Here is a 68,197-nt window from a genome sequence, read left to right on the forward strand (position 1 = left end):
CTCTCAGGTGTTTGGCACACCCTAGGGCTTCCCTCTTCCCTGCGGTCTGAGTGGGGAGGGCGAGCAGAGAGATGGGGGAATATCGTGGGTCCGTGCCTAGGACAATTGCTGGGAGTCAGTCCCAGGCCTAATCCGTGTGCTGGAAACCTCCGGGCGCTTCTCTAGCCAAGGGATGTTGGCAAATCCTGTGAGGGGGGTGACGAAAGAAACAGAGGATGCGGCTCTTTTGCAAAGCTTTCCAAAGTGCCCCACCTTGCCCCATTGTCCCTCAGGAGCGGGCAGGGCACAGAGCAGTGTCCCCCTGCTCTGACAGTCATCCCTTTTCCCGTCTCTCAAGAACTCCCTCATCGGCCTTTCTGTCTTTTCTGTGTGCAGGGCGTTCGGGTTGCGGGACTCGGGACCTTTGCTGTTGTCCAAGAGCAATTCCATAGCAAAGAAGAGCCGCTCTTGGTTCGAAGGCCTTTCTTCGAGCTAGACATCGACGAGTTGTGGCTGGAGGAGATCTACTGTCCCACTGAGCTCCTCCCTGGTGAGAAGGCAGCAGCCCCCCTCTTCCTGCCCCATGTCCGGAACGGTTTGTTCTCCCTGCTCTTTGGAAAGGCCCGGGAGAAGTAGAGGATTGTCTCCGACGGTCAGGGTACAGCTTGAGTTCCCCAAAAGAAACCGTGCCCCAGGAGCTCTTTCTCTTAGCGACCCTTTCTCTGGGAACTTGTTCTGAATGTTGCAAGCAACTTGGGCTTGCTGTGGCACTGAGGATGTTGCTTCTCCTTGCAGATGGTGTCAAGATCGAGCCGCTGAACTACGTGCAGCTATCGCGAGCCACCTCCTTCCCACTGCACGTGGTGAAGAACTGTGTGCAAGAGACCATCCTGTTGTACTGCTTCCTCCTGAGGAGCAAGGAGCACATCCCCTTTGCCTTCAGGGACATTGGTGTTCTGACGTGCAAAGATGGTTTCCTCTGCATGAACTTTTATCTGGACTGTGTCAAACGTCTGGAGAGCACTGCGGACCTGGTCGCACTGCTCCACAGTGTAAGTTGGTGAGGTTTTGGGGGCTACTTCAATTTCTTTGGGAATCCTAGCAAAGGGTGAGGAATCCGACCGCTGTTGGCCAGCCTGGACATGGCAGGCCAGTCAAATGCCTTTCCCCACGCTTGCCCCCTTAGCTGCTTTCTCCATTAACAAAGAGAGTTTCTTCTGAGCATCTGGGCGCTTGCCCCTGCAAAAAGCCTGGCAGTGTTACTGTACAGCCTCCATATTCTGCCATGCAGCTCCTCCAGAGCAGAACAAAGATTCATGGAAGAGGCTTTGGAGGAGGGCTTTGGAGAGAAGGCTTTCTTTTGGCTTGGGAGACAGGTTTGCTTCCTGTCAATGAGAGCCGTGAGAAAACCGCCTCAGAAACCCTCCAGCAGGTCTGTGTCTCTTTGCAGAGAATGTGGCCGGCACATCTGACCGCCTTCAGTGGAGAGACCACCGCTCGTGGGATCCCGATGTTCCCAAGGTGAGTGTGTTTCCTCCGCAGCCCTTGGCTGACCCAGCGGGAGGCTTCCCACCTCCTGCTTTGGAACGTGCGCGGCTGGGTCTCCACCTTCAGCACCCAGTCAGGGCTAAACCCCGGGGACTGGTTCCTGGTTATCTAATGCTGAGTTTCGGCTACGAGTGTCTTCACCTGGAGAGGAGGGGCATTGTGGTTGTGTTTCTTGTGCCCGCGCTGCCGCGATTCCCGTCAGAGAGAGTTGCCTGCATGTGGAGGGGAATTTAGGCTACCTTTTCTGGTGCTGCGGGAAGACTGACAACAAACCCCATGCATGGACATGACGGAAAAGGGATGCCATGCCTTGCGCGACACCAGGAGGATTACTGCCAGCAAGCTGCAACGGGAAGGAGGCCAGCCTTCTTCAAGCCTGTGTCATCGTTTGTTTTCCAGGTTTCATCTGACTGTGAGGAGAAGGCCAGAGGCCAAAGCTTCCACCACCTCACAGGAGGAAGCTGCAGGAGAGCGCAGGATGAGAAGAGGTAAGGGAACAGGTCCCTGCTGTCTGGAGGTGGTCCCTGTCCCGTGCTGGCTGACTTGAACCAGGTTAAAAGGCAGTGCCCACGCGGCTGCTCTGAAGAGCTTCCTCCTTTTCTAGTTTCAGAGTGCCATCCTGGCAAGCTGCTGCAGAGGAGGAAGAGGCTTTCCGTCCCCATCCTGACAAGCTGGGAGCCGGGCACAAGGCAGCAAGATGTGGAGAAGAAGCCGTCTACCAGGTGAGACCCCTGGGGGAAAGGAGGAAGGAGCCACTTGCAGCCACACAGGAGAGATGTCCCCTTTGGACCCACCAGCCGCAGGGTGGCTCCTGACACACGTCCTAGCGGAGGCCGCTCTCTCAACGGATGGCAAGCGTGCAGCACGTTTGCCTGAGACTGGCACACCAGCTTCATTTTCCACCAGGGCCCCGATCCCTGGGGGAGCTGAATGCAGGGCCTTGTTGCAGAAGCTCTTCTCCCTTCAGGAGTCCCCCCACATTGCAGCAGAGTCCATCTTCTTGTCTGTGGGAGCAAATGTCCCCTGCCTTCATTCTAACATGTCTCACCGTGGCTTAGGATTGCCGTGGCCCCATCTCCCCTGCTGTTTCTTCCAGCCTAAGGAGCTGTGATACCAGATGGAAAAGTTTCTTTCAGGCATTTTTTTCAAATGCTATCCCAAACGTTGTGGCAGGCACAAGAGAGTGCTGAGGTAGGGAGGTGGCATGACTGCCCTCCTTACCTGACGGTTTTCTCCGATGCTACTGGCTCCCCAGCGATAACCTGTTTTCCACCCGTAAGCGCACCGTGTTTCAGGGCCACAGAGGAGAAGCTGAGGTAAAGCCCGGGTGGGCCATAATGGTGTCTCTCGGCTCCTGTCCTTGCACAAGACACCGCTCCTCTCCTTCTTCCACCAAAAAGGGCCTGGATACGGGCATCCCGAGCCTTCCTGAAGGCAGGTGGTGCCACAGCTTCGCGTTTGGCTCTCTCTGTCTCTGCTGAAGTGAACACGGCCAGTCCAATACGCCCGCTCGCTGCGGAACTGTCGTCTGCTGCAGAGGCTGACGCAGCTTGCGAGCGCGGACTGGAGACCGAATTCCCCTGGGCTCATGCAGCCTCCTCCTGGTGTCTGTTTGCAGCGTGCTCCCCCCGTGTCCAGGCAGCACCCCCAGGACGAAGAGGACAGACAGGCAGGAAACAGCTCCTGAAGCCATGTCCACCACCACTGCGCTCCCTGCTCCTGAAGCCTCCAGGAGAGCGCTGCAGGTACCTGCTCTGCCTTGCTGCAATGACCGTGCTGTTTGGGCCTGTGCAAAAGCCTCTTTGTGTGGAGCGATCCCGAGCAGGTCCCTTGGGATGCGTTCATTTCCACGTTTGTTACCTCCTTCATCTCTTCCTCAGGAGACGGAAGGTGGCGTCCCGCACACCTTCCCTGCCTCTTACTGCCTCCCGTGTTGCCACGAGCCATTTCATTTTGACCAGGGGCCATGGAAAAGGAACAAGGCCTTTCTGGGTCATTGATGGCAGAGGGCTTTGGTCACCGCGGGCTGTTCAGCTGTGTTTGTCACGAGTTGAGGAGCCTGGCCTAGCTTCAGGGCCCCTCATCCTTGAGGGTCGAAGCACTGCTGACAGACCGGCTGAGGCGAGGGGGCAGGAGTGCGGGTTAGGCCTGAGGGACAGCTGAGACCAATCCTGTCTGCTGTTGTGTTTTTGTTTTTTTTTTTTTTCCTCCAGGAGGTCTGGAACCTGTCTTCACAGTGGGACCAAACAGACTGCTCATGGCCCACGTACCAAAAGCTACAAGAGCAAGCCCGGGCAGAAATGGCTGCATGGGAAGCCTGGTCTGATGGGGAGGACCAACAGATACCCCAGGTACTGGCAGTGATCAACAGCGCTGAGAACAGCAGCGATCCTCTCCGCCAGGGCTCCGAGGGCGGCAGGTCCCAGGGTGGTGGGAGCAGGACGGGCACCAGGCCGCAGGGCAGGGCTTTGCCTGCTCCTCCCTGTGAGGGAGAGGTTGTCAGCAGAAAGGGAGGGATAAAAGCAGCAGCCAGACGTGGGCTGGCAGCGCCGAGTCGCCTGGTTCGCAGGTCCTGTTGCAGGGCCCTTTCAAGAGGTCCTCTGGGAAACAGCACCTGTGTGTCCAGTCCTGTTTGATGAGAGTGTCTTCTCCTTGCAGCGATTCAACAGCCAACATGCTTGGACCCCCCATCCTCCAGCCCAGCCCAGGAGCAAGGAGGTCAGGAGGAGGTGGAGGAAGGCTGAGAACCCTGCCCCAGCAGAGGATTTGGGAGCAGCAGCCAAGCTGGAGAGACTCCGGCCTGAGTAAGTGTGTGCCGGCTCCGTTCCCGTCCTGGGGCACTGGAGTAGCTGTTGAGTGATGTCAGGACATGTCCAGGAGCCTGGTCCCTGAGTCCTGGGCTTGCCTCTAACACCCTTTGATTCCTCCTAAAGCGGGCATGACCTTGGTTACCACCAAGGCCTAAAAATCAGGTTGGAAGGGTGGGTGCAGGTGGCACTGCATGGGTGCAGGGTCTGGATGACGGGAGAGGCAGAAGGGGTGTCTGAGAGAGGCTGAGGGATCCCTTTCTCCTGTTGTTGCAGCCGCCTTTCCCCACGAGCACGCCAAGTTTTGGAAAGGTTGGAGCCACATCGCCATCAACAAAGCGTATTCAGAAATGTTGCGGAGGCAAACCGGCTGCGGCAAGAGCAGCAGCAGCAGCTCCCCTGGTAAGTATCTCCAAAAAGGGATGGTGCTTCCCACTGCTGCAAGGCCCATCCTTCCCCTGGGGGCAGCACTGGGAGAAAGAGGGCACGTCTCCAACACCCCTCCCGAGACAGACGCGGGCTTTGGAGACTCTGGAGACTTTGGGACTGGAGCTCCCTGACACCTGACGGGGAGCGGCTGGGCACCCAGAACAGGCTTTCCCATGTGGGATGTGAAAGTCCTGTCTGAAAACAGAGGGGTCCCCTGGATGGCTGCCTCTCCCCTTTCCAAAGCCAAGAGTCTGTCCTTCCTTTGGAGAGCGCTGACACCAGGACACCTTGCCCTGAGGGGGAATACCTGTGCAGAATACCCAGGGTCCTCCGCTCCACCTGACCCAGCCCCAGGCTGGTGAGCTGCACCCCTGGGGACCTTGTCGTGAGCTTGGGCACGAGGCATCTGTCTCACTTCACGGCAGCCTTGAAGCTTCCTGGGAAGCAGACCCCTACGTGCACGGCCCGAGCTAAGCCTGCAGTATTTCTCTGTGTTCAGCCTGTACACAACCTGCTCATCCTCTTTTTCTTTTGACTCCCTAGCGCTAGATGCTGGTACCGCAGTGGAGGGGAAGGTGCTGGGAATGGCGACGGCGGCAGCAGCGGAGCTCTGAGCAAAGGGGCTGGGACGCTCCCCCGCTTTCCACCCCTGAATGGAAAATAAAGAGCACCGGGGCTCTTCCCAAACAGACTGCTTGTGTCACTTCATCCACCCTAGACTTGAGTACGCATAAGCTGGATCTCTGCTTTGAAAGAGGAGTTTGGGTTGAAAGGAGAGCTCTTTCCAAGGCTCCCATTGCTATGCCTGCGCTGTCTAAGTGTGGCTTCCCGTCATGATACTCATCGCTGCCAGTTGCGCGCATTTCCAGTGCAGAAGTCTGTGTCTCAGCCCACGTCCCCATAGCTCCCTCCTAGCTAGGGGAGCTCCGTGGCAGACCTGCAGGGGAGGCCCATGGGGACGAGGAGCAGGCAGAGGCATGGGGAATCTGAGGGCATCTGAAAGGACTCTCAGGGCCAGGTGTGCGGGTGTGTATGTGCTTGTGAACCCCGAGAGTGCCGTGTGTGTGCCTGCAGCAGTGACCTGCTGTCTCTGCCAGCCCCAGTCAGGAGGGGACTCGGCTGTCTGTGCCTGTGTGTTACATGTGTCCTGTGTGTGGGTGCTGTTGCAAGCAGCGCCTTGTCTGTGGTCATCTGTGTGACCGGCTGTATCAGTGTCCTCCCTGGGTGTCCCTGGCACAGGTGCTCAGCTTCGTTGCTGGTTGAACCTGCAAAGGGGAAACTGGCAGCCGTGTCCCTCAGCCTGGGCGGAGAGCTGGGGACCCTGGGCACTGGGCTGGGTTCCAGTGGCCGGGCAGGACCATGCTGGGTGGTATCAGTCTGTACTGGGCTCCAGAGCATCTGGGGTAGTCAGCAGGATCTGGTCAAGTTGTGTGTCTTGCTGAGATTGCGTGTACATAATGCTTATAATATGCTGGGGGACCGATCCTTTGCTTCTGTTCCCTTAGGGTTACATTTACAAGGAAACTAGAGCATTGTGTGGGCACCCAAATGGGACCTGTGCTAGTAAATTCTTGGGTTGATTGGAACAAGTGGATTGAAAAGATGTTTACAGAGCATGAGGAGACAAGTAAGAGGCACAGATGGCTCAAACTGCAGGCCTGGTGGCTGGTATTCAGCGTTTAGGGGCTGAAAAGAAATGCTCACCAAAGCACGTACAAGACCTCCTGGATCCTGATCACTTCCAGCTCTGGAGATGAGAAATGATAGTAGAGAGCTGGAAGAAAACTGACAGAATCAGGCAAAGGCTGAGCCTTCTACAGACCGAACTTTCCAAATGCCTGAAGAATCAGGTAGAGACGGGAAATGCACAGTTGCAAAGAAGTAGCCTTAACGTTCAGAGATTCAGACCTGGTGGAGCCGAGTAGCCCTATATCTACTCCAAATCTACTCCTTTTTAGTTTAAAACCACTAGTCCTTGTCCTATCACTACACCCCCTGAGAAAGAGTCCCTGCGCAGCTTTCTTGGAGGCCCCCTTTTGGTACTGGAAGGCTGCAATGAGGTCTGCCCAGAGCCTTCTCTTCTCTAGACTGAACAACTCTCCCAGCCTGTCTTCGTGGGACAACCCTCTGATCAGCCTCGTGGCCACACTTCTTTTGATGCAGCCCGCGATACGGCTGGCTTTCTTTTTTTTTATGGCATGTGCTCATTGCCAGTTCATGCGGAGTCTCTCACCCACCAATGCTCCCAGGCCCTTCTCAGGGCTGCTCTCAACCCATTCTCCACCCAGCCTGGATTTGTGCTTAGGATTGCCCTGATCCAGGTGCAGGACCTTCCACTTGGCCTTGTTGAACCTCACGAGGTTTGCATCGGCCCAGCTCTCAAGCCTGTGCAGGTCCCCCTGGATGGCATCCCTTCCCTCCAGCGTGTCGACCGTGCCACACAGCTTAGAGTCATCAGCAAACGTGCTGAGAGTGCACTCAATCTACCGTCCATGTCGCTGACAAATATATTAAATAGTGCCGGCCCCATACTGACTCCTGAGGGACACGACTCATCACTGATCTCCACTTGGGCATGAAGCCGTTGACCACAACTCTCTGAGTGCAACCATCCAGCCAATTCCTTGCCCATGGAGTTGCTCATCCATCATATCCACGACTCTCCAATTTGGAGACAAGGATGTCATGCAGGACAGTGTCAAATGCCTTGCAGAAGTCCAGGTAGATGACGGCAGCTGCTCTTCCCCTATCCACCAGTGCTGTAACCCTGCTGTAGAAGGCTACCAGATTTTTCAGGCATGATCTGCCCTTACTGGAGCCACGCTGACTGTCACCAAGCACCTCTTTGTTTTCCACGTGCCTTGGAATAGTTCCCAGGAGGCTCTGCAGTACCTCATTCTCCCAGTCTGTTCCTTTGTATTCTGTGAATTGGCTAGTGTGGCTAGAGCACTTGACAGTGAAGACTGAAGCAAAAAAGTCATTGACTACCCCAGCCTCCTCCATGTACCACGTAACCAGGTCTCCCATTTCCTTCAGCAGAGGGCCCACGTTTTCCCTAGTCTTACTTTTATCACCAATATACCTGTAGAAGCCCTTCCTGTTGCCCCTGACGCTCCTGACAAGAGTCAATTCTGGTGGGGCTTAGCTTTCTGAACTTGATCCCTGGCTGCTCGGTAAATGTTCCTGCATTCCTCCTAGGAGGCTCAAGGGAGACCTTATCGCCCCACTGCCCCACGCGTGGTCCCACAGCCATGCTGCCAAGGCACCGCACATGGCAGTGCCCGATCAGGGCTGAGTCAAGCTCTTACTGACCGCACCAGGGACAATAGACATGGAAGACAGAATGCAATGCACAGGAAAAATTACACATAATAAGCAACCAAATAACAGTAGTTTTGTAGCCACGGCCACCCTCATGTCCAGTCTCCAAATGGGGTCCTGCTATCATTTGTCTTCAGTTGTTTGGTTAATTCTTGTAATTCCTGTATCTTCACGTGTACCAAGTGGGAATGATCACTCAGGTTCATATAAGACATACCTGCAAAGTCCTCGCAATCATGACCATGGACAAGTAACAAAAATCAATCCCAGCTCTATTTTGTAGCGTAGCATGCCTTATTAATATTTACGTCAAGCAGCAAGCCAGGTAGCGCAGCACTAGTGGCATCACTAAATTTACTTAGTCAGCACGCTAGGCGATTCAGGGTGGTTAACGCTCGAGCACTAGCCAAACCAGGTTCCGTACTATTCACCCACCATGACACTGAGTTGTTTTTCCCTGTATAGGTGAAAAATGTGCAGTAGGTCGCTGGCAACGAGCCCAGGAGGCTCAATTCTTGGGACGGGAGGCTTGGTGTCTGCCCAGCTCTGGATAACCAACCATTCCAGGAGTCGCTCCAGGCCTCGCAGCGTGGCTCTCAGGCCATGGCTTGGTCACATAAGCGGGCTAGCCGTTCCCGTCTCAGCAGCGCTCCGACCCGACAGATGCAAAAGGGGTGCTGCGGTGCAGCAAGACTCAGGCACGTAATATCCTGGCCTGTGGCATTAGCCATGGTCACCCATACGTTCTGTTGAGGCTGTGGGATGATCCACGCTGACCTGGAAAACAGCCGGGGGGGAGTGGGGGTGGGGTGATGGCAGGGGGGGGAATCATGGCCACGGGCCGCGGGGAGGCTGCGGCAGCCTTCAGGAGCACGCTGCGTCTGTCCCAGACGGTTCTCCCCACTCTCCTCTTCATCTGCAGCGCATGCCCTACTCCTCTCCCTCACCATGACGTGCTGAGGGTATGTTTGCCATTCCCTCGTGTACCACCTCTGCCTCCCGCATGGCAGACAGGGGGATGGTGCTGAGGCCTCCTCAAAGCACAGAGCCCCGTGGGATGTGCGGGGCTGCAATTCCCTCCGTATAACACATCCTACTCGGACAACAGCAAAGGCTGGCTGTTGTTCAGCCAAGTTCAGGCGCGGTGAGGGACTGCTGTATCCCAGGTGCCTTTGCTCCCATCTTTTTCTTGAAAAAGGCCCAGCCCCAGGACAGGCCTCAAACCCCACCTTCCTGGAAGGGCTTCCAAGATCAGAGGTGTGTTGGGGCAGGAACACAGCGGTGACTTTTCCAGCGCTCCACTTCCTATATCCAATGGCCTTTGTCACCATTTGGAGATGTTCCTGGTAGATTTGTCAAGATCCTGTGGAAAAGAACAGGGCAGAAGGGAGGTGACAGTTTCTCAGGACAAGAAGGGAAATCTCTCGTCTCTCTCCCGACCTGCGCCATCTCCTTGCTGCTGACCTCATAGGCCTTCAAATGACACGTGCTGATGTCACAGGGGGATGTCAGAGGGTCAGAGCAGAGGCGTGTTGGGGCAGGCAGACAGTGGGGACTTCTCCAGCACTCCAATCCTTTATTCTATGGCCTTTGTCACCATGTGGAGATGTTCCTGGTGGCTTTGCCAGGAACTGCTGCTAATTAACTGGGCAGAAGGGAGGTGACTGTTTCTCAGGACAAGAAAGGAAATCTCTCGTCTCTCTCCTGAGCTGTGCTGTCTCCATGCTGCTGACATCATAAGCCTTCAGATGACACGTGCTGATGTCACAAAGGGATGCACTGCATCACCAGGATATCTTCACTGGAGCAGCGCCAGTGCCGGCACTTCCCTGCAAGGCCTGGTCCCTGCTGGGCACTGCTTGGGTGCTCCCCACCGCTGTCCTTCTGTGGCCAGGAGTGGGGGCAGCAGGCAGCAAGGTTGCACTGGGCGACCCTTGCTGACGGGCGGAGGAGCAGGGGCACCTTGCAGAGGAGCTGTGGTTGAGGAGCCAGGGCGGGCATCCCTTGTCCTGAGCTGAGGGCCAGCAGCAAGTGAGATGGAGGGTTGCTGGAGTGTGACCATCACCTCTGATCTGACTTCTGCATTCCCAGTGCTCCTGCAGCTCTCCCCCAAAGGTGAGGGTGTCAGGAGCCCCTTCCCAAGGGGTGTCCCAGGGGCTGTCAGCTGTCCCAAGCTGCAGGTCCTGGGCTGGGGGGTGGTGGTGGTGCTGCACAGAGCTGGTGGCTGCCACGAGAGCCCTGCCTGAGGGTCCCGCTGGGCTCAGGGGACAATGTGGCAGCCAGGACTCCTGGGTCCTGATGCCAGGGCTGTCCTGAGGCCCAGGGCTCCTCTGGCCATGGCTCAGACTTCTCCTGATGGGGGACAGTCCAGGGCCAGCTTTCCCTGGGAGCCGGTGCCTCTTTGGGATCTGGCTCTGGGAGGAAAGACCTCTGGTGTCCCAGAGACTGGCGTGGCCTGCAGGTCCCACAGGCCTCTCAGGAATGTCCCAGGAGTGCCTGCATGGTGTTTTTCTGGGATGCTTGTGTATGCCTGCATGTGTCATCGCCTGGGTGAGGTGCTTGCCAAGAGGTTGTGAGCTGGCTGGCCTGGAGCCTGACGTGTCTTTTCCTCGCTTTCCAGAGACTGAGGCTATCTGGGATGCTGTATCCAAGTACATCCTGGAAGAGCTGAAGCGGGATAAGGTGGGTTGGTGTCCTGGGCCCTGCAGAGCAATCCCTGCCCGAGCACCGTGGCAGTGCTCTAAGACTGCCCGGGGTGCCCGGAGCAGCTTCTTGGCCAGCTGGGAGAGAAACCAAGGCCAGATGTGCTCTGCCTCTCAGGTGTTTGGCACACCCTAGGGCTTCCCTCTTCCCTGCGGTCTGAGTGGGGAGGGCGAGCAGAGAGATGGGGGAATATCCTGGCTCCGTGCCTAGGACAATTGCTGGGAGTCAGTCCCAGGCCTAATCCGTGTGCTGGAAACCTCCGGGCGCTTCTCTAGCCAAGGGATGTTGGCAAATCCTGTGAGGGGGGTGACGAAAGAAACAGAGGATGCGGCTCTTTTGCAAAGCTTTCCAAAGTGCCCCACCTTGCCCCATTGTCCCTCAGGAGCGGGCAGGGCACAGAGCAGTGTCCCCCTGCTCTGACAGTCATCCCTTTTCCCGTCTCTCAAGAACTCCCTCATCGGCCTTTCTGTCTTTTCTGTGTGCAGGGCGTTCGGGTTGCAGGACTCGGGACCTTTGCTGTTGTCCAAGAGCAATTCCATGGCAAAGAAGAGCCGCTCTTGGTTCGAAGGCCTTTCTTCGAGCTAGACATCGACGAGTTGTGGCTGGAGGAGATCTACTGTCCCACTGAGCTCCTCCCTGGTGAGAAGGCAGCAGCCCCCCTCTTCCTGCCCCATGTCCGGAACGGTTTGTTCTCCCTGCTCTTTGGAAAGGCCCGGGAGAAGTAGAGGATTGTCTCCGACGGTCAGGGTACAGCTTGAGTTCCCCAAAAGAAACCGTGCCCCAGGAGCTCTTTCTCTTAGCGACCCTTTCTCTGGGAACTTGTTCTGAATGTTGCAAGCAACTTGGGCTTGCTGTGGCACTGAGGATGTTGCTTCTCCTTGCAGATGGTGTCAAGATCGAGCCGCTGAACTACGTGCAGCTATCGCGAGCCACCTCCTTCCCACTGCACGTGGTGAAGAACTGTGTGCAAGAGACCATCCTGTTGTACTGCTTCCTCCTGAGGAGCAAGGAGCACGTCCCCTTTGCCTTCAGGGACATTGGTGTTCTGACGTGCAAAGATGGTTTCCTCTGCATGAACTTTTATCTGGACTGTGTCAAACGTCTGGAGAGCACTGCGGACCTGGTCGCACTGCTCCACAGTGTAAGTTGGTGAGGTTTTGGGGGCTACTTCAATTTCTTTGGGAATCCTAGCAAAGGGTGAGGAATCCGACCGCTGTTGGCCAGCCTGGACATGGCAGGCCAGTCAAATGCCTTTCCCCACGCTTGCCCCCTTAGCTGCTTTCTCCATTAACAAAGAGAGTTTCTTCTGAGCATCTGGGCGCTTGCCCCTGCAAAAAGCCTGGCAGTGTTACTGTACAGCCTCCATATTCTGCCATGCAGCTCCTCCAGAGCAGAACAAAGGTTCATGGAAGAGGCTTTGGAGGAGGGCTTTGGAGAGAAGGCTTTCTTTTGGCTTGGGAGACAGGTTTGCTTCCTGTCAATGAGAGCCGTGAGAAAACCGCCTCAGAAACCCTCCAGCAGGTCTGTGTCTCTTTGCAGAGAATGTGGCCGGCACATCTGACCGCCTTCAGTGGAGAGACCACCGCTCGTGGGATCCCGATGTTCCCAAGGTGAGTGTGTTTCCTCCGCAGCCCTTGGCTGACCCAGCGGGAGGCTTCCCACCTCCTGCTTTGGAACGTGCGCGGCTGGGTCTCCACCTTCAGCACCCAGTCAGGGCTAAACCCCGGGGACTGGTTCCTGGTTATCTACTGCTGAGTTTCGGCTACGAGTGTCTTCACCTGGAGAGGAGGGGCATTGTGGTTGTGTTTCTTGTGCCCGCGCTGCTGCGATTCCCGTCAGAGAGAGTTGCCTGCATGTGGAGGGGAATTTAGGCTACCTTTTCTGGTGCTGCGGGAAGACTGACAACAAACCCCATGCATGGACATGACGGAAAAGGGATGCCATGCCTTGCGCAACACCAGGAGGATTACTGCCAGCAAGCTGCAATGGGAAGGAGGCCAGCCTTCTTCAAGCCCGTGTCATCGTTTGTTTTCCAGGTTTCATCTGACTGTGAGGAGAAGGCCAGAGGCCAAAGCTTCCACCACCTCACAGGAGGAAGCTGCAGGAGAGCGCAGGATGAGAAGAGGTAAGGGAACAGGTCCCTGCTGTCTGGAGGTGGTCCCTGTCCCGTGCTGGCTGACTTGAACCAGGTTAAAAGGCAGTGCCCACGCGGCTGCTCTGAAGAGCTTCCTCCTTTTCTAGTTTCAGAGTGCCATCCTGGCAAGCTGCTGCAGAGGAGGAAGAGGCTTTCCGTCCCCATCCTGACAAGCTGGGAGCCGGGCACAAGGCAGCAAGATGTGGAGAAGAAGCCGTCTACCAGGTGAGACCCCTGGGGGAAAGGAGGAAGGAGCCACTTGCAGCCACACAGGAGAGATGTCCCCTTTGGACCCACCAGCCGCAGGGTGGCTCCTGACACACGTCCTAGCGGAGGCCGCTCTCTCAACGGATGGCAAGCGTGCAGCACGTTTGCCTGAGACTGGCACACCAGCTTCATTTTCCACCAGGGCCCCGATCCCTGGGGGAGCTGAATGCAGGGCCTTGTTGCAGAAGCTCTTCTCCCTTCAGGAGTCCCCCCACATTGCAGCAGAGTCCATCTTCTTGTCTGTGGGAGCAAATGTCCCCTGCCTTCATTCTAACATGTCTCACCGTGGCTTAGGATTGCCGTGGCCCCATCTCCCCTGCTGTTTCTTCCAGCCTAAGGAGCTGTGATACCAGATGGAAAAGTTTCTTTCAGGCATTTTTTTCAAATGCTATCCCAAACGTTGTGGCAGGCACAAGAGAGTGCTGAGGTAGGGAGGTGGCATGACTGCCCTCCTTACCTGACGGTTTTCTCCGATGCTACTGGCTCCCCAGCGATAACCTGTTTTCCACCCGTAAGCGCACCGTGTTTCAGGGCCACAGAGGAGAAGCTGAGGTAAAGCCCGGGTGGGCCATAATGGTGTCTCTCGGCTCCTGTCCTTGCACAAGACACCGCTCCTCTCCTTCTTCCACCAAAAAGGGCCTGGATACGGGCATCCCGAGCCTTCCTGAAGGCAGGTGGTGCCACAGCTTCGCGTTTGGCTCTCTCTGTCTCTGCTGAAGTGAACACGGCCAGTCCAATACGCCCGCTCGCTGCGGAACTGTCGTCTGCTGCAGAGGCTGACGCAGCTTGCGAGCGCGGACTGGAGACCGAATTCCCCTGGGCTCATGCAGCCTCCTCCTGGTGTCTGTTTGCAGCGTGCTCCCCCCGTGTCCAGGCAGCACCCCCAGGACGAAGAGGACAGACAGGCAGGAAACAGCTCCTGAAGCCATGTCCACCACCACTGCGCTCCCTGCTCCTGAAGCCTCCAGGAGAGCGCTGCAGGTACCTGCTCTGCCTTGCTGCAATGACCGTGCTGTTTGGGCCTGTGCAAAAGCCTCTTTGTGTGGAGCGATCCCGAGCAGGTCCCTTGGGATGCGTTCATTTTCACGTTTGTTACCTCCTTCATCTCTTCCTCAGGAGACGGAAGGTGGCGTCCCGCACACCTTCCCTGCCTCTTACTGCCTCCCGTGTTGCCACGAGCCATTTCATTTTGACCAGGGGCCATGGAAAAGGAACAAGGCCTTTCTGGGTCATTGATGGCAGAGGGCTTTGGTCACCGCGGGCTGTTCAGCTGTGTTTGTCACGAGTTGAGGAGCCTGGCCTAGCTTCAGGGCCCCTCGTCCTTGAGGGTCGAAGCACTGCTGACAGACCGGCTGAGGCGAGGGGGCAGGAGTGCGGGTTAGGCCTGAGGGACAGCTGAGACCAATCCTGTCTGCTGTTGTGTTTTTGTTTTTTTTTTTTTTCCTCCAGGAGGTCTGGAACCTGTCTTCACAGTGGGACCAAACAGACTGCTCATGGCCCACGTACCAAAAGCTACAAGAGCAAGCCCGGGCAGAAATGGCTGCATGGGAAGCCTGGTCTGATGGGGAGGACCAACAGATACCCCAGGTACTGGCAGTGATCAACAGCGCTGAGAACAGCAGCGATCCTCTCCGCCAGGGCTCCGAGGGCGGCAGGTCCCAGGGTGGTGGGAGCAGGACGGGCACCAGGCCGCAGGGCAGGGCTTTGCCTGCTCCTCCCTGTGAGGGAGAGGTTGTCAGCAGAAAGGGAGGGATAAAAGCAGCAGCCAGACGTGGGCTGGCAGCGCCGAGTCGCCTGGTTCGCAGGTCCTGTTGCAGGGCCCTTTCAAGAGGTCCTCTGGGAAACAGCACCTGTGTGTCCAGTCCTGTTTGATGAGAGTGTCTTCTCCTTGCAGCGATTCAACAGCCAACATGCTTGGACCCCCCATCCTCCAGCCCAGCCCAGGAGCAAGGAGGTCAGGAGGAGGTGGAGGAAGGCTGAGAACCCTGCCCCAGCAGAGGATTTGGGAGCAGCAGCCAAGCTGGAGAGACTCCGGCCTGAGTAAGTGTGTGCCGGCTCCGTTCCCGTCCTGGGGCACTGGAGTAGCTGTTGAGTGATGTCAGGACATGTCCAGGAGCCTGGTCCCTGAGTCCTGGGCTTGCCTCTAACACCCTTTGATTCCTCCTAAAGCGGGCATGACCTTGGTTACCACCAAGGCCTAAAAATCAGGTTGGAAGGGTGGGTGCAGGTGGCACTGCATGGGTGCAGGGTCTGGATGATGGGAGAGGCAGAAGGGGTGTCTGAGAGAGGCTGAGGGATCCCTTTCTCCTGTTGTTGCAGCCGCCTTTCCCCACGAGCACGCCAAGTTTTGGAAAGGTTGGAGCCACATCGCCATCAACAAAGCGTATTCAGAAATGTTGCGGAGGCAAACCGGCTGCGGCAAGAGCAGCAGCAGCAGCTCCCCTGGTAAGTATCTCCAAAAAGGGATGGTGCTTCCCACTGCTGCAAGGCCCATCCTTCCCCTGGGGGCAGCACTGGGAGAAAGAGGGCACGTCTCCAACACCCCTCCCGAGACAGACGCGGGCTTTGGAGACTCTGGAGACTTTGGGACTGGAGCTCCCTGACACCTGACGGGGAGCGGCTGGGCACCCAGAACAGGCTTTCCCATGTGGGATGTGAAAGTCCTGTCTGAAAACAGAGGGGTCCCCTGGATGGCTGCCTCTCCCCTTTCCAAAGCCAAGAGTCTGTCCTTCCTTTGGAGAGCGCTGACACCAGGACACCTTGCCCTGAGGGGGAATACCTGTGCAGAATACCCAGGGTCCTCCGCTCCACCTGACCCAGCCCCAGGCTGGTGAGCTGCACCCCTGGGGACCTTGTCGTGAGCTTGGGCACGAGGCATCTGTCTCACTTCACGGCAGCCTTGAAGCTTCCTGGGAAGCAGACCCCTACGTGCACGGCCCGAGCTAAGCCTGCAGTATTTCTCTGTGTTCAGCCTGTACACAACCTGCTCATCCTCTTTTTCTTTTGACTCCCTAGCGCTAGATGCTGGTACCGCAGTGGAGGGGAAGGTGCTGGGAATGGCGACGGCGGCAGCAGCGGAGCTCTGAGCAAAGGGTCTGGGACGCTCCCCCGCTTTCCACCCCTGAATGGAAAATAAAGAGCACCGGGGCTCTTCCCAAACAGACTGCTTGTGTCACTTCATCCACCCTAGACTTGAGTACGCATAAGCTGGATCTCTGCTTTGAAAGAGGAGTTTGGGTTGAAAGGAGAGCTCTTTCCAAGGCTCCCATTGCTATGCCTGCGCTGTCTAAGTGTGGCTTCCCGTCATGATACTCATCGCTGCCAGTTGCGCGCATTTCCAGTGCAGAAGTCTGTGTCTCAGCCCACGTCCCCATAGCTCCCTCCTAGCTAGGGGAGCTCCGTGGCAGACCTGCAGGGGAGGCCCATGGGGACGAGGAGCAGGCAGAGGCATGGGGAATCTGAGGGCATCTGAAAGGACTCTCAGGGCCAGGTGTGCGGGTGTGTATGTGCTTGTGAACCCCGAGAGTGCCGTGTGTGTGCCTGCAGCAGTGACCTGCTGTCTCTGCCAGCCCCAGTCAGGAGGGGACTCGGCTGTCTGTGCCTGTGTGTTACGTGTGTCCTGTGTGTGGGTGCTGTTGCAAGCAGCGCCTTGTCTGTGGTCATCTGTGTGACCGGCTGTATCAGTGTCCTCCCTGGGTGTCCCTGGCACAGGTGCTCAGCTTCGTTGCTGGTTGAACCTGCAAAGGGGAAACTGGCAGCCGTGTCCCTCAGCCTGGGCGGAGAGCTGGGGACCCTGGGCACTGGGCTGGGTTCCAGTGGCCGGGCAGGACCATGCTGGGTGGTATCGGTCTGTACTGGGCTCCAGAGCATCTGGGGTAGTCAGCAGGATCTGGTCAAGTTGTGTGTCTTGCTGAGATTGCGTGTACATAATGCTTATAATATGCTGGGGGACCGATCCTTTGCTTCTGTTCCCTTAGGGTTATATTTACAAGGAAACTAGAGCATTGTGTGGGCACCCAAATGGGACCTGTGCTAGTAAATTCTTGGGTTGATTGGAACAAGTGGATTGAAAAGATGTTTACAGAGCATGAGGAGACAAGTAAGAGGCACAGATGGCTCAAACTGCAGGCCTGGTGGCTGGTATTCAGCATTTAGGGGCTGAAAAGAAATGCTCACCAAAGCACGTACAAGACCTCCTGGATCCTGATCACTTCCAGCTCTGGAGATGAGAAATGATAGTAGAGAGCTGGAAGAAAACTGACAGAATCAGGCAAAGGCTGAGCCTTCTACAGACCGAACTTTCCAAATGCCTGAAGAATCAGGTAGAGACGGGAAATGCACAGTTGCAAAGAAGTAGCCTTAACGTTCAGAGATTTAGACCTGGTGGAGCCGAGTAGCCCTATATCTACTCCAAATCTACTCCTTTTTAGTTTAAAACCACTAGTCCTTGTCCTATCACTACACCCCCTGAGAAAGAGTCCCTGCGCAGCTTTCTTGGAGGCCCCCTTTTGGTACTGGAAGGCTGCAATGAGGTCTGCCCAGAGCCTTCTCTTCTCTAGACTGAACAACTCTCCCAGCCTGTCTTCGTGGGACAACCCTCTGATCAGCCTCGTGGCCACACTTCTTTTGATGCAGCCCGCGATACGGCTGGCTTTCTTTTTTTTTATGGCATGTGCACATTGCCAGTTCATGCGGAGTCTCTCACCCACCAATGCTCCCAGGCCCTTCTCAGGGCTGCTCTCAACCCATTCTCCACCCAGCCTGGATTTGTGCTTAGGATTGCCCTGATCCAGGTGCAGGACCTTCCACTTGGCCTTGTTGAACCTCACGAGGTTTGCATCGGCCCAGCTCTCAAGCCTGTGCAGGTCCCCCTGGATGGCATCCCTTCCCTCCAGCGTGTCGACCGTGCCACACAGCTTAGAGTCATCAGCAAACGTGCTGAGAGTGCACTCAATCTACCGTCCATGTCGCTGACAAATATATTAAATAGTGCCGGCCCCATACTGACTCCTGAGGGACACGACTCATCACTGATCTCCACTTGGGCATGAAGCCGTTGACCACAACTCTCTGAGTGCAACCATCCAGCCAATTCCTTGCCCATGGAGTTGCTCATCCATCATATCCACGACTCTCCAATTTGGAGACAAGGATGTCATGCAGGACAGTGTCAAATGTCTTGCAGAAGTCCAGGTAGATGACGGCAGCTGCTCTTCCCCTATCCACCAGTGCTGTAACCCTGCTGTAGAAGGCTACCAGATTTTTCAGGCATGATCTGCCCTTACTGGAGCCACGCTGACTGTCACCAAGCACCTCTTTGTTTTCCACGTGCCTTGGAATAGTTCCCAGGAGGCTCTGCAGTACCTCATTCTCCCAGTCTGTTCCTTTGTATTCTGTGAATTGGCTAGTGTGGCTAGAGCACTTGACAGTGAAGACTGAAGCAAAAAAGTCATTGACTACCCCAGCCTCCTCCATGTACCACGTAACCAGGTCTCCCATTTCCTTCAGCAGAGGGCCCACGTTTTCCCTAGTCTTACTTTTATCACCAATATACCTGTAGAAGCCCTTCCTGTTGCCCCTGACGCTCCTGACAAGAGTCAATTCTGGTGGGGCTTAGCTTTCTGAACTTGATCCCTGGCTGCTCGGTAAATGTTCCTGCATTCCTCCTAGGAGGCTCAAGGGAGACCTTATCGCCCCACTGCCCCATGCGTGGTCCCACAGCCATGCTGCCAAGGCACCGCACATGGCAGTGCCCGATCAGGGCTGAGTCAAGCTCTTACTGACCGCACCAGGGACAATAGACATGGAAGACAGAATGCAATGCACAGGAAAAATTACACATAATAAGCAACCAAATAACAGTAGTTTTGTAGCCACGGCCACCCTCATGTCCAGTCTCCAAATGGGGTCCTGCTATCATTTGTCTTCAGTTGTTTGGTTAATTCTTGTAATTCCTGTATCTTCACGTGTACCAAGTGGGAATGATCACTCAGGTTCATATAAGACATACCTGCAAAGTCCTCGCAATCATGACCATGGACAAGTAACAAAAATCAATCCCAGCTCTATTTTGTAGCGTAGCATGCCTTATTAATATTTACGTCAAGCAGCAAGCCAGGTAGCGCAGCACTAGTGGCATCACTAAATTTACTTAGTCAGCACGCTAGGCGATTCAGGGTGGTTAACGCTCGAGCACTAGCCAAACCAGGTTCCGTACTATTCACCCACCATGACACTGAGTTGTTTTTCCCTGTATAGGTGAAAAATGTGCAGTAGGTCGCTGGCAACGAGCCCAGGAGGCTCAATTCTTGGGACGGGAGGCTTGGTGTCTGCCCAGCTCTGGATAACCAACCATTCCAGGAGTCGCTCCAGGCCTCGCAGCGTGGCTCTCAGGCCATGGCTTGGTCACATAAGCGGGCTAGCCGTTCCCGTCTCAGCAGCGCTCCGACCCGACAGATGCAAAAGGGGTGCTGCGGTGCAGCAAGACTCAGGCACGTAATATCCTGGCCTGTGGCATTAGCCATGGTCACCCATACGTTCTGTTGAGGCTGTGGGATGATCCACGCTGACCTGGAAAACAGCCGGGGGGGAGTGGGGGTGGGGTGATGGCAGGGGGGGGAATCATGGCCACGGGCCGCGGGGAGGCTGCGGCAGCCTTCAGGAGCACGCTGCGTCTGTCCCAGACGGTTCTCCCCACTCTCCTCTTCATCTGCAGCGCATGCCCTACTCCTCTCCCTCACCATGACGTGCTGAGGGTATGTTTGCCATTCCCTCGTGTACCACCTCTGCCTCCCGCATGGCAGACAGGGGGATGGTGCTGAGGCCTCCTCAAAGCACAGAGCCCCGTGGGATGTGCGGGGCTGCAATTCCCTCCGTATAACACATCCTACTCGGACAACAGCAAAGGCTGGCTGTTGTTCAGCCAAGTTCAGGTGCGGTGAGGGACTGCTGTATCCCAGGTGCCTTTGCTCCCATCTTTTTCTTGAAAAAGGCCCAGCCCCAGGACAGGCCTCAAACCCCACCTTCCTGGAAGGGCTTCCAAGATCAGAGGTGTGTTGGGGCAGGAACACAGCGGTGACTTTTCCAGCGCTCCACTTCCTATATCCAATGGCCTTTGTCACCATTTGGAGATGTTCCTGGTAGATTTGTCAAGATCCTGTGGAAAAGAACAGGGCAGAAGGGAGGTGACAGTTTCTCAGGACAAGAAGGGAAATCTCTCGTCTCTCTCCCGACCTGCGCCATCTCCTTGCTGCTGACCTCATAGGCCTTCAAATGACACGTGCTGATGTCACAGGGGGATGTCAGAGGGTCAGAGCAGAGGCGTGTTGGGGCAGGCAGACAGTGGGGACTTCTCCAGCACTCCAATCCTTTATTCTATGGCCTTTGTCACCATGTGGAGATGTTCCTGGTGGCTTTGCCAGGAACTGCTGCTAATTAACTGGGCAGAAGGGAGGTGACTGTTTCTCAGGACAAGAAAGGAAATCTCTCGTCTCTCTCCTGAGCTGTGCTGTCTCCATGCTGCTGACATCATAAGCCTTCAGATGACACGTGCTGATGTCACAAAGGGATGCACTGCATCACCAGGATATCTTCACTGGAGCAGCGCCAGTGCCGGCACTTCCCTGCAAGGCCTGGTCCCTGCTGGGCACTGCTTGGGTGCTCCCCACCGCTGTCCTTCTGTGGCCAGGAGTGGGGGCAGCAGGCAGCAAGGTTGCACTGGGCGACCCTCGCTGACGGGCGGAGGAGCAGGGGCACCTTGCAGAGGAGCTGTGGTTGAGGAGCCAGGGCGGGCATCCCTTGTCGTGAGCTGAGGGCCAGCAGCAAGTGAGATGGAGGGCTGCTGGAGTGTGACCATCACCTCTGATCTGACTTCTGCATTCCCAGTGCTCCTGCAGCTCTCCCCCAAAGGTGAGGGTGTCAGGAGCCCCTTCCCAAGGGGTGTCCCAGGGGCTGTCAGCTGTCCCAAGCTGCAGGTCCTGGGCTGGGGGGTGGTGGTGGTGCTGCACAGAGCTGGTGGCTGCCACGAGAGCCCTGCCTGAGGGTCCCGCTGGGCTCAGGGGACAATGTGGCAGCCAGGACTCCTGGGTCCTGATGCCAGGGCTGTCCTGAGGCCCAGGGCTCCTCTGGCCATGGCTCAGACTTCTCCTGATGGGGGACAGTCCAGGGCCAGCTTTCCCTGGGAGCCGGTGCCTCTTTGGGATCTGGCTCTGGGAGGAAAGACCTCTGGTGTCCCAGAGACTGGCGTGGCCTGCAGGTCCCACAGGCCTCTCAGGAATGTCCCAGGAGTGCCTGCATGGTGTTTTTCTGGGATGCTTGTGTATGCCTGCATGTGTCATCGCCTGGGTGAGGTGCTTGCCAAGAGGTTGTGAGCTGGCTGGCCTGGAGCCTGACGTGTCTTTTCCTTGCTTTCCAGAGACTGAGGCTATCTGGGATGCTGTATCCAAGTACATCCTGGAAGAGCTGAAGCGGGATAAGGTGGGTTGGTGTCCTGGGCCCTGCAGAGCAATCCCTGCCCGAGCACCGTGGCAGTGCTCTAAGACTGCCCGGGGTGCCCGGAGCAGCTTCTTGGCCAGCTGGGAGAGAAACCAAGGCCAGATGTGCTCTGCCTCTCAGGTGTTTGGCACACCCTAGGGCTTCCCTCTTCCCTGCGGTCTGAGTGGGGAGGGCGAGCAGAGAGATGGGGGAATATCCTGGCTCCGTGCCTAGGACAATTGCTGGGAGTCAGTCCCAGGCCTAATCCGTGTGCTGGAAACCTCCGGGCGCTTCTCTAGCCAAGGGATGTTGGCAAATCCTGTGAGGGGGGTGACGAAAGAAACAGAGGATGCGGCTCTTTTGCAAAGCTTTCCAAAGTGCCCCACCTTGCCCCATTGTCCCTCAGGAGCGGGCAGGGCACAGAGCAGTGTCCCCCTGCTCTGACAGTCATCCCTTTTCCCGTCTCTCAAGAACTCCCTCATCGGCCTTTCTGTCTTTTCTGTGTGCAGGGCGTTCGGGTTGCGGGACTCGGGACCTTTGCTGTTGTCCAAGAGCAATTCCATAGCAAAGAAGAGCCGCTCTTGGTTCGAAGGCCTTTCTTCGAGCTAGACATCGACGAGTTGTGGCTGGAGGAGATCTACTGTCCCACTGAGCTCCTCCCTGGTGAGAAGGCAGCAGCCCCCCTCTTCCTGCCCCATGTCCGGAACGGTTTGTTCTCCCTGCTCTTTGGAAAGGCCCGGGAGAAGTAGAGGATTGTCTCCGACGGTCAGGGTACAGCTTGAGTTCCCCAAAAGAAACCGTGCCCCAGGAGCTCTTTCTCTTAGCGACCCTTTCTCTGGGAACTTGTCTGAACGTTGCAAGCAACTTGGGCTTGCCGTGTCGCTGAGGATGTTGCTTCTCCTTGCAGATGGTGTCAAGATCGAGCCGCTGAACTACGTGCAGCTATCGCGAGCCACCTCCTTCCCACTGCACGTGGTGAAGAACTGTGTGCAAGAGACCATCCTGTTGTACTGCTTCCTCCTGAGGAGCAAGGAGCACGTCCCCTTTGCCTTCAGGGACATTGGTGTTCTGACGTGCAAAGATGGTTTCCTCTGCATGAACTTTTATCTGGACTGTGTCAAACGTCTGGAGAGCACTGCGGGCCTTGTTGCACTGCTCCACAGTGTAAGTTGGTGAGGTTTTGGGGGCTACTTCAATTTCTTTGGGAATCCTAGCAAAGGGTGAGGAATCCGACCGCTGTTGGCCAGCCTGGACATGGCAGGCCAGTCAAATGCCTTTCCCCACGCTTGCCCCCTTAGCTGCTTTCTCCATTAACAAAGAGAGTTTCTTCTGAGCATCTGGGCGCTTGCCCCTGCAAAAAGCCTGGCAGTGTTACTGTACAGCCTCCATATTCTGCCATGCAGCTCCTCCAGAGCAGAACAAAGGTTCATGGAAGAGGCTTTGGAGGAGGGCTTTGGAGAGAAGGCTTTCTTTTGGCTTGGGAGACAGGTTTGCTTCCTGTCAATGAGAGCCGTGAGAAAACCGCCTCAGAAACCCTCCAGCAGGTCTGTGTCTCTTTGCAGAGAATGTGGCCGGCACATCTGACCGCCTTCAGTGGAGAGACCACCGCTCGTGGGATCCCGATGTTCCCAAGGTGAGTGTGTTTCCTCCGCAGCCCTTGGCTGACCCAGCGGGAGGCTTCCCACCTCCTGCTTTGGAACGTGCGCGGCTGGGTCTCCACCTTCAGCACCCAGTCAGGGCTAAACCCCGGGGACTGGTTCCTGGTTATCTAATGCTGAGTTTCGGCTACGAGTGTCTTCACCTGGAGAGGAGGGGCATTGTGGTTGTGTTTCTTGTGCCCGCGCTGCTGCGATTCCCATCAGAGAGAGTTGCCTGCATGTGGAGGGGAATTTAGGCTACCTTTTCTGGTGCTGCGGGAAGACTGACAACAAACCCCATGCATGGACATGACGGAAAAGGGATGCCATGCCTTGTGCGACACCAGGAGGATTACTGCCAGCAAGCTGCAACGGGTAGGAGGCCAGCCTTCTTCAAGCCCGTGTCATCGTTTGTTTGCCAGGTTTCATCTGACTGTGAGGAGAAGGCCAGAGGCCAAAGCTTCCACCACCTCACAGGAGGAAGCTGCAGGAGAGCGCAGGATGAGAAGAGGTAAGGGAACAGGTCCCTGCTGTCTGGAGGTGGTCCCTGTCCCGTGCTGGCTGACTTGAACCAGGTTAAAAGGCAGTGCCCACGCGGCTGCTCTGAAGAGCTTCCTCCTTTTCTAGTTTCAGAGTGCCATCCTGGCAAGCTGCTGCAGAGGAGGAAGAGGCTTTCCGTCCCCATCCTGACAAGCTGGGAGCCGGGCACAAGGCAGCAAGATGTGGAGAAGAAGCCGTCTACCAGGTGAGACCCCTGGGGGAAAGGAGGAAGGAGCCACTTGCAGCCACACAGGAGAGATGTCCCCTTTGGACCCACCAGCCGCAGGGTGGCTCCTGACACACGTCCTAGCGGAGGCCGCTCTCTCAACGGATGGCAAGCGTGCAGCACGTTTGCCTGAGACTGGCACACCAGCTTCATTTTCCACCAGGGCCCCGATCCCTGGGGGAGCTGAATGCAGGGCCTTGTTGCAGAAGCTCTTCTCCCTTCAGGAGTCCCCCCACATTGCAGCAGAGTCCATCTTCTTGTCTGTGGGAGCAAATGTCCCCTGCCTTCATTCTAACATGTCTCACCGTGGCTTAGGATTGCCGTGGCCCCATCTCCCCTGCTGTTTCTTCCAGCCTAAGGAGCTGTGATACCAGATGGAAAAGTTTCTTTCAGGCATTTTTTTCAAATGCTATCCCAAACGTTGTGGCAGGCACAAGAGAGTGCTGAGGTAGGGAGGTGGCATGACTGCCCTCCTTACCTGACGGTTTTCTCCGATGCTACTGGCTCCCCAGCGATAACCTGTTTTCCACCCGTAAGCGCACCGTGTTTCAGGGCCACAGAGGAGAAGCTGAGGTAAAGCCCGGGTGGGCCATAATGGTGTCTCTCGGCTCCTGTCCTTGCACAAGACACCGCTCCTCTCCTTCTTCCACCAAAAAGGGCCTGGATACGGGCATCCCGAGCCTTCCTGAAGGCAGGTGGTGCCACAGCTTCGCGTTTGGCTCTCTCTGTCTCTGCTGAAGAGAACACGGCCAGTCCAATACGCCCGCTCGCTGCGGAACTGTCATCTGCTGCAGAGGCTGACGCAGCTTGCGAGCGCGGACTGGAGACCGAATTCCCCTGGGCTCATGCAGCCTCCTCCCGGTGTCTGTTTGCAGCGTGCTCCCCCCGTGTCCAGGCAGCACCCCCAGGACGAAGAGGACAGACAGGCAGGAAACAGCTCCTGAAGCCATGTCCACCACCACTGCGCTCCCTGCTCCTGAAGCCTCCAGGAGAGCGCTGCAGGTACCTGCTCTGCCTTGCTGCAATGACCATGCTGTTTGGGCCTGTGCAAAAGCCTCTTTGTGTGGAGCGATCCCGAGCAGGTCCCTTGGGATGCGTTCATTTCCACGTTTGTTACCTCCTTCATCTCTTCCTCAGGAGACGGAAGGTGGCGTCCCGCACACCTTCCCTGCCTCTTACTGCCTCCCGTGTTGCCACGAGCCATTTCATTTTGACCAGGGGCCATGGAAAAGGAACAAGGCCTTTCTGGGTCATTGATGGCAGAGGGCTTTGGTCACCGCGGGCTGTTCAGCTGTGTTTGTCACGAGTTGAGGAGCCTGGCCTAGCTTCAGGGCCCCTCATCCTTGAGGGTCGAAGCACTGCTGACAGACCGGCTGAGGCGAGGGGGCAGGAGTGCGGGTTAGGCCTGAGGGACAGCTGAGACCAATCCTGTCTGCTGTTGTGTTTTTGTTTTTTTTTTTTTTCCTCCAGGAGGTCTGGAACCTGTCTTCACAGTGGGACCAAACAGACTGCTCATGGCCCACGTACCAAAAGCTACAAGAGCAAGCCCGGGCAGAAATGGCTGCATGGGAAGCCTGGTCTGATGGGGAGGACCAACAGATACCCCAGGTACTGGCAGTGATCAACAGCGCTGAGAACAGCAGCGATCCTCTCCGCCAGGGCTCCGAGGGCGGCAGGTCCCAGGGTGGTGGGAGCAGGACGGGCACCAGGCCGCAGGGCAGGGCTTTGCCTGCTCCTCCCTGTGAGGGAGAGGTTGTCAGCAGAAAGGGAGGGATAAAAGCAGCAGCCAGACGTGGGCTGGCAGCGCCGAGTCGCCTGGTTCGCAGGTCCTGTTGCAGGGCCCTTTCAAGAGGTCCTCTGGGAAACAGCACCTGTGTGTCCAGTCCTGTTTGATGAGAGTGTCTTCTCCTTGCAGCGATTCAACAGCCAACATGCTTGGACCCCCCATCCTCCAGCCCAGCCCAGGAGCAAGGAGGTCAGGAGGAGGTGGAGGAAGGCTGAGAACCCTGCCCCAGCAGAGGATTTGGGAGCAGCAGCCAAGCTGGAGAGACTCCGGCCTGAGTAAGTGTGTGCCGGCTCCGTTCCCGTCCTGGGGCACTGGAGTAGCTGTTGAGTGATGTCAGGACATGTCCAGGAGCCTGGTCCCTGAGTCCTGGGCTTGCCTCTAACACCCTTTGATTCCTCCTAAAGCGGGCATGACCTTGGTTACCACCAAGGCCTAAAAATCAGGTTGGAAGGGTGGGTGCAGGTGGCACTGCATGGGTGCAGGGTCTGGATGACGGGAGAGGCAGAAGGGGTGTCTGAGAGAGGCTGAGGGATCCCTTTCTCCTGTTGTTGCAGCCGCCTTTCCCCACGAGCACGCCAAGTTTTGGAAAGGTTGGAGCCACATCGCCATCAACAAAGCGTATTCAGAAATGTTGCGGAGGCAAACCGGCTGCGGCAAGAGCAGCAGCAGCAGCTCCCCTGGTAAGTATCTCCAAAAAGGGATGGTGCTTCCCACTGCTGCAAGGCCCATCCTTCCCCTGGGGGCAGCACTGGGAGAAAGAGGGCACGTCTCCAACACCCCTCCCGAGACAGACGCGGGCTTTGGAGACTCTGGAGACTTTGGGACTGGAGCTCCCTGACACCTGACGGGGAGCGGCTGGGCACCCAGAACAGGCTTTCCCATGTGGGATGTGAAAGTCCTGTCTGAAAACAGAGGGGTCCCCTGGATGGCTGCCTCTCCCCTTTCCAAAGCCAAGAGTCTGTCCTTCCTTTGGAGAGCGCTGACACCAGGACACCTTGCCCTGAGGGGGAATACCTGTGCAGAATACCCAGGGTCCTCCGCTCCACCTGACCCAGCCCCAGGCTGGTGAGCTGCACCCCTGGGGACCTTGTCGTGAGCTTGGGCACGAGGCATCTGTCTCACTTCACGGCAGCCTTGAAGCTTCCTGGGAAGCAGACCCCTACGTGCACGGCCCGAGCTAAGCCTGCAGTATTTCTCTGTGTTCAGCCTGTACACAACCTGCTCATCCTCTTTTTCTTTTGACTCCCTAGCGCTAGATGCTGGTACCGCAGTGGAGGGGAAGGTGCTGGGAATGGCGACGGCGGCAGCAGCGGAGCTCTGAGCAAAGGGTCTGGGACGCTCCCCCGCTTTCCACCCCTGAATGGAAAATAAAGAGCACCGGGGCTCTTCCCAAACAGACTGCTTGTGTCACTTCATCCACCCTAGACTTGAGTACGCATAAGCTGGATCTCTGCTTTGAAAGAGGAGTTTGGGTTGAAAGGAGAGCTCTTTCCAAGGCTCCCATTGCTATGCCTGCGCTGTCTAAGTGTGGCTTCCCGTCATGATACTCATCGCTGCCAGTTGCGCGCATTTCCAGTGCAGAAGTCTGTGTCTCAGCCCACGTCCCCATAGCTCCCTCCTAGCTAGGGGAGCTCCGTGGCAGACCTGCAGGGGAGGCCCATGGGGACGAGGAGCAGGCAGAGGCATGGGGAATCTGAGGGCATCTGAAAGGACTCTCAGGGCCAGGTGTGCGGGTGTGTATGTGCTTGTGAACCCCGAGAGTGCCGTGTGTGTGCCTGCAGCAGTGACCTGCTGTCTCTGCCAGCCCCAGTCAGGAGGGAACTCGGCTGTCTGTGCCTGTGTGTTACATGTGTCCTGTGTGTGGGTGCTGTTGCAAGCAGCGCCTTGTCTGTGGTCATCTGTGTGACCGGCTGTATCAGTGTCCTCCCTGGGTGTCCCTGGCACAGGTGCTCAGCTTCGTTGCTGGTTGAACCTGCAAAGGGGAAACTGGCAGCCGTGTCCCTCAGCCTGGGCGGAGAGCTGGGGACCCTGGGCACTGGGCTGGGTTCCAGTGGCCGGGCAGGACCATGCTGGGTGGTATCAGTCTGTACTGGGCTCCAGAGCATCTGGGGTAGTCAGCAGGATCTGGTCAAGTTGTGTGTCTTGCTGAGATTGCGTGTACATAATGCTTATAATATGCTGGGGGACCGATCCTTTGCTTCTGTTCCCTTAGGGTTATATTTACAAGGAAACTAGAGCATTGTGTGGGCACCCAAATGGGACCTGTGCTAGTAAATTCTTGGGTTGATTGGAACAAGTGGATTGAAAAGATGTTTACAGAGCATGAGGAGACAAGTAAGAGGCACAGATGGCTCAAACTGCAGGCCTGGTGGCTGGTATTCAGCGTTTAGGGGCTGAAAAGAAATGCTCACCAAAGCACGTACAAGACCTCCTGGATCCTGATCACTTCCAGCTCTGGAGATGAGAAATGATAGTAGAGAGCTGGAAGAAAACTGACAGAATCAGGCAAAGGCTGAGCCTTCTACAGACCGAACTTTCCAAATGCCTGAAGAATCAGGTAGAGACGGGAAATGCACAGTTGCAAAGAAGTAGCCTTAACGTTCAGAGATTTAGACCTGGTGGAGCCGAGTAGCCCTATATCTACTCCAAATCTACTCCTTTTTAGTTTAAAACCACTAGTCCTTGTCCTATCACTACACCCCCTGAGAAAGAGTCCCTGCGCAGCTTTCTTGGAGGCCCCCTTTTGGTACTGGAAGGCTGCAATGAGGTCTGCCCAGAGCCTTCTCTTCTCTAGACTGAACAACTCTCCCAGCCTGTCTTCGTGGGACAACCCTCTGATCAGCCTCGTGGCCACACTTCTTTTGATGCAGCCCGCGATACGGCTGGCTTTCTTTTTTTTTATGGCATGTGCACATTGCCAGTTCATGCGGAGTCTCTCACCCACCAATGCTCCCAGGCCCTTCTCAGGGCTGCTCTCAACCCATTCTCCACCCAGCCTGGATTTGTGCTTAGGATTGCCCTGATCCAGGTGCAGGACCTTCCACTTGGCCTTGTTGAACCTCACGAGGTTTGCATCGGCCCAGCTCTCAAGCCTGTGCGGGTCCCCCTGGATGGCATCCCTTCCCTCCAGCGTGTCGACCGTGCCACACAGCTTAGAGTCATCAGCAAACGTGCTGAGAGTGCACTCAATCTACCGTCCATGTCGCTGACAAATATATTAAATAGTGCCGGCCCCATACTGACTCCTGAGGGACACGACTCATCACTGATCTCCACTTGGGCATGAAGCCGTTGACCACAACTCTCTGAGTGCAACCATCCAGCCAATTCCTTGCCCATGGAGTTGCTCATCCATCATATCCACGACTCTCCAATTTGGAGACAAGGATGTCATGCAGGACAGTGTCAAATGCCTTGCAGAAGTCCAGGTAGATGACGGCAGCTGCTCTTCCCCTATCCACCAGTGCTGTAACCCTGCTGTAGAAGGCTACCAGATTTTTCAGGCATGATCTGCCCTTACTGGAGCCACGCTGACTGTCACCAAGCACCTCTTTGTTTTCCACGTGCCTTGGAATAGTTCCCAGGAGGCTCTGCAGTACCTCATTCTCCCAGTCTGTTCCTTTGTATTCTGTGAATTGGCTAGTGTGGCTAGAGCACTTGACAGTGAAGACTGAAGCAAAAAAGTCATTGACTACCCCAGCCTCCTCCATGTACCACGTAACCAGGTCTCCCATTTCCTTCAGCAGAGGGCCCACGTTTTCCCTAGTCTTACTTTTATCACCAATATACCTGTAGAAGCCCTTCCTGTTGCCCCTGACGCTCCTGACAAGAGTCAATTCTGGTGGGGCTTAGCTTTCTGAACTTGATCCCTGGCTGCTCGGTAAATGTTCCTGCATTCCTCCTAGGAGGCTCAAGGGAGACCTTATCGCCCCACTGCCCCATGCGTGGTCCCACAGCCATGCTGCCAAGGCACCGCACATGGCAGTGCCCGATCAGGGCTGAGTCAAGCTCTTACTGACCGCACCAGGGACAATAGACATGGAAGACAGAATGCAATGCACAGGAAAAATTACACATAATAAGCAACCAAATAACAGTAGTTTTGTAGCCACGGCCACCCTCATGTCCAGTCTCCAAATGGGGTCCTGCTATCATTTGTCTTCAGTTGTTTGGTTAATTCTTGTAATTCCTGTATCTTCACGTGTACCAAGTGGGAATGATCACTCAGGTTCATATAAGACATACCTGCAAAGTCCTCGCAATCATGACCATGGACAAGTAACAAAAATCAATCCCAGCTCTATTTTGTAGCGTAGCATGCCTTATTAATATTTACGTCAAGCAGCAAGCCAGGTAGCGCAGCACTAGTGGCATCACTAAATTTACTTAGTCAGCACGCTAGGCGATTCAGGGTGGTTAACGCTCGAGCACTAGCCAAACCAGGTTCCGTACTATTCACCCACCATGACACTGAGTTGTTTTTCCCTGTATAGGTGAAAAATGTGCAGTAGGTCGCTGGCAACGAGCCCAGGAGGCTCAATTCTTGGGACGGGAGGCTTGGTGTCTGCCCAGCTCTGGATAACCAACCATTCCAGGAGTCGCTCCAGGCCTCGCAGCGTGGCTCTCAGGCCATGGCTTGGTCACATAAGCGGGCTAGCCGTTCCCGTCTCAGCAGCGCTCCGACCCGACAGATGCAAAAGGGGTGCTGCGGTGCAGCAAGACTCAGGCACGTAATATCCTGGCCTGTGGCATTAGCCATGGTCACCCATACGTTCTGTTGAGGCTGTGGGATGATCCACGCTGACCTGGAAAACAGCCGGGGGGGAGTGGGGGTGGGGTGATGGCAGGGGGGGGAATCATGGCCACGGGCCGCGGGGAGGCTGCGGCAGCCTTCAGGAGCACGCTGCGTCTGTCCCAGACGGTTCTCCCCACTCTCCTCTTCATCTGCAGCGCATGCCCTACTCCTCTCCCTCACCATGACGTGCTGAGGGTATGTTTGCCATTCCCTCGTGTACCACCTCTGCCTCCCGCATGGCAGACAGGGGGATGGTGCTGAGGCCTCCTCAAAGCACAGAGCCCCGTGGGATGTGCGGGGCTGCAATTCCCTCCGTATAACACATCCTACTCGGACAACAGCAAAGGCTGGCTGTTGTTCAGCCAAGTTCAGGTGCGGTGAGGGACTGCTGTATCCCAGGTGCCTTTGCTCCCATCTTTTTCTTGAAAAAGGCCCAGCCCCAGGACAGGCCTCAAACCCCACCTTCCTGGAAGGGCTTCCAAGATCAGAGGTGTGTTGGGGCAGGAACACAGCGGTGACTTTTCCAGCGCTCCACTTCCTATATCCAATGGCCTTTGTCACCATTTGGAGATGTTCCTGGTAGATTTGTCAAGATCCTGTGGAAAAGAACAGGGCAGAAGGGAGGTGACAGTTTCTCAGGACAAGAAGGGAAATCTCTCGTCTCTCTCCCGACCTGCGCCATCTCCTTGCTGCTGACCTCATAGGCCTTCAAATGACACGTGCTGATGTCACAGGGGGATGTCAGAGGGTCAGAGCAGAGGCGTGTTGGGGCAGGCAGACAGTGGGGACTTCTCCAGCACTCCAATCCTTTATTCTATGGCCTTTGTCACCATGTGGAGATGTTCCTGGTGGCTTTGCCAGGAACTGCTGCTAAAGAACTGGGCAGAAGGGAGGTGACTGTTTCTCAGGACAAGAAAGGAAATCTCTCGTCTCTCTCCTGAGCTGTGCTGTCTCCATGCTGCTGACATCATAAGCCTTCAGATGACACGTGCTGATGTCACAAAGGGATGCACTGCATCACCAGGATATCTTCACTGGAGCAGCGCCAGTGCCGGCACTTCCCTGCAAGGCCTGGTCCCTGCTGGGCACTGCTTGGGTGCTCCCCACCGCTGTCCTTCTGTGGCCAGGAGTGGGGGCAGCAGGCAGCAAGGTTGCACTGGGCGACCCTCGCTGACGGGCGGAGGAGCAGGGGCACCTTGCAGAGGAGCTGTGGTTGAGGAGCCAGGGCGGGCATCCCTTGTCCTGAGCTGAGGGCCAGCAGCAAGTGAGATGGAGGGTTGCTGGAGTGTGACCATCACCTCTGATCTGACTTCTGCATTCCCAGTGCTCCTGCAGCTCTCCCCCAAAGGTGAGGGTGTCAGGAGCCCCTTCCCAAGGGGTGTCCCAGGGGCTGTCAGCTGTCCCAAGCTGCAGGTCCTGGGCTGGGGGGTGGTGGTGGTGCTGCACAGAGCTGGTGGCTGCCACGAGAGCCCTGCCTGAGGGTCCCGCTGGGCTCAGGGGACAATGTGGCAGCCAGGACTCCTGGGTCCTGATGCCAGGGCTGTCCTGAGGCCCAGGGCTCCTCTGGCCATGGCTCAGACTTCTCCTGATGGGGGACAGTCCAGGGCCAGCTTTCCCTGGGAGCCGGTGCCTCTTTGGGATCTGGCTCTGGGAGGAAAGACCTCTGGTGTCCCAGAGACTGGCGTGGCCTGCAGGTCCCACAGGCCTCTCAGGAATGTCCCAGGAGTGCCTGCATGGTGTTTTTCTGGGATGCTTGTGTATGCCTGCATGTGTCATCGCCTGGGTGAGGTGCTTGCCAAGAGGTTGTGAGCTGGCTGGCCTGGAGCCTGACGTGTCTTTTCCTTGCTTTCCAGAGACTGAGGCTATCTGGGATGCTGTATCCAAGTACATCCTGGAAGAGCTGAAGCGGGATAAGGTGGGTTGGTGTCCTGGGCCCTGCAGAGCAATCCCTGCCCGAGCACCGTGGCAGTGCTCTAAGACTGCCCGGGGTGCCCGGAGCAGCTTCTTGGCCAGCTGGGAGAGAAACCAAGGCCAGATGTGCTCTGCCTCTCAGGTGTTTGGCACACCCTAGGGCTTCCCTCTTCCCTGCGGTCTGAGTGGGGAGGGCGAGCAGAGAGATGGGGGAATATCCTGGCTCCGTGCCTAGGACAATTGCTGGGAGTCAGTCCCAGGCCTAATCCGTGTGCTGGAAACCTCCGGGCACTTCTCTAGCCAAGGGATGTTGGCAAATCCTGTGAGGGGGGTGACGAAAGAAACAGAGGATGCGGCTCTTTTGCAAAGCTTTCCAAAGTGCCCCACCTTGCCCCATTGTCCCTCAGGAGCGGGCAGGGCACAGAGCAGTGTCCCCCTGCTCTGACAGTCATCCCTTTTCCCGTCTCTCAAGAACTCCCTCATCGGCCTTTCTGTCTTTTCTGTGTGCAGGGCGTTCGGGTTGCGGGACTCGGGACCTTTGCTGTTGTCCAAGAGCAATTCCATAGCAAAGAAGAGCCGCTCTTGGTTCGAAGGCCTTTCTTCGAGCTAGACATCGACGAGTTGTGGCTGGAGGAGATCTACTGTCCCACTGAGCTCCTCCCTGGTGAGAAGGCAGCAGCCCCCCTCTTCCTGCCCCATGTCCGGAACGGTTTGTTCTCCCTGCTCTTTGGAAAGGCCCGGGAGAAGTAGAGGATTGTCTCCGACGGTCAGGGTACAGCTTGAGTTCCCCAAAAGAAACCGTGCCCCAGGAGCTCTTTCTCTTAGCGACCCTTTCTCTGGGAACTTGTCTGAACGTTGCAAGCAACTTGGGCTTGCCGTGTCGCTGAGGATGTTGCTTCTCCTTGCAGATGGTGTCAAGATCGAGCCGCTGAACTACGTGCAGCTATCGCGAGCCACCTCCTTCCCACTGCACGTGGTGAAGAACTGTGTGCAAGAGACCATCCTGTTGTACTGCTTCCTCCTGAGGAGCAAGGAGCACGTCCCCTTTGCCTTCAGGGACATTGGTGTTCTGACGTGCAAAGATGGTTTCCTCTGCATGAACTTTTATCTGGACTGTGTCAAACGTCTGGAGAGCACTGCGGGCCTTGTTGCACTGCTCCACAGTGTAAGTTGGTGAGGTTTTGGGGGCTACTTCAATTTCTTTGGGAATCCTAGCAAAGGGTGAGGAATCCGACCGCTGTTGGCCAGCCTGGACATGGCAGGCCAGTCAAATGCCTTTCCCCACGCTTGCCCCCTTAGCTGCTTTCTCCATTAACAAAGAGAGTTTCTTCTGAGCATCTGGGCGCTTGCCCCTGCAAAAAGCCTGGCAGTGTTACTGTACAGCCTCCATATTCTGCCATGCAGCTCCTCCAGAGCAGAACAAAGGTTCATGGAAGAGGCTTTGGAGGAGGGCTTTGGAGAGAAGGCTTTCTTTTGGCTTGGGAGACAGGTTTGCTTCCTGTCAATGAGAGCCGTGAGAAAACCGCCTCAGAAACCCTCCAGCAGGTCTGTGTCTCTTTGCAGAGAATGTGGCCGGCACATCTGACCGCCTTCAGTGGAGAGACCACCGCTCGTGGGATCCCGATGTTCCCAAGGTGAGTGTGTTTCCTCCGCAGCCCTTGGCTGACCCAGCGGGAGGCTTCCCACCTCCTGCTTTGGAACGTGCGCGGCTGGGTCTCCACCTTCAGCACCCAGTCAGGGCTAAACCCCGGGGACTGGTTCCTGGTTATCTAATGCTGAGTTTCGGCTACGAGTGTCTTCACCTGGAGAGGAGGGGCATTGTGGTTGTGTTTCTTGTGCCCGCGCTGCTGCGATTCCCATCAGAGAGAGTTGCCTGCATGTGGAGGGGAATTTAGGCTACCTTTTCTGGTGCTGCGGGAAGACTGACAACAAACCCCATGCATGGACATGACGGAAAAGGGATGCCATGCCTTGTGCGACACCAGGAGGATTACTGCCAGCAAGCTGCAACGGGTAGGAGGCCAGCCTTCTTCAAGCCCGTGTCATCGTTTGTTTGCCAGGTTTCATCTGACTGTGAGGAGAAGGCCAGAGGCCAAAGCTTCCACCACCTCACAGGAGGAAGCTGCAGGAGAGCGCAGGATGAGAAGAGGTAAGGGAACAGGTCCCTGCTGTCTGGAGGTGGTCCCTGTCCCGTGCTGGCTGACTTGAACCAGGTTAAAAGGCAGTGCCCACGCGGCTGCTCTGAAGAGCTTCCTCCTTTTCTAGTTTCAGAGTGCCATCCTGGCAAGCTGCTGCAGAGGAGGAAGAGGCTTTCCGTCCCCATCCTGACAAGCTGGGAGCCGGGCACAAGGCAGCAAGATGTGGAGAAGAAGCCGTCTACCAGGTGAGACCCCTGGGGGAAAGGAGGAAGGAGCCACTTGCAGCCACACAGGAGAGATGTCCCCTTTGGACCCACCAGCCGCAGGGTGGCTCCTGACACATGTCCTAGCGGAGGCCGCTCTCTCAACGGATGGCAAGCGTGCAGCACGTTTGCCTGAGACTGGCACACCAGCTTCATTTTCCACCAGGGCCCCGATCCCTGGGGGAGCTGAATGCAGGGCCTTGTTGCAGAAGCTCTTCTCCCTTCAGGAGTCCCCCCACATTGCAGCAGAGTCCATCTTCTTGTCTGTGGGAGCAAATGTCCCCTGCCTTCATTCTAACATGTCTCACCGTGGCTTAGGATTGCCGTGGCCCCATCTCCCCTGCTGTTTCTTCCAGCCTAAGGAGCTGTGATACCAGATGGAAAAGTTTCTTTCAGGCATTTTTTTCAAATGCTATCCCAAACGTTGTGGCAGGCACAAGAGAGTGCTGAGGTAGGGAGGTGGCATGACTGCCCTCCTTACCTGACGGTTTTCTCCGATGCTACTGGCTCCCCAGCGATAACCTGTTTTCCACCCGTAAGCGCACCGTGTTTCAGGGCCACAGAGGAGAAGCTGAGGTAAAGCCCGGGTGGGCCATAATGGTGTCTCTCGGCTCCTGTCCTTGCACAAGACACCGCTCCTCTCCTTCTTCCACCAAAAAGGGCCTGGATACGGGCATCCCGAGCCTTCCTGAAGGCAGGTGGTGCCACAGCTTCGCGTTTGGCTCTCTCTGTCTCTGCTGAAGTGAACACGGCCAGTCCAATACGCCCGCTCGCTGCGGAACTGTCGTCTGCTGCAGAGGCTGACGCAGCTTGCGAGCGCGGACTGGAGACCGAATTCCCCTGGGCTCATGCAGCCTCCTCCCGGTGTCTGTTTGCAGCGTGCTCCCCCCGTGTCCAGGCAGCACCCCCAGGACGAAGAGGACAGACAGGCAGGAAACAGCTCCTGAAGCCATGTCCACCACCACTGCGCTCCCTGCTCCTGAAGCCTCCAGGAGAGCGCTGCAGGTACCTGCTCTGCCTTGCTGCAATGACCATGCTGTTTGGGCCTGTGCAAAAGCCTCTTTGTGTGGAGCGATCCCGAGCAGGTCCCTTGGGATGCGTTCATTTCCACGTTTGTTACCTCCTTCATCTCTTCCTCAGGAGACGGAAGGTGGCGTCCCGCACACCTTCCCTGCCTCTTACTGCCTCCCGTGTTGCCACGAGCCATTTCATTTTGACCAGGGGCCATGGAAAAGGAACAAGGCCTTTCTGGGTCATTGATGGCAGAGGGCTTTGGTCACCGCGGGCTGTTCAGCTGTGTTTGTCACGAGTTGAGGAGCCTGGCCTAGCTTCAGGGCCCCTCATCCTTGAGGGTCGAAGCACTGCTGACAGACCGGCTGAGGCGAGGGGGCAGGAGTGCGGGTTAGGCCTGAGGGACAGCTGAGACCAATCCTGTCTGCTGTTGTGTTTTTGTTTTTTTTTTTTTTTCCTCCAGGAGGTCTGGAACCTGTCTTCACAGTGGGACCAAACAGACTGCTCATGGCCCACGTACCAAAAGCTACAAGAGCAAGCCCGGGCAGAAATGGCTGCATGGGAAGCCTGGTCTGATGGGGAGGACCAACAGATACCCCAGGTACTGGCAGTGATCAACAGCGCTGAGAACAGCAGCGATCCTCTCCGCCAGGGCTCCGAGGGCGGCAGGTCCCAGGGTGGTGGGAGCAGGACGGGCACCAGGCCGCAGGGCAGGGCTTTGCCTGCTCCTCCCTGTGAGGGAGAGGTTGTCAGCAGAAAGGGAGGGATAAAAGCAGCAGCCAGACGTGGGCTGGCAGCGCCGAGTCGCCTGGTTCGCAGGTCCTGTTGCAGGGCCCTTTCAAGAGGTCCTCTGGGAAACAGCACCTGTGTGTCCAGTCCTGTTTGATGAGAGTGTCTTCTCCTTGCAGCGATTCAACAGCCAACATGCTTGGACCCCCCATCCTCCAGCCCAGCCCAGGAGCAAGGAGGTCAGGAGGAGGTGGAGGAAGGCTGAGAACCCTGCCCCAGCAGAGGATTTGGGAGCAGCAGCCAAGCTGGAGAGACTCCGGCCTGAGTAAGTGTGTGCCGGCTCCGTTCCCGTCCTGGGGCACTGGAGTAGCTGTTGAGTGATGTCAGGACATGTCCAGGAGCCTGGTCCCTGAGTCCTGGGCTTGCCTCTAACACCCTTTGATTCCTCCTAAAGCGGGCATGACCTTGGTTACCACCAAGGCCTAAAAATCAGGTTGGAAGGGTGGGTGCAGGTGGCACTGCATGGGTGCAGGGTCTGGATGACGGGAGAGGCAGAAGGGGTGTCTGAGAGAGGCTGAGGGATCCCTTTCTCCTGTTGTTGCAGCCGCCTTTCCCCACGAGCACGCCAAGTTTTGGAAAGGTTGGAGCCACATCGCCATCAACAAAGCGTATTCAGAAATGTTGCGGAGGCAAACCGGCTGCGGCAAGAGCAGCAGCAGCAGCTCCCCTGGTAAGTATCTCCAAAAAGGGATGGTGCTTCCCACTGCTGCAAGGCCCATCCTTCCCCTGGGGGCAGCACTGGGAGAAAGAGGGCACGTCTCCAACACCCCTCCCGAGACAGACGCGGGCTTTGGAGACTCTGGAGACTTTGGGACTGGAGCTCCCTGACACCTGACGGGGAGCGGCTGGGCACCCAGAACAGGCTTTCCCATGTGGGATGTGAAAGTCCTGTCTGAAAACAGAGGGGTCCCCTGGATGGCTGCCTCTCCCCTTTCCAAAGCCAAGAGTCTGTCCTTCCTTTGGAGAGCGCTGACACCAGGACACCTTGCCCTGAGGGGGAATACCTGTGCAGAATACCCAGGGTCCTCCGCTCCACCTGACCCAGCCCCAGGCTGGTGAGCTGCACCCCTGGGGACCTTGTCGTGAGCTTGGGCACGAGGCATCTGTCTCACTTCTCGGCAGCCTTGAAGCTTCATGGGAAGCAGACCCCTACGTGCACGGCCCGAGCTAAGCCTGCAGTATTTCTCTGTGTTCAGCCTGTACACAACCTGCTCATCCTCTTTTTCTTTTGACTCCCTAGCGCTAGATGCTGGTACCGCAGTGGAGGGGAAGGTGCTGGGAATGGTGACGGCGGCAGCAGCGGAGCTCTGAGCAAAGGGTCTGGGACGCTCCCCCGCTTTCCACCCCTGAATGGAAAATAAAGAGCACCGGGGCTCTTCCCAAACAGACTGCTTGTGTCACTTCATCCACCCTAGACTTGAGTACGCATAAGCTGGATCTCTGCTTTGAAAGAGGAGTTTGGGTTGAAAGGAGAGCTCTTTCCAAGGCTCCCATTGCTATGCCTGCGCTGTCTAAGTGTGGCTTCCCGTCATGATACTCATCGCTGCCAGTTGCGCGCATTTCCAGTGCAGAAGTCTGTGTCTCAGCCCACGTCCCCATAGCTCCCTCCTAGCTAGGGGAGCTCCGTGGCAGACCTGCAGGGGAGGCCCATGGGGACGAGGAGCAGGCAGAGGCATGGGGAATCTGAGGGCATCTGAAAGGACTCTCAGGGCCAGGTGTGCGGGTGTGTATGTGCTTGTGAACCCCGAGAGTGCCGTGTGTGTGCCTGCAGCAGTGACCTGCTGTCTCTGCCAGCCCCAGTCAGGAGGGAACTCGGCTGTCTGTGCCTGTGTGTTACATGTGTCCTGTGTGTGGGTGCTGTTGCAAGCAGCGCCTTGTCTGTGGTCATCTGTGTGACCGGCTGTATCAGTGTCCTCCCTGGGTGTCCCTGGCACAGGTGCTCAGCTTCGTTGCTGGTTGAACCTGCAAAGGGGAAACTGGCAGCCGTGTCCCTCAGCCTGGGCGGAGAGCTGGGGACCCTGGGCACTGGGCTGGGTTCCAGTGGCCGGGCAGGACCATGCTGGGTGGTATCAGTCTGTACTGGGCTCCAGAGCATCTGGGGTAGTCAGCAGGATCTGGTCAAGTTGTGTGTCTTGCTGAGATTGCGTGTACATAATGCTTATAATATGCTGGGGGACCGATCCTTTGCTTCTGTTCCCTTAGGGTTATATTTACAAGGAAACTAGAGCATTGTGTGGGCACCCAAATGGGACCTGTGCTAGTAAATTCTTGGGTTGATTGGAACAAGTGGATTGAAAAGATGTTTACAGAGCATGAGGAGACAAGTAAGAGGCACAGATGGCTCAAACTGCAGGCCTGGTGGCTGGTATTCAGCGTTTAGGGGCTGAAAAGAAATGCTCACCAAAGCACGTACAAGACCTCCTGGATCCTGATCACTTCCAGCTCTGGAGATGAGAAATGATAGTAGAGAGCTGGAAGAAAACTGACAGAATCAGGCAAAGGCTGAGCCTTCTACAGACCGAACTTTCCAAATGCCTGAAGAATCAGGTAGAGACGGGAAATGCACAGTTGCAAAGAAGTAGCCTTAACGTTCAGAGATTTAGACCTGGTGGAGCCGAGTAGCCCTATATCTACTCCAAATCTACTCCTTTTTAGTTTAAAACCACTAGTCCTTGTCCTATCACTACACCCCCTGAGAAAGAGTCCCTGCGCAGCTTTCTTGGAGGCCCCCTTTTGGTACTGGAAGGCTGCAATGAGGTCTGCCCAGAGCCTTCTCTTCTCTAGACTGAACAACTCTCCCAGCCTGTCTTCGTGGGACAACCCTCTGATCAGCCTCGTGGCCACACTTCTTTTGATGCAGCCCGCGATACGGCTGGCTTTCTTTTTTTTTATGGCATGTGCACATTGCCAGTTCATGCGGAGTCTCTCACCCACCAATGCTCCCAGGCCCTTCTCAGGGCTGCTCTCAACCCATTCTCCACCCAGCCTGGATTTGTGCTTAGGATTGCCCTGATCCAGGTGCAGGACCTTCCACTTGGCCTTGTTGAACCTCACGAGGTTTGCATCGGCCCAGCTCTCAAGCCTGTGCAGGTCCCCCTGGATGGCATCCCTTCCCTCCAGCGTGTCGACCGTGCCACACAGCTTAGAGTCATCAGCAAACGTGCTGAGAGTGCACTCAATCTACCGTCCATGTCGCTGACAAATATATTAAATAGTGCCGGCCCCATACTGACTCCTGAGGGACACGACTCATCACTGATCTCCACTTGGGCATGAAGCCGTTGACCACAACTCTCTGAGTGCAACCATCCAGCCAATTCCTTGCCCATGGAGTTGCTCATCCATCATATCCACGACTCTCCAATTTGGAGACAAGGATGTCATGCAGGACAGCGTCAAATGCCTTGCAGAAGTCCAGGTAGATGACGGCAGCTGCTCTTCCCCTATCCACCAGTGCTGTAACCCTGCTGTAGAAGGCTACCAGATTTTTCAGGCATGATCTGCCCTTACTGGAGCCACGCTGACTGTCACCAAGCACCTCTTTGTTTTCCACGTGCCTTGGAATAGTTCCCAGGAGGCTCTGCAGTACCTCATTCTCCCAGTCTGTTCCTTTGTATTCTGTGAATTGGCTAGTGTGGCTAGAGCACTTGACAGTGAAGACTGAAGCAAAAAAGTCATTGACTACCCCAGCCTCCTCCATGTACCACGTAACCAGGTCTCCCATTTCCTTCAGCAGAGGGCCCACGTTTTCCCTAGTCTTACTTTTATCACCAATATACCTGTAGAAGCCCTTCCTGTTGCCCCTGACGCTCCTGACAAGAGTCAATTCTGGTGGGGCTTAGCTTTCTGAACTTGATCCCTGGCTGCTCGGTAAATGTTCCTGCATTCCTCCTAGGAGGCTCAAGGGAGACCTTATCGCCCCACTGCCCCACGCGTGGTCCCACAGCCATGCTGCCAAGGCACCGCACATGGCAGTGCCCGATCAGGGCTGAGTCAAGCTCTTACTGACCGCACCAGGGACAATAGACATGGAAGACAGAATGCAATGCACAGGAAAAATTACACATAATAAGCAACCAAATAACAGTAGTTTTGTAGCCACGGCCACCCTCATGTCCAGTCTCCAAATGGGGTCCTGCTATCATTTGTCTTCAGTTGTTTGGTTAATTCTTGTAATTCCTGTATCTTCACGTGTACCAAGTGGGAATGATCACTCAGGTTCATATAAGACATACCTGCAAAGTCCTCGCAATCATGACCATGGACAAGTAACAAAAATCAATCCCAGCTCTATTTTGTAGCGTAGCATGCCTTATTAATATTTACGTCAAGCAGCAAGCCAGGTAGCGCAGCACTAGTGGCATCACTAAATTTACTTAGTCAGCACGCTAGGCGATTCAGGGTGGTTAACGCTCGAGCACTAGCCAAACCAGGTTCCGTACTATTCACCCACCATGACACTGAGTTGTTTTTCCCTGTATAGGTGAAAAATGTGCAGTAGGTCGCTGGCAACGAGCCCAGGAGGCTCAATTCTTGGGACGGGAGGCTTGGTGTCTGCCCAGCTCTGGATAACCAACCATTCCAGGAGTCGCTCCAGGCCTCGCAGCGTGGCTCTCAGGCCATGGCTTGGTCACATAAGCGGGCTAGCCGTTCCCGTCTCAGCAGCGCTCCGACCCGACAGATGCAAAAGGGGTGCTGCGGTGCAGCAAGACTCAGGCACGTAATATCCTGGCCTGTGGCATTAGCCATGGTCACCCATACGTTCTGTTGAGGCTGTGGGATGATCCACGCTGACCTGGAAAACAGCCGGGGGGGAGTGGGGGTGGGGTGATGGCAGGGGGGGGAATCATGGCCACGGGCCGCGGGGAGGCTGCGGCAGCCTTCAGGAGCACGCTGCGTCTGTCCCAGACGGTTCTCCCCACTCTCCTCTTCATCTGCAGCGCATGCCCTACTCCTCTCCCTCACCATGACGTGCTGAGGGTATGTTTGCCATTCCCTCGTGTACCACCTCTGCCTCCCGCATGGCAGACAGGGGGATGGTGCTGAGGCCTCCTCAAAGCACAGAGCCCCGTGGGATGTGCGGGGCTGCAATTCCCTCCGTATAACACATCCTACTCGGACAACAGCAAAGGCTGGCTGTTGTTCAGCCAAGTTCAGGCGCGGTGAGGGACTGCTGTATCCCAGGTGCCTTTGCTCCCATCTTTTTCTTGAAAAAGGCCCAGCCCCAGGACAGGCCTCAAACCCCACCTTCCTGGAAGGGCTTCCAAGATCAGAGGTGTGTTGGGGCAGGAACACAGCGGTGACTTTTCCAGCGCTCCACTTCCTATATCCAATGGCCTTTGTCACCATTTGGAGATGTTCCTGGTAGATTTGTCAAGATCCTGTGGAAAAGAACAGGGCAGAAGGGAGGTGACAGTTTCTCAGGACAAGAAGGGAAATCTCTCGTCTCTCTCCCGACCTGCGCCATCTCCTTGCTGCTGACCTCATAGGCCTTCAAATGACACGTGCTGATGTCACAGGGGGATGTCAGAGGGTCAGAGCAGAGGCGTGTTGGGGCAGGCAGACAGTGGGGACTTCTCCAGCACTCCAATCCTTTATTCTATGGCCTTTGTCACCATGTGGAGATGTTCCTGGTGGCTTTGCCAGGAACTGCTGCTAATTAACTGGGCAGAAGGGAGGTGACTGTTTCTCAGGACAAGAAAGGAAATCTCTCGTCTCTCTCCTGAGCTGTGCTGTCTCCATGCTGCTGACATCATAAGCCTTCAGATGACACGTGCTGATGTCACAAAGGGATGCACTGCATCACCAGGATATCTTCACTGGAGCAGCGCCAGTGCCGGCACTTCCCTGCAAGGCCTGGTCCCTGCTGGGCACTGCTTGGGTGCTCCCCACCGCTGTCCTTCTGTGGCCAGGAGTGGGGGCAGCAGGCAGCAAGGTTGCACTGGGCGACCCTCGCTGACGGGCGGAGGAGCAGGGGCACCTTGCAGAGGAGCTGTGGTTGAGGAGCCAGGGCGGGCATCCCTTGTCCTGAGCTGAGGGCCAGCAGCAAGTGAGATGGAGGGTTGCTGGAGTGTGACCATCACCTCTGATCTGACTTCTGCATTCCCAGTGCTCCTGCAGCTCTCCCCCAAAGGTGAGGGTGTCAGGAGCCCCTTCCCAAGGGGTGTCCCAGGGGCTGTCAGCTGTCCCAAGCTGCAGGTCCTGGGCTGGGGGGTGGTGGTGGTGCTGCACAGAGCTGGTGGCTGCCACGAGAGCCCTGCCTGAGGGTCCCGCTGGGCTCAGGGGACAATGTGGCAGCCAGGACTCCTGGGTCCTGATGCCAGGGCTGTCCTGAGGCCCAGGGCTCCTCTGGCCATGGCTCAGACTTCTCCTGATGGGGGACAGTCCAGGGCCAGCTTTCCCTGGGAGCCGGTGCCTCTTTGGGATCTGGCTCTGGGAGGAAAGACCTCTGGTGTCCCAGAGACTGGCGTGGCCTGCAGGTCCCACAGGCCTCTCAGGAATGTCCCAGGAGTGCCTGCATGGTGTTTTTCTGGGATGCTTGTGTATGCCTGCATGTGTCATCGCCTGGGTGAGGTGCTTGCCAAGAGGTTGTGAGCTGGCTGGCCTGGAGCCTGACGTGTCTTTTCCTTGCTTTCCAGAGACTGAGGCTATCTGGGATGCTGTATCCAAGTACATCCTGGAAGAGCTGAAGCGGGATAAGGTGGGTTGGTGTCCTGGGCCCTGCAGAGCAATCCCTGCCCGAGCACCGTGGCAGTGCTCTAAGACTGCCCGGGGTGCCCGGAGCAGCTTCTTGGCCAGCTGGGAGAGAAACCAAGGCCAGATGTGCTCTGCCTCTCAGGTGTTTGGCACACCCTAGGGCTTCCCTCTTCCCTGCGGTCTGAGTGGGGAGGGCGAGCAGAGAGATGGGGGAATATCCTGGCTCCGTGCCTAGGACAATTGCTGGGAGTCAGTCCCAGGCCCAATCCGTGTGCTGGAAACCTCCGGGCACTTCTCTAGCCAAGGGATGTTGGCAAATCCTGTGAGGGGGGTGACGAAAGAAACAGAGGATGCGGCTCTTTTGCAAAGCTTTCCAAAGTGCCCCACCTTGCCCCATTGTCCCTCAGGAGCGGGCAGGGCACAGAGCAGTGTCCCCCTGCTCTGACAGTCATCCCTTTTCCCGTCTCTCAAGAACTCCCTCATCGGCCTTTCTGTCTTTTCTGTGTGCAGGGCGTTCGGGTTGCGGGACTCGGGACCTTTGCTGTTGTCCAAGAGCAATTCCATAGCAAAGAAGAGCCGCTCTTGGTTCGAAGGCCTTTCTTCGAGCTAGACATCGACGAGTTGTGGCTGGAGGAGATCTACTGTCCCACTGAGCTCCTCCCTGGTGAGAAGGCAGCAGCCCCCCTCTTCCTGCCCCATGTCCGGAACGGTTTGTTCTCCCTGCTCTTTGGAAAGGCCCGGGAGAAGTAGAGGATTGTCTCCGACGGTCAGGGTACAGCTTGAGTTCCCCAAAAGAAACCGTGCCCCAGGAGCTCTTTCTCTTAGCGACCCTTTCTCTGGGAACTTGTCTGAACGTTGCAAGCAACTTGGGCTTGCCGTGTCGCTGAGGATGTTGCTTCTCCTTGCAGATGGTGTCAAGATCGAGCCGCTGAACTACGTGCAGCTATCGCGAGCCACCTCCTTCCCACTGCACGTGGTGAAGAACTGTGTGCAAGAGACCATCCTGTTGTACTGCTTCCTCCTGAGGAGCAAGGAGCACGTCCCCTTTGCCTTCAGGGACATTGGTGTTCTGACGTGCAAAGATGGTTTCCTCTGCATGAACTTTTATCTGGACTGTGTCAAACGTCTGGAGAGCACTGCGGGCCTTGTTGCACTGCTCCACAGTGTAAGTTGGTGAGGTTTTGGGGGCTACTTCAATTTCTTTGGGAATCCTAGCAAAGGGTGAGGAATCCGACCGCTGTTGGCCAGCCTGGACATGGCAGGCCAGTCAAATGCCTTTCCCCACGCTTGCCCCCTTAGCTGCTTTCTCCATTAACAAAGAGAGTTTCTTCTGAGCATCTGGGCGCTTGCCCCTGCAAAAAGCCTGGCAGTGTTACTGTACAGCCTCCATATTCTGCCATGCAGCTCCTCCAGAGCAGAACAAAGGTTCATGGAAGAGGCTTTGGAGGAGGGCTTTGGAGAGAAGGCTTTCTTTTGGCTTGGGAGACAGGTTTGCTTCCTGTCAATGAGAGCCGTGAGAAAACCGCCTCAGAAACCCTCCAGCAGGTCTGTGTCTCTTTGCAGAGAATGTGGCCGGCACATCTGACCGCCTTCAGTGGAGAGACCACCGCTCGTGGGATCCCGATGTTCCCAAGGTGAGTGTGTTTCCTCCGCAGCCCTTGGCTGACCCAGCGGGAGGCTTCCCACCTCCTGCTTTGGAACGTGCGCGGCTGGGTCTCCACCTTCAGCACCCAGTCAGGGCTAAACCCCGGGGACTGGTTCCTGGTTATCTAATGCTGAGTTTCGGCTACGAGTGTCTTCACCTGGAGAGGAGGGGCATTGTGGTTGTGTTTCTTGTGCCCGCGCTGCTGCGATTCCCATCAGAGAGAGTTGCCTGCATGTGGAGGGGAATTTAGGCTACCTTTTCTGGTGCTGCGGGAAGACTGACAACAAACCCCATGCATGGACATGACGGAAAAGGGATGCCATGCCTTGTGCGACACCAGGAGGATTACTGCCAGCAAGCTGCAACGGGTAGGAGGCCAGCCTTCTTCAAGCCCGTGTCATCGTTTGTTTGCCAGGTTTCATCTGACTGTGAGGAGAAGGCCAGAGGCCAAAGCTTCCACCACCTCACAGGAGGAAGCTGCAGGAGAGCGCAGGATGAGAAGAGGTAAGGGAACAGGTCCCTGCTGTCTGGAGGTGGTCCCTGTCCCGTGCTGGCTGACTTGAACCAGGTTAAAAGGCAGTGCCCACGCGGCTGCTCTGAAGAGCTTCCTCCTTTTCTAGTTTCAGAGTGCCATCCTGGCAAGCTGCTGCAGAGGAGGAAGAGGCTTTCCGTCCCCATCCTGACAAGCTGGGAGCCGGGCACAAGGCAGCAAGATGTGGAGAAGAAGCCGTCTACCAGGTGAGACCCCTGGGGGAAAGGAGGAAGGAGCCACTTGCAGCCACACAGGAGAGATGTCCCCTTTGGACCCACCAGCCGCAGGGTGGCTCCTGACACACGTCCTAGCGGAGGCCGCTCTCTCAACGGATGGCAAGCGTGCAGCACGTTTGCCTGAGACTGGCACACCAGCTTCATTTTCCACCAGGGCCCCGATCCCTGGGGGAGCTGAATGCAGGGCCTTGTTGCAGAAGCTCTTCTCCCTTCAGGAGTCCCCCCACATTGCAGCAGAGTCCATCTTCTTGTCTGTGGGAGCAAATGTCCCCTGCCTTCATTCTAACATGTCTCACCGTGGCTTAGGATTGCCGTGGCCCCATCTCCCCTGCTGTTTCTTCCAGCCTAAGGAGCTGTGATACCAGATGGAAAAGTTTCTTTCAGGCATTTTTTTCAAATGCTATCCCAAACGTTGTGGCAGGCACAAGAGAGTGCTGAGGTAGGGAGGTGGCATGACTGCCCTCCTTACCTGACGGTTTTCTCCGATGCTACTGGCTCCCCAGCGATAACCTGTTTTCCACCCGTAAGCGCACCGTGTTTCAGGGCCACAGAGGAGAAGCTGAGGTAAAGCCCGGGTGGGCCATAATGGTGTCTCTCGGCTCCTGTCCTTGCACAAGACACCGCTCCTCTCCTTCTTCCACCAAAAAGGGCCTGGATACGGGCATCCCGAGCCTTCCTGAAGGCAGGTGGTGCCACAGCTTCGCGTTTGGCTCTCTCTGTCTCTGCTGAAGTGAACACGGCCAGTCCAATACGCCCGCTCGCTGCGGAACTGTCGTCTGCTGCAGAGGCTGACGCAGCTTGCGAGCGCGGACTGGAGACCGAATTCCCCTGGGCTCATGCAGCCTCCTCCTGGTGTCTGTTTGCAGCGTGCTCCCCCCGTGTCCAGGCAGCACCCCCAGGACGAAGAGGACAGACAGGCAGGAAACAGCTCCTGAAGCCATGTCCACCACCACTGCGCTCCCTGCTCCTGAAGCCTCCAGGAGAGCGCTGCAGGTACCTGCTCTGCCTTGCTGCAATGACCGTGCTGTTTGGGCCTGTGCAAAAGCCTCTTTGTGTGGAGCGATCCCGAGCAGGTCCCTTGGGATGCGTTCATTTTCACGTTTGTTACCTCCTTCATCTCTTCCTCAGGAGACGGAAGGTGGCGTCCCGCACACCTTCCCTGCCTCTTACTGCCTCCCGTGTTGCCACGAGCCATTTCATTTTGACCAGGGGCCATGGAAAAGGAACAAGGCCTTTCTGGGTCATTGATGGCAGAGGGCTTTGGTCACCGCGGGCTGTTCAGCTGTGTTTGTCACGAGTTGAGGAGCCTGGCCTAGCTTCAGGGCCCCTCGTCCTTGAGGGTCGAAGCACTGCTGACAGACCGGCTGAGGCGAGGGGGCAGGAGTGCGGGTTAGGCCTGAGGGACAGCTGAGACCAATCCTGTCTGCTGTTGTGTTTTTGTTTTTTTTTTTTTTCCTCCAGGAGGTCTGGAACCTGTCTTCACAGTGGGACCAAACAGACTGCTCATGGCCCACGTACCAAAAGCTACAAGAGCAAGCCCGGGCAGAAATGGCTGCATGGGAAGCCTGGTCTGATGGGGAGGACCAACAGATACCCCAGGTACTGGCAGTGATCAACAGCGCTGAGAACAGCAGCGATCCTCTCCGCCAGGGCTCCGAGGGCGGCAGGTCCCAGGGTGGTGGGAGCAGGACGGGCACCAGGCCGCAGGGCAGGGCTTTGCCTGCTCCTCCCTGTGAGGGAGAGGTTGTCAGCAGAAAGGGAGGGATAAAAGCAGCAGCCAGACGTGGGCTGGCAGCGCCGAGTCGCCTGGTTCGCAGGTCCTGTTGCAGGGCCCTTTCAAGAGGTCCTCTGGGAAACAGCACCTGTGTGTCCAGTCCTGTTTGATGAGAGTGTCTTCTCCTTGCAGCGATTCAACAGCCAACATGCTTGGACCCCCCATCCTCCAGCCCAGCCCAGGAGCAAGGAGGTCAGGAGGAGGTGGAGGAAGGCTGAGAACCCTGCCCCAGCAGAGGATTTGGGAGCAGCAGCCAAGCTGGAGAGACTCCGGCCTGAGTAAGTGTGTGCCGGCTCCGTTCCCGTCCTGGGGCACTGGAGTAGCTGTTGAGTGATGTCAGGACATGTCCAGGAGCCTGGTCCCTGAGTCCTGGGCTTGCCTCTAACACCCTTTGATTCCTCCTAAAGCGGGCATGACCTTGGTTACCACCAAGGCCTAAAAATCAGGTTGGAAGGGTGGGTGCAGGTGGCACTGCATGGGTGCAGGGTCTGGATGACGGGAGAGGCAGAAGGGGTGTCTGAGAGAGGCTGAGGGATCCCTTTCTCCTGTTGTTGCAGCCGCCTTTCCCCACGAGCACGCCAAGTTTTGGAAAGGTTGGAGCCACATCGCCATCAACAAAGCGTATTCAGAAATGTTGCGGAGGCAAACCGGCTGCGGCAAGAGCAGCAGCAGCAGCTCCCCTGGTAAGTATCTCCAAAAAGGGATGGTGCTTCCCACTGCTGCAAGGCCCATCCTTCCCCTGGGGGCAGCACTGGGAGAAAGAGGGCACGTCTCCAACACCCCTCCCGAGACAGACGCGGGCTTTGGAGACTCTGGAGACTTTGGGACTGGAGCTCCCTGACACCTGACGGGGAGCGGCTGGGCACCCAGAACAGGCTTTCCCATGTGGGATGTGAAAGTCCTGTCTGAAAACAGAGGGGTCCCCTGGATGGCTGCCTCTCCCCTTTCCAAAGCCAAGAGTCTGTCCTTCCTTTGGAGAGCGCTGACACCAGGACACCTTGCCCTGAGGGGGAATACCTGTGCAGAATACCCAGGGTCCTCCGCTCCACCTGACCCAGCCCCAGGCTGGTGAGCTGCACCCCTGGGGACCTTGTCGTGAGCTTGGGCACGAGGCATCTGTCTCACTTCACGGCAGCCTTGAAGCTTCCTGGGAAGCAGACCCCTACGTGCACGGCCCGAGCTAAGCCTGCAGTATTTCTCTGTGTTCAGCCTGTACACAACCTGCTCATCCTCTTTTTCTTTTGACTCCCTAGCGCTAGATGCTGGTACCGCAGTGGAGGGGAAGGTGCTGGGAATGGCGACGGCGGCAGCAGCGGAGCTCTGAGCAAAGGGGCTGGGACGCTCCCCCGCTTTCCACCCCTGAATGGAAAATAAAGAGCACCGGGGCTCTTCCCAAACAGACTGCTTGTGTCACTTCATCCACCCTAGACTTGAGTGCGCATAAGCTGGATCTCTGCTTTGAAAGAGGAGTTTGGGTTGAAAGGAGAGCTCTTTCCAAGGCTCCCATTGCTATGCCTGCGCTGTCTAAGTGTGGCTTCCCGTCATGATACTCATCGCTGCCAGTTGCGCGCATTTCCAGTGCAGAAGTCTGTGTCTCAGCCCACGTCCCCATAGCTCCCTCCTAGCTAGGGGAGCTCCGTGGCAGACCTGCAGGGGAGGCCCATGGGGACGAGGAGCAGGCAGAGGCATGGGGAATCTGAGGGCATCTGAAAGGACTCTCAGGGCCAGGTGTGCGGGTGTGTATGTGCTTGTGAACCCCGAGAGTGCCGTGTGTGTGCCTGCAGCAGTGACCTGCTGTCTCTGCCAGCCCCAGTCAGGAGGGAACTCGGCTGTCTGTGCCTGTGTGTTACATGTGTCCTGTGTGTGGGTGCTGTTGCAAGCAGCGCCTTGTCTGTGGTCATCTGTGTGACCGGCTGTATCAGTGTCCTCCCTGGGTGTCCCTGGCACAGGTGCTCAGCTTCGTTGCTGGTTGAACCTGCAAAGGGGAAACTGGCAGCCGTGTCCCTCAGCCTGGGCGGAGAGCTGGGGACCCTGGGCACTGGGCTGGGTTCCAGTGGCCGGGCAGGACCATGCTGGGTGGTATCAGTCTGTACTGGGCTCCAGAGCATCTGGGGTAGTCAGCAGGATCTGGTCAAGTTGTGTGTCTTGCTGAGATTGCGTGTACATAATGCTTATAATATGCTGGGGGACCGATCCTTTGCTTCTGTTCCCTTAGGGTTATATTTACAAGGAAACTAGAGCATTGTGTGGGCACCCAAATGGGACCTGTGCTAGTAAATTCTTGGGTTGATTGGAACAAGTGGATTGAAAAGATGTTTACAGAGCATGAGGAGACAAGTAAGAGGCACAGATGGCTCAAACTGCAGGCCTGGTGGCTGGTATTCAGCGTTTAGGGGCTGAAAAGAAATGCTCACCAAAGCACGTACAAGACCTCCTGGATCCTGATCACTTCCAGCTCTGGAGATGAGAAATGATAGTAGAGAGCTGGAAGAAAACTGACAGAATCAGGCAAAGGCTGAGCCTTCTACAGACCGAACTTTCCAAATGCCTGAAGAATCAGGTAGAGACGGGAAATGCACAGTTGCAAAGAAGTAGCCTTAACGTTCAGAGATTTAGACCTGGTGGAGCCGAGTAGCCCTATATCTACTCCAAATCTACTCCTTTTTAGTTTAAAACCACTAGTCCTTGTCCTATCACTACACCCCCTGAGAAAGAGTCCCTGCGCAGCTTTCTTGGAGGCCCCCTTTTGGTACTGGAAGGCTGCAATGAGGTCTGCCCAGAGCCTTCTCTTCTCTAGACTGAACAACTCTCCCAGCCTGTCTTCGTGGGACAACCCTCTGATCAGCCTCGTGGCCACACTTCTTTTGATGCAGCCCGCGATACGGCTGGCTTTCTTTTTTTTTATGGCATGTGCACATTGCCAGTTCATGCGGAGTCTCTCACCCACCAATGCTCCCAGGCCCTTCTCAGGGCTGCTCTCAACCCATTCTCCACCCAGCCTGGATTTGTGCTTAGGATTGCCCTGATCCAGGTGCAGGACCTTCCACTTGGCCTTGTTGAACCTCACGAGGTTTGCATCGGCCCAGCTCTCAAGCCTGTGCAGGTCCCCCTGGATGGCATCCCTTCCCTCCAGCGTGTCGACCGTGCCACACAGCTTAGAGTCATCAGCAAACGTGCTGAGAGTGCACTCAATCTACCGTCCATGTCGCTGACAAATATATTAAATAGTGCCGGCCCCATACTGACTCCTGAGGGACACGACTCATCACTGATCTCCACTTGGGCATGAAGCCGTTGACCACAACTCTCTGAGTGCAACCATCCAGCCAATTCCTTGCCCATGGAGTTGCTCATCCATCATATCCACGACTCTCCAATTTGGAGACAAGGATGTCATGCAGGACAGCGTCAAATGCCTTGCAGAAGTCCAGGTAGATGACGGCAGCTGCTCTTCCCCTATCCACCAGTGCTGTAACCCTGCTGTAGAAGGCTACCAGATTTTTCAGGCATGATCTGCCCTTACTGGAGCCACGCTGACTGTCACCAAGCACCTCTTTGTTTTCCACGTGCCTTGGAATAGTTCCCAGGAGGCTCTGCAGTACCTCATTCTCCCAGTCTGTTCCTTTGTATTCTGTGAATTGGCTAGTGTGGCTAGAGCACTTGACAGTGAAGACTGAAGCAAAAAAGTCATTGACTACCCCAGCCTCCTCCATGTACCACGTAACCAGGTCTCCCATTTCCTTCAGCAGAGGGCCCACGTTTTCCCTAGTCTTACTTTTATCACCAATATACCTGTAGAAGCCCTTCCTGTTGCCCCTGACGCTCCTGACAAGAGTCAATTCTGGTGGGGCTTAGCTTTCTGAACTTGATCCCTGGCTGCTCGGTAAATGTTCCTGCATTCCTCCTAGGAGGCTCAAGGGAGACCTTATCGCCCCACTGCCCCACGCGTGGTCCCACAGCCATGCTGCCAAGGCACCGCACATGGCAGTGCCCGATCAGGGCTGAGTCAAGCTCTTACTGACCGCACCAGGGACAATAGACATGGAAGACAGAATGCAATGCACAGGAAAAATTACACATAATAAGCAACCAAATAACAGTAGTTCTGTAGCCACGGCCACCCTCATGTCCAGTCTCCAAATGGGGTCCTGCTATCATTTGTCTTCAGTTGTTTGGTTAATTCTTGTAATTCCTGTATCTTCACGTGTACCAAGTGGGAATGATCACTCAGGTTCATATAAGACATACCTGCAAAGTCCTCGCAATCATGACCATGGACAAGTAACAAAAATCAATCCCAGCTCTATTTTGTAGCGTAGCATGCCTTATTAATATTTACGTCAAGCAGCAAGCCAGGTAGCGCAGCACTAGTGGCATCACTAAATTTACTTAGTCAGCACGCTAGGCGATTCAGGGTGGTTAACGCTTGAGCACTAGCCAAACCAGGTTCCGTACTATTCACCCACCATGACACTGAGTTGTTTTTCCCTGTATAGGTGAAAAATGTGCAGTAGGTCGCTGGCAACGAGCCCAGGAGGCTCAATTCTTGGGACGGGAGGCTTGGTGTCTGCCCAGCTCTGGATAACCAACCATTCCAGGAGTCGCTCCAGGCCTCGCAGCGTGGCTCTCAGGCCATGGCTTGGTCACATAAGCGGGCTAGCCGTTCCCGTCTCAGCAGCGCTCCGACCCGACAGATGCAAAAGGGGTGCTGCGGTGCAGCAAGACTCAGGCACGTAATATCCTGGCCTGTGGCATTAGCCATGGTCACCCATACGTTCTGTTGAGGCTGTGGGATGATCCACGCTGACCTGGAAAACAGCCGGGGGGGAGTGGGGGTGGGGTGATGGCAGGGGGGGGAATCATGGCCACGGGCCGCGGGGAGGCTGCGGCAGCCTTCAGGAGCACGCTGCGTCTGTCCCAGACGGTTCTCCCCACTCTCCTCTTCATCTGCAGCGCATGCCCTACTCCTCTCCCTCACCATGACGTGCTGAGGGTATGTTTGCCATTCCCTCGTGTACCACCTCTGCCTCCCGCATGGCAGACAGGGGGATGGTGCTGAGGCCTCCTCAAAGCACAGAGCCCCGTGGGATGTGCGGGGCTGCAATTCCCTCCGTATAACACATCCTACTCGGACAACAGCAAAGGCTGGCTGTTGTTCAGCCAAGTTCAGGTGCGGTGAGGGACTGCTGTATCCCAGGTGCCTTTGCTCCCATCTTTTTCTTGAAAAAGGCCCAGCCCCAGGACAGGCCTCAAACCCCACCTTCCTGGAAGGGCTTCCAAGATCAGAGGTGTGTTGGGGCAGGAACACAGCGGTGACTTTTCCAGCGCTCCACTTCCTATATCCAATGGCCTTTGTCACCATTTGGAGATGTTCCTGGTAGATTTGTCAAGATCCTGTGGAAAAGAACAGGGCAGAAGGGAGGTGACAGTTTCTCAGGACAAGAAGGGAAATCTCTCGTCTCTCTCCCGACCTGCGCCATCTCCTTGCTGCTGACCTCATAGGCCTTCAAATGACACGTGCTGATGTCACAGGGGGATGTCAGAGGGTCAGAGCAGAGGCGTGTTGGGGCAGGCAGACAGTGGGGACTTCTCCAGCACTCCAATCCTTTATTCTATGGCCTTTGTCACCATGTGGAGATGTTCCTGGTGGCTTTGCCAGGAACTGCTGCTAATTAACTGGGCAGAAGGGAGGTGACTGTTTCTCAGCACAAGAAAGGAAATCTCTCGTCTCTCTCCTGAGCTGTGCTGTCTCCATGCTGCTGACATCATAAGCCTTCAGATGACACGTGCTGATGTCACAAAGGGATGCACTGCATCACCAGGATATCTTCACTGGAGCAGCGCCAGTGCCGGCACTTCCCTGCAAGGCCTGGTCCCTGCTGGGCACTGCTTGGGTGCTCCCCACCGCTGTCCTTCTGTGGCCAGGAGTGGGGGCAGCAGGCAGCAAGGTTGCACTGGGCGACCCTCGCTGATGGGCGGAGGAGCAGGGGCACCTTGCAGAGGAGCTGTGGTTGAGGAGCCAGGGCGGGCATCCCTTGTCCTGAGCTGAGGGCCAGCAGCAAGTGAGATGGAGGGTTGCTGGAGTGTGACCATCACCTCTGATCTGACTTCTGCATTCCCAGTGCTCCTGCAGCTCTCCCCCAAAGGTGAGGGTGTCAGGAGCCCCTTCCCAAGGGGTGTCCCAGGGGCTGTCAGCTGTCCCAAGCTGCAGGTCCTGGGCTGGGGGGTGGTGGTGGTGCTGCACAGAGCTGGTGGCTGCCACGAGAGCCCTGCCTGAGGGTCCCGCTGGGCTCAGGGGACAATGTGGCAGCCAGGACTCCTGGGTCCTGATGCCAGGGCTGTCCTGAGGCCCAGGGCTCCTCTGGCCATGGCTCAGACTTCTCCTGATGGGGGACAGTCCAGGGCCAGCTTTCCCTGGGAGCCGGTGCCTCTTTGGGATCTGGCTCTGGGAGGAAAGACCTCTGGTGTCCCAGAGACTGGCGTGGCCTGCAGGTCCCACAGGCCTCTCAGGAATGTCCCAGGAGTGCCTGCATGGTGTTTTTCTGGGATGCTTGTGTATGCCTGCATGTGTCATCGCCTGGGTGAGGTGCTTGCCAAGAGGTTGTGAGCTGGCTGGCCTGGAGCCTGACGTGTCTTTTCCTTGCTTTCCAGAGACTGAGGCTATCTGGGATGCTGTATCCAAGTACATCCTGGAAGAGCTGAAGCGGGATAAGGTGGGTTGGTGTCCTGGGCCCTGCAGAGCAATCCCTGCCCGAGCACCGTGGCAGTGCTCTAAGACTGCCCGGGGTGCCCGGAGCAGCTTCTTGGCCAGCTGGGAGAGAAACCAAGGCCAGATGTGCTCTGCCTCTCAGGTGTTTGGCACACCCTAGGGCTTCCCTCTTCCCTGCGGTCTGAGTGGGGAGGGCGAGCAGAGAGATGGGGGAATATCGTGGGTCCGTGCCTAGGACAATTGCTGGGAGTCAGTCCCAGGCCTAATCCGTGTGCTGGAAACCTCCGGGCGCTTCTCTAGCCAAGGGATGTTGGCAAATCCTGTGAGGGGGGTGACGAAAGAAACAGAGGATGCGGCTCTTTTGCAAAGCTTTCCAAAGTGCCCCACCTTGCCCCATTGTCCCTCAGGAGCGGGCAGGGCACAGAGCAGTGTCCCCCTGCTCTGACAGTCATCCCTTTTCCCGTCTCTCAAGAACTCCCTCATCGGCCTTTCTGTCTTTTCTGTGTGCAGGGCGTTCGGGTTGCGGGACTCGGGACCTTTGCTGTTGTCCAAGAGCAATTCCATAGCAAAGAAGAGCCGCTCTTGGTTCGAAGGCCTTTCTTCGAGCTAGACATCGACGAGTTGTGGCTGGAGGAGATCTACTGTCCCACTGAGCTCCTCCCTGGTGAGAAGGCAGCAGCCCCCCTCTTCCTGCCCCATGTCCGGAACGGTTTGTTCTCCCTGCTCTTTGGAAAGGCCCGGGAGAAGTAGAGGATTGTCTCCGACGGTCAGGGTACAGCTTGAGTTCCCCAAAAGAAACCGTGCCCCAGGAGCTCTTTCTCTTAGCGACCCTTTCTCTGGGAACTTGTCTGAACGTTGCAAGCAACTTGGGCTTGCCGTGTCGCTGAGGATGTTGCTTCTCCTTGCAGATGGTGTCAAGATCGAGCCGCTGAACTACGTGCAGCTATCGCGAGCCACCTCCTTCCCACTGCACGTGGTGAAGAACTGTGTGCAAGAGACCATCCTGTTGTACTGCTTCCTCCTGAGGAGCAAGGAGCACGTCCCCTTTGCCTTCAGGGACATTGGTGTTCTGACGTGCAAAGATGGTTTCCTCTGCATGAACTTTTATCTGGACTGTGTCAAACGTCTGGAGAGCACTGCGGACCTGGTCGCACTGCTCCACAGTGTAAGTTGGTGAGGTTTTGGGGGCTACTTCAATTTCTTTGGGAATCCTAGCAAAGGGTGAGGAATCCGACCGCTGTTGGCCAGCCTGGACATGGCAGGCCAGTCAAATGCCTTTCCCCACGCTTGCCCCCTTAGCTGCTTTCTCCATTAACAAAGAGAGTTTCTTCTGAGCATCTGGGCGCTTGCCCCTGCAAAAAGCCTGGCAGTGTTACTGTACAGCCTCCATATTCTGCCATGCAGCTCCTCCAGAGCAGAACAAAGATTCATGGAAGAGGCTTTGGAGGAGGGCTTTGGAGAGAAGGCTTTCTTTTGGCTTGGGAGACAGGTTTGCTTCCTGTCAATGAGAGCCGTGAGAAAACCGCCTCAGAAACCCTCCAGCAGGTCTGTGTCTCTTTGCAGAGAATGTGGCCGGCACATCTGACCGCCTTCAGTGGAGAGACCACCGCTCGTGGGATCCCGATGTTCCCAAGGTGAGTGTGTTTCCTCCGCAGCCCTTGGCTGACCCAGCGGGAGGCTTCCCACCTCCTGCTTTGGAACGTGCGCGGCTGGGTCTCCACCTTCAGCACCCAGTCAGGGCTAAACCCCGGGGACTGGTTCCTGGTTATCTACTGCTGAGTTTCGGCTACGAGTGTCTTCACCTGGAGAGGAGGGGCATTGTGGTTGTGTTTCTTGTGCCCGCGCTGCTGCGATTCCCGTCAGAGAGAGTTGCCTGCATGTGGAGGGGAATTTAGGCTACCTTTTCTGGTGCTGCGGGAAGACTGACAACAAACCCCATGCATGGACATGACGGAAAAGGGATGCCATGCCTTGCGCGACACCAGGAGGATTACTGCCAGCAAGCTGCAACGGGAAGGAGGCCAGCCTTCTTCAAGCCCGTGTCATCGTTTGTTTGCCAGGTTTCATCTGACTGTGAGGAGAAGGCCAGAGGCCAAAGCTTCCACCACCTCACAGGAGGAAGCTGCAGGAGAGCGCAGGATGAGAAGAGGTAAGGGAACAGGTCCCTGCTGTCTGGAGGTGGTCCCTGTCCCGTGCTGGCTGACTTGAACCAGGTTAAAAGGCAGTGCCCACGCGGCTGCTCTGAAGAGCTTCCTCCTTTTCTAGTTTCAGAGTGCCATCCTGGCAAGCTGCTGCAGAGGAGGAAGAGGCTTTCCGTCCCCATCCTGACAAGCTGGGAGCCGGGCACAAGGCAGCAAGATGTGGAGAAGAAGCCGTCTACCAGGTGAGACCCCTGGGGGAAAGGAGGAAGGAGCCACTTGCAGCCACACAGGAGAGATGTCCCCTTTGGACCCACCAGCCGCAGGGTGGCTCCTGACACACGTCCTAGCGGAGGCCGCTCTCTCAACGGATGGCAAGCGTGCAGCACGTTTGCCTGAGACTGGCACACCAGCTTCATTTTCCACCAGGGCCCCGATCCCTGGGGGAGCTGAATGCAGGGCCTTGTTGCAGAAGCTCTTCTCCCTTCAGGAGTCCCCCCACATTGCAGCAGAGTCCATCTTCTTGTCTGTGGGAGCAAATGTCCCCTGCCTTCAGTCTAACATGTCTCACCGTGGCTTAGGATTGCCGTGGCCCCATCTCCTCTGCTGTTTCTTCCAGCCTAAGGAGCTGTGATACCAGATGGAAAAGTTTCTTTCAGGCATTTTTTTCAAATGCTATCCCAAACGTTGTGGCAGGCACAAGAGAGTGCTGAGGTAGGGAGGTGGCATGACTGCCCTCCTTACCTGACGGTTTTCTCCGATGCTACTGGCTCCCCAGCGATAACCTGTTTTCCACCCGTAAGCGCACCGTGTTTCAGGGCCACAGAGGAGAAGCTGAGGTAAAGCCCGGGTGGGCCATAATGGTGTCTCTCGGCTCCTGTCCTTGCACAAGACACCGCTCCTCTCCTTCTTCCACCAAAAAGGGCCTGGATACGGGCATCCCGAGCCTTCCTGAAGGCAGGTGGTGCCACAGCTTCGCGTTTGGCTCTCTCTGTCTCTGCTGAAGTGAACACGGCCAGTCCAATACGCCCGCTCGCTGCGGAACTGTCGTCTGCTGCAGAGGCTGACGCAGCTTGCGAGCGCGGACTGGAGACCGAATTCCCCTGGGCTCATGCAGCCTCCTCCTGGTGTCTGTTTGCAGCGTGCTCCCCCCGTGTCCAGGCAGCACCCCCAGGACGAAGAGGACAGACAGGCAGGAAACAGCTCCTGAAGCCATGTCCACCACCACTGCGCTCCCTGCTCCTGAAGCCTCCAGGAGAGCGCTGCAGGTACCTGCTCTGCCTTGCTGCAATGACCGTGCTGTTTGGGCCTGTGCAAAAGCCTCTTTGTGTGGAGCGATCCCGAGCAGGTCCCTTGGGATGCGTTCATTTTCACGTTTGTTACCTCCTTCATCTCTTCCTCAGGAGACGGAAGGTGGCGTCCCGCACACCTTCCCTGCCTCTTACTGCCTCCCGTGTTGCCACGAGCCATTTCATTTTGACCAGGGGCCATGGAAAAGGAGCAAGGCCTTTCTGAGTCGTTGATGGCAGAGGGCTTTGGTCACCGCGGGCTGTTCAGCTGTGTTTGTCACGAGTTGAGGAGCCTGGCCTAGCTTCAGGGCCCCTCATCCTTGAGGGTCGAAGCACTGCTGACAGACCGGCTGAGGCGAGGGGGCAGGAGTGCGGGTTAGGCCTGAGGGACAGCTGAGACCAATCCTGTCTGCTGTTGTGTTTTTGTTTTTTTTTTTTTTCCTCCAGGAGGTCTGGAACCTGTCTTCACAGTGGGACCAAACAGACTGCTCATGGCCCACGTACCAAAAGCTACAAGAGCAAGCCCGGGCAGAAATGGCTGCATGGGAAGCCTGGTCTGATGGGGAGGACCAACAGATACCCCAGGTACTGGCAGTGATCAACAGCGCTGAGAACAGCAGCGATCCTCTCCGCCAGGGCTCCGAGGGCGGCAGGTCCCAGGGTGGTGGGAGCAGGACGGGCACCAGGCCGCAGGGCAGGGCTTTGCCTGCTCCTCCCTGTGAGGGAGAGGTTGTCAGCAGAAAGGGAGGGATAAAAGCAGCAGCCAGACGTGGGCTGGCAGCGCCGAGTCGCCTGGTTCGCAGGTCCTGTTGCAGGGCCCTTTCAAGAGGTCCTCTGGGAAACAGCACCTGTGTGTCCAGTCCTGTTTGATGAGAGTGTCTTCTCCTTGCAGCGATTCAACAGCCAACATGCTTGGACCCCCCATCCTCCAGCCCAGCCCAGGAGCAAGGAGGTCAGGAGGAGGTGGAGGAAGGCTGAGAACCCTGCCCCAGCAGAGGATTTGGGAGCAGCAGCCAAGCTGGAGAGACTCCGGCCTGAGTAAGTGTGTGCCGGCTCCGTTCCCGTCCTGGGGCACTGGAGTAGCTGTTGAGTGATGTCAGGACATGTCCAGGAGCCTGGTCCCTGAGTCCTGGGCTTGCCTCTAACACCCTTTGATTCCTCCTAAAGCGGGCATGACCTTGGTTACCACCAAGGCCTAAAAATCAGGTTGGAAGGGTGGGTGCAGGTGGCACTGCATGGGTGCAGGGTCTGGATGACGGGAGAGGCAGAAGGGGTGTCTGAGAGAGGCTGAGGGATCCCTTTCTCCTGTTGTTGCAGCCGCCTTTCCCCACGAGCACGCCAAGTTTTGGAAAGGTTGGAGCCACATCGCCATCAACAAAGCGTATTCAGAAATGTTGTGGAGGCAAACCGGCTGCGGCAAGAGCAGCAGCAGCAGCTCCCCTGGTAAGTATCTCCAAAAAGGGATGGTGCTTCCCACTGCTGCAAGGCCCATCCTTCCCCTGGGGGCAGCACTGGGAGAAAGAGGGCACGTCTCCAACACCCCTCCCGAGACAGACGCGGGCTTTGGAGACTCTGGAGACTTTGGGACTGGAGCTCCCTGACACCTGACGGGGAGCGGCTGGGCACCCAGAACAGGCTTTCCCATGTGGGATGTGAAAGTCCTGTCTGAAAACAGAGGGGTCCCCTGGATGGCTGCCTCTCCCCTTTCCAAAGCCAAGAGTCTGTCCTTCCTTTGGAGAGCGCTGACACCAGGACACCTTGCCCTGAGGGGGAATACCTGTGCAGAATACCCAGGGTCCTCCGCTCCACCTGACCCAGCCCCAGGCTGGTGAGCTGCACCCCTGGGGACCTTGTCGTGAGCTTGGGCACGAGGCATCTGTCTCACTTCACGGCAGCCTTGAAGCTTCCTGGGAAGCAGACCCCGACGTGCACGGCCCGAGCTAAGCCTGCAGTATTTCTCTGTGTTCAGCCTGTACACAACCTGCTCATCCTCTTTTTCTTTTGACTCCCTAGCGCTAGATGCTGGTACCGCAGTGGAGGGGAAGGTGCTGGGAATGGTGACGGCGGCAGCAGCGGAGCTCTGAGCAAAGGGGCTGGGACGCTCCCCCGCTTTCCACCCCTGAATGGAAAATAAAGAGCACCGGGGCTCTTCCCAAACAGACTGCTTGTGTCACTTCATCCACCCTAGACTTGAGTACGCATAAGCTGGATCTCTGCTTTGAAAGAGGAGTTTGGGTTGAAAGGAGAGCTCTTTCCAAGGCTCCCATTGCTATGCCTGCGCTGTCTAAGTGTGGCTTCCCGTCATGATACTCATCGCTGCCAGTTGCGCGCATTTCCAGTGCAGAAGTCTGTGTCTCAGCCCACGTCCCCATAGCTCCCTCCTAGCTAGGGGAGCTCCGTGGCAGACCTGCAGGGGAGGCCCATGGGGACGAGGAGCAGGCAGAGGCATGGGGAATCTGAGGGCATCTGAAAGGACTCTCAGGGCCAGGTGTGCGGGTGTGTATGTGCTTGTGAACCCCGAGAGTGCCGTGTGTGTGCCTGCAGCAGTGACCTGCTGTCTCTGCCAGCCCCAGTCAGGAGGGGACTCGGCTGTCTGTGCCTGTGTGTTACGTGTGTCCTGTGTGTGGGTGCTGTTGCAAGCAGCGCCTTGTCTGTGGTCATCTGTGTGACCGGCTGTATCAGTGTCCTCCCTGGGTGTCCCTGGCACAGGTGCTCAGCTTCGTTGCTGGTTGAACCTGCAAAGGGGAAACTGGCAGCCGTGTCCCTCAGCCTGGGCGGAGAGCTGGGGACCCTGGGCACTGGGCTGGGTTCCAGTGGCCGGGCAGGACCATGCTGGGTGGTATCGGTCTGTACTGGGCTCCAGAGCATCTGGGGTAGTCAGCAGGATCTGGTCAAGTTGTGTGTCTTGCTGAGATTGCGTGTACATAATGCTTATAATATGCTGGGGGACCGATCCTTTGCTTCTGTTCCCTTAGGGTTATATTTACAAGGAAACTAGAGCATTGTGTGGGCACCCAAATGGGACCTGTGCTAGTAAATTCTTGGTTGATTGGAACAAGTGGATTGAAAAGATGTTTACAGAGCATGAGGAGACAAGTAAGAGGCACAGATGGCTCAAACTGCAGGCCTGGTGGCTGGTATTCAGCGTTTAGGGGCTGAAAAGAAATGCTCACCAAAGCACGTACAAGACCTCCTGGATCCTGATCACTTCCAGCTCTGGAGATGAGAAATGATAGTAGAGAGCTGGAAGAAAACTGACAGAATCAGGCAAAGGCTGAGCCTTCTACAGACCGAACTTTCCAAATGCCTGAAGAATCAGGTAGAGACGGGAAATGCACAGTTGCAAAGAAGTAGCCTTAACGTTCAGAGATTTAGACCTGGTGGAGCCGAGTAGCCCTATATCTATTCCAAATCTACTCCTTTTTAGTTTAAAACCACTAGTCCTTGTCCTATCACTACACCCCCTGAGAAAGAGTCCCTGCGCAGCTTTCTTGGAGGCCCCCTTTTGGTACTGGAAGGCTGCAATGAGGTCTGCCCAGAGCCTTCTCTTCTCTAGACTGAACAACTCTCCCAGCCTGTCTTCGTGGGACAACCCTCTGATCAGCCTCGTGGCCACACTTCTTTTGATGCAGCCCGCGATACGGCTGGCTTTCTTTTTTTTTATGGCATGTGCACATTGCCAGTTCATGCGGAGTCTCTCACCCACCAATGCTCCCAGGCCCTTCTCAGGGCTGCTCTCAACCCATTCTCCACCCAGCCTGGATTTGTGCTTAGGATTGCCCTGATCCAGGTGCAGGACCTTCCACTTGGCCTTGTTGAACCTCACGAGGTTTGCATCGGCCCAGCTCTCAAGCCTGTGCAGGTCCCCCTGGATGGCATCCCTTCCCTCCAGCGTGTCGACCGTGCCACACAGCTTAGAGTCATCAGCAAACGTGCTGAGAGTGCACTCAATCTACCGTCCATGTCGCTGACAAATATATTAAATAGTGCCGGCCCCATACTGACTCCTGAGGGACACGACTCATCACTGATCTCCACTTGGGCATGAAGCCGTTGACCACAACTCTCTGAGTGCAACCATCCAGCCAATTCCTTGCCCATGGAGTTGCTCATCCATCATATCCACGACTCTCCAATTTGGAGACAAGGATGTCATGCAGGACAGTGTCAAATGCCTTGCAGAAGTCCAGGTAGATGACGGCAGCTGCTCTTCCCCTATCCACCAGTGCTGTAACCCTGCTGTAGAAGGCCACCAGATTTTTCAGGCATGATCTGCCCTTACTGGAGCCACGCTGACTGTCACCAAGCACCTCTTTGTTTTCCACGTGCCTTGGAATAGTTCCCAGGAGGCTCTGCAGTACCTCATTCTCCCAGTCTGTTCCTTTGTATTCTGTGAATTGGCTAGTGTGGCTAGAGCACTTGACAGTGAAGACTGAAGCAAAAAAGTCATTGACTACCCCAGCCTCCTCCATGTACCACGTAACCAGGTCTCCCATTTCCTTCAGCAGAGGGCCCACGTTTTCCCTAGTCTTACTTTTATCACCAATATACCTGTAGAAGCCCTTCCTGTTGCCCCTGACGCTCCTGACAAGAGTCAATTCTGGTGGGGCTTAGCTTTCTGAACTTGATCCCTGGCTGCTCGGTAAATGTTCCTGCATTCCTCCTAGGAGGCTCAAGGGAGACCTTATCGCCCCACTGCCCCACGCGTGGTCCCACAGCCATGCTGCCAAGGCACCGCACATGGCAGTGCCCGATCAGGGCTGAGTCAAGCTCTTACTGACCGCACCAGGGACAATAGACATGGAAGACAGAATGCAATGCACAGGAAAAATTACACATAATAAGCAACCAAATAACAGTAGTTTTGTAGCCACGGCCACCCTCATGTCCAGTCTCCAAATGGGGTCCTGCTATCATTTGTCTTCAGTTGTTTGGTTAATTCTTGTAATTCCTGTATCTTCACGTGTACCAAGTGGGAATGATCACTCAGGTTCATATAAGACATACCTGCAAAGTCCTCGCAATCATGACCATGGACAAGTAACAAAAATCAATCCCAGCTCTATTTTGTAGCGTAGCATGCCTTATTAATATTTACGTCAAGCAGCAAGCCAGGTAGCGCAGCACTAGTGGCATCACTAAATTTACTTAGTCAGCACGCTAGGCGATTCAGGGTGGTTAACGCTCGAGCACTAGCCAAACCAGGTTCCGTACTATTCACCCACCATGACACTGAGTTGTTTTTCCCTGTATAGGTGAAAAATGTGCAGTAGGTCGCTGGCAACGAGCCCAGGAGGCTCAATTCTTGGGACGGGAGGCTTGGTGTCTGCCCAGCTCTGGATAACCAACCATTCCAGGAGTCGCTCCAGGCCTCGCAGCGTGGCTCTCAGGCCATGGCTTGGTCACATAAGCGGGCTAGCCGTTCCCGTCTCAGCAGCGCTCCGACCCGACAGATGCAAAAGGGGTGCTGCGGTGCAGCAAGACTCAGGCACGTAATATCCTGGCCTGTGGCATTAGCCATGGTCACCCATACGTTCTGTTGAGGCTGTGGGATGATCCACGCTGACCTGGAAAACAGCCGGGGGGGAGTGGGGGTGGGGTGATGGCAGGGGGGGGAATCATGGCCACGGGCCGCGGGGAGGCTGCGGCAGCCTTCAGGAGCACGCTGCGTCTGTCCCAGACGGTTCTCCCCACTCTCCTCTTCATCTGCAGCGCATGCCCTACTCCTCTCCCTCACCATGACGTGCTGAGGGTATGTTTGCCATTCCCTCGTGTACCACCTCTGCCTCCCGCATGGCAGACAGGGGGATGGTGCTGAGGCCTCCTCAAAGCACAGAGCCCCGTGGGATGTGCGGGGCTGCAATTCCCTCCGTATAACACATCCTACTCGGACAACAGCAAAGGCTGGCTGTTGTTCAGCCAAGTTCAGGTGCGGTGAGGGACTGCTGTATCCCAGGTGCCTTTGCTCCCATCTTTTTCTTGAAAAAGGCCCAGCCCCAGGACAGGCCTCAAACCCCACCTTCCTGGAAGGGCTTCCAAGATCAGAGGTGTGTTGGGGCAGGAACACAGCGGTGACTTTTCCAGCGCTCCACTTCCTATATCCAATGGCCTTTGTCACCATTTGGAGATGTTCCTGGTAGATTTGTCAAGATCCTGTGGAAAAGAACAGGGCAGAAGGGAGGTGACAGTTTCTCAGGACAAGAAGGGAAATCTCTCGTCTCTCTCCCGACCTGCGCCATCTCCTTGCTGCTGACCTCATAGGCCTTCAAATGACACGTGCTGATGTCACAGGGGGATGTCAGAGGGTCAGAGCAGAGGCGTGTTGGGGCAGGCAGACAGTGGGGACTTCTCCAGCACTCCAATCCTTTATTCTATGGCCTTTGTCACCATGTGGAGATGTTCCTGGTGGCTTTGCCAGGAACTGCTGCTAAAGAACTGGGCAGAAGGGAGGTGACTGTTTCTCAGGACAAGAAAGGAAATCTCTCGTCTCTCTCCTGAGCTGTGCTGTCTCCATGCTGCTGACATCATAAGCCTTCAGATGACACGTGCTGATGTCACAAAGGGATGCACTGCATCACCAGGATATCTTCACTGGATCAGCGCCAGTGCCGGCACTTCCCTGCAAGGCCTGGTCCCTGCTGGGCACTGCTTGGGTGCTCCCCACCGCTGTCCTTCTGTGGCCAGGAGTGGGGGCAGCAGGCAGCAAGGTTGCACTGGGCGACCCTCGCTGACGGGCGGAGGAGCAGGGGCATCTTGCAGAGGAGCTGTGGTTGAGGAGCCAGGGCGGGCATCCCTTGTCCTGAGCTGAGGGCCAGCAGCAAGTGAGATGGAGGGTTGCTGGAGTGTGACCATCACCTCTGATCTGACTTCTGCATTCCCAGTGCTCCTGCAGCTCTCCCCCAAAGGTGAGGGTGTCAGGAGCCCCTTCCCAAGGGGTGTCCCAGGGGCTGTCAGCTGTCCCAAGCTGCAGGTCCTGGGCTGGGGGGTGGTGGTGGTGCTGCACAGAGCTGGTGGCTGCCACGAGAGCCCTGCCTGAGGGTCCCGCTGGGCTCAGGGGACAATGTGGCAGCCAGGACTCCTGGGTCCTGATGCCAGGGCTGTCCTGAGGCCCAGGGCTCCTCTGGCCATGGCTCAGACTTCTCCTGATGGGGGACAGTCCAGGGCCAGCTTTCCCTGGGAGCCGGTGCCTCTTTGGGATCTGGCTCTGGGAGGAAAGACCTCTGGTGTCCCAGAGACTGGCGTGGCCTGCAGGTCCCACAGGCCTCTCAGGAATGTCCCAGGAGTGCCTGCATGGTGTTTTTCTGGGGTGCTTGTGTATGCCTGCATGTGTCATCGCCTGGGTGAGGTGCTTGCCAAGAGGTTGTGAGCTGGCTGGCCTGGAGCCTGACGTGTCTTTTCCTCGCTTTCCAGAGACTGAGGCTATCTGGGATGCTGTATCCAAGTACATCCTGGAAGAGCTGAAGCGGGATAAGGTGGGTTGGTGTCCTGGGCCCTGCAGAGCAATCCCTGCCCGAGCACCGTGGCAGTGCTCTAAGACTGCCCGGGGTGCCCGGAGCAGCTTCTTGGCCAGCTGGGAGAGAAACCAAGGCCAGATGTGCTCTGCCTCTCAGGTGTTTGGCACACCCTAGGGCTTCCCTCTTCCCTGCGGTCTGAGTGGGGAGGGCGAGCAGAGAGATGGGGGAATATCCTGGCTCCGTGCCTAGGACAATTGCTGGGAGTCAGTCCCAGGCCTAATCCGTGTGCTGGAAACCTCCGGGCGCTTCTCTAGCCAAGGGATGTTGGCAAATCCTGTGAGGGGGGTGACGAAAGAAACAGAGGATGCGGCTCTTTTGCAAAGCTTTCCAAAGTGCCCCACCTTGCCCCATTGTCCCTCAGGAGCGGGCAGGGCACAGAGCAGTGTCCCCCTGCTCTGACAGTCATCCCTTTTCCCGTCTCTCAAGAACTCCCTCATCGGCCTTTCTGTCTTTTCTGTGTGCAGGGCGTTCGGGTTGCGGGACTCGGGACCTTTGCTGTTGTCCAAGAGCAATTCCATGGCAAAGAAGAGCCGCTCTTGGTTCGAAGGCCTTTCTTCGAGCTAGACATCGACGAGTTGTGGCTGGAGGAGATCTACTGTCCCACTGAGCTCCTCCCTGGTGAGAAGGCAGCAGCCCCCCTCTTCCTGCCCCATGTCCGGAACGGTTTGTTCTCCCTGCTCTTTGGAAAGGCCCGGGAGAAGTAGAGGATTGTCTCCGACGGTCAGGGTACAGCTTGAGTTCCCCAAAAGAAACCGTGCCCCAGGAGCTCTTTCTCTTAGCGACCCTTTCTCTGGGAACTTGTTCTGAATGTTGCAAGCAACTTGGGCTTGCTGTGGCACTGAGGATGTTGCTTCTCCTTGCAGATGGTGTCAAGATCGAGCCGCTGAACTACGTGCAGCTATCGCGAGCCACCTCCTTCCCACTGCACGTGGTGAAGAACTGTGTGCAAGAGACCATCCTGTTGTACTGCTTCCTCCTGAGGAGCAAGGAGCACGTCCCCTTTGCCTTCAGGGACATTGGTGTTCTGACGTGCAAAGATGGTTTCCTCTGCATGAACTTTTATCTGGACTGTGTCAAACGTCTGGAGAGCACTGCGGACCTGGTCGCACTGCTCCACAGTGTAAGTTGGTGAGGTTTTGGGGGCTACTTCAATTTCTTTGGGAATCCTAGCAAAGGGTGAGGAATCCGACCGCTGTTGGCCAGCCTGGACATGGCAGGCCAGTCAAATGCCTTTCCCCACGCTTGCCCCCTTAGCTGCTTTCTCCATTAACAAAGAGAGTTTCTTCTGAGCATCTGGGCGCTTGCCCCTGCAAAAAGCCTGGCAGTGTTACTGTACAGCCTCCATATTCTGCCATGCAGCTCCTCCAGAGCAGAACAAAGGTTCATGGAAGAGGCTTTGGAGGAGGGCTTTGGAGAGAAGGCTTTCTTTTGGCTTGGGAGACAGGTTTGCTTCCTGTCAATGAGAGCCGTGAGAAAACCGCCTCAGAAACCCTCCAGCAGGTCTGTGTCTCTTTGCAGAGAATGTGGCCGGCACATCTGACCGCCTTCAGTGGAGAGACCACCGCTCGTGGGATCCCGATGTTCCCAAGGTGAGTGTGTTTCCTCCGCAGCCCTTGGCTGACCCAGCGGGAGGCTTCCCACCTCCTGCTTTGGAACGTGCGCGGCTGGGTCTCCACCTTCAGCACCCAGTCAGGGCTAAACCCCGGGGACTGGTTCCTGGTTATCTACTGCTGAGTTTCGGCTACGAGTGTCTTCACCTGGAGAGGAGGGGCATTGTGGTTGTGTTTCTTGTGCCCGCGCTGCTGCGATTCCCGTCAGAGAGAGTTGCCTGCATGTGGAGGGGAATTTAGGCTACCTTTTCTGGTGCTGCGGGAAGACTGACAACAAACCCCATGCATGGACATGACGGAAAAGGGATGCCATGCCTTGCGCGACACCAGGAGGATTACTGCCAGCAAGCTGCAACGGGAAGGAGGCCAGCCTTCTTCAAGCCCGTGTCATCGTTTGTTTTCCAGGTTTCATCTGACTGTGAGGAGAAGGCCAGAGGCCAAAGCTTCCACCACCTCACAGGAGGAAGCTGCAGGAGAGCGCAGGATGAGAAGAGGTAAGGGAACAGGTCCCTGCTGTCTGGAGGTGGTCCCTGTCCCGTGCTGGCTGACTTGAACCAGGTTAAAAGGCAGTGCCCACGCGGCTGCTCTGAAGAGCTTCCTCCTTTTCTAGTTTCAGAGTGCCATCCTGGCAAGCTGCTGCAGAGGAGGAAGAGGCTTTCCGTCCCCATCCTGACAAGCTGGGAGCCGGGCACAAGGCAGCAAGATGTGGAGAAGAAGCCGTCTACCAGGTGAGACCCCTGGGGGAAAGGAGGAAGGAGCCACTTGCAGCCACACAGGAGAGATGTCCCCTTTGGACCCACCAGCCGCAGGGTGGCTCCTGACACACGTCCTAGCGGAGGCCGCTCTCTCAACGGATGGCAAGCGTGCAGCACGTTTGCCTGAGACTGGCACACCAGCTTCATTTTCCACCAGGGCCCCGATCCCTGGGGGAGCTGAATGCAGGGCCTTGTTGCAGAAGCTCTTCTCCCTTCAGGAGTCCCCCCACATTGCAGCAGAGTCCATCTTCTTGTCTGTGGGAGCAAATGTCCCCTGCCTTCATTCTAACATGTCTCACCGTGGCTTAGGATTGCCGTGGCCCCATCTCCCCTGCTGTTTCTTCCAGCCTAAGGAGCTGTGATACCAGATGGAAAAGTTTCTTTCAGGCATTTTTTTCAAATGCTATCCCAAACGTTGTGGCAGGCACAAGAGAGTGCTGAGGTAGGGAGGTGGCATGACTGCCCTCCTTACCTGACGGTTTTCTCCGATGCTACTGGCTCCCCAGCGATAACCTGTTTTCCACCCGTAAGCGCACCGTGTTT

General features: G+C 56.4%; 2 protein-coding genes across 6 annotated transcripts; both read left to right on the plus strand.

The window, feature by feature from the left end:
- Nucleotides 1–13,007: 13,007 nt before the first annotated feature.
- LOC310891024 (coiled-coil domain-containing protein 81-like) lies at nucleotides 13,008–37,771 on the plus strand. Of its 3 annotated transcripts, XR_014577394.1 has the most exons (7): nucleotides 13,008–13,146; nucleotides 22,568–22,824; nucleotides 23,223–23,293; nucleotides 23,720–24,042; nucleotides 33,464–33,720; nucleotides 34,119–34,189; nucleotides 36,431–37,771. XR_014577394.1 is itself a non-coding variant. In XM_083853327.1 (4 exons), the coding sequence occupies exons 1-4, from the start codon at nucleotides 13,122–13,124 to the stop codon at nucleotides 25,682–25,684; spliced, it is 504 nt and encodes a 167-aa protein (XP_083709453.1). In that variant the 5' UTR covers nucleotides 13,008–13,121; the 3' UTR covers nucleotides 25,685–27,076. The 3 variants fall into 3 exon arrangements, 2 of the variants coding, with proteins under 2 accessions (XP_083709453.1, XP_083709454.1); XM_083853327.1 differs by lacking the exons at nucleotides 23,720–24,042; nucleotides 33,464–33,720; nucleotides 34,119–34,189; nucleotides 36,431–37,771 and adding an exon at nucleotides 25,534–27,076; XM_083853328.1 differs by lacking the exons at nucleotides 33,464–33,720; nucleotides 34,119–34,189; nucleotides 36,431–37,771 and having other exon boundaries at nucleotides 23,720–24,748.
- On the plus strand, nucleotides 34,679–55,485 carry LOC310891022 (coiled-coil domain-containing protein 81-like). 3 transcript variants are annotated; one of them, XR_014577392.1, is made up of 5 exons: nucleotides 34,679–34,938; nucleotides 44,361–44,617; nucleotides 45,016–45,086; nucleotides 45,513–45,835; nucleotides 55,257–55,485. XR_014577392.1 is itself a non-coding variant. In XM_083853325.1 (4 exons), exons 1-4 carry the CDS (start codon nucleotides 34,914–34,916, stop codon nucleotides 47,475–47,477), a joined length of 504 nt encoding a protein of 167 aa, XP_083709451.1. In that variant the 5' UTR covers nucleotides 34,679–34,913; the 3' UTR covers nucleotides 47,478–48,869. The 3 variants fall into 3 exon arrangements, 2 of the variants coding, with proteins under 2 accessions (XP_083709451.1, XP_083709452.1); XM_083853325.1 differs by lacking the exons at nucleotides 45,513–45,835; nucleotides 55,257–55,485 and adding an exon at nucleotides 47,327–48,869; XM_083853326.1 differs by lacking the exon at nucleotides 55,257–55,485 and having other exon boundaries at nucleotides 45,513–46,541.
- Nucleotides 55,486–68,197: the final 12,712 nt, after the last annotated feature.

Source organism: Anser anser, assembly GCF_964211835.1.
Source record: "Anser anser genome assembly, contig: HAP1_SCAFFOLD_95, whole genome shotgun sequence".
Lineage (NCBI taxonomy): Eukaryota > Metazoa > Chordata > Aves > Anseriformes > Anatidae > Anser > Anser anser.

Bases quoted from the DNA above. Each gene is read 5' to 3' on its own strand.
- LOC310891024 (XM_083853327.1), top strand. From the start codon at position 13,122: ATGTGGAGAAGAAGCCGTCTACCAG. The intron at 13,147-22,567 runs GTGAGACCCCTG...TTCTCCTTGCAG, and splicing joins GAGAAGAAGCCGTCTACCAG to ATGGTGTCAAGATCGAGCCG. The intron at 23,294-25,533 runs GTGAGTGTGTTT...TTTTTCCTCCAG, and splicing joins GGGATCCCGATGTTCCCAAG to GAGGTCTGGAACCTGTCTTC.
- LOC310891022 (XM_083853325.1), top strand. From the start codon at position 34,914: ATGTGGAGAAGAAGCCGTCTACCAG. The intron at 34,939-44,360 runs GTGAGACCCCTG...TTCTCCTTGCAG, and splicing joins GAGAAGAAGCCGTCTACCAG to ATGGTGTCAAGATCGAGCCG. The intron at 45,087-47,326 runs GTGAGTGTGTTT...TTTTTCCTCCAG, and splicing joins GGGATCCCGATGTTCCCAAG to GAGGTCTGGAACCTGTCTTC.